Here is a 72,089-nt window from a genome sequence, read left to right as displayed (position 1 = left end):
GAGTTGAAATATATTTTTTTTACCTTTTTACTTTAATATATTATGTATGGGATATAGCTCCATGTTTAGCCACTCACCGAGTAACCTAGTTACTCATCCCCTCTTATTTTTCCCTCCCTGTGACAGTGACAGCAGCTGGGATAGAGCGTGAAGTGCTTGGCGAGTAGTTTGTATTTTCTTAAGTCGTATGAAGCTTATATATTTTGGCATGTAGTTGATGGATCCACTAGGATATTACCAACCCTAATATTAATATGTATCTTTCTTCTTTGATACTTTTTAAATATGTTGGTTAGCTTTTATGTTGTGTATGAGATGTATACTCTCTAAGTGAATGGTTGTTGTCATGGTTTTAAATTAAAGTGATGGGTTGTGTAGGAACATTTGGGTATATTGGATTGCTAGAATGTTTATTATTGTTATAGTGGTTTTGTACAGGGGAAACAGAGTTAGCCTTACGGTGATCTAGGGGTGAGTTAGTGTTGGACCTCCCTTGGGTTATCGTGGCGGTATGTCATGAGTGGGACCCGCGAGACGGGGCGTGACAAAGTTGATTTAAACTAAAGAATATTAACATTTCACAATTATCAATGGAGGTTAAACAACATGATTGTTTTGTATACAACATTCACAAAGTGCATTTTTCAAAACTCAAAAGGGATTTACATGATTTGAATTTCCTATAGAAATGAAAGGAAGAAGGAATGAAAAGTTTAAACTGGTCAGTCTGTCCAACAAAATACAACAAACTTCTGAATCTTTGGATGCTGCATTTAAATGGGTGACATATCATCTGATAGCTAAATTTCAAAAGCTCAAATGGGAAGTGGGGGCCAAGTGTCCCTTGTCTTCTTTTTTTTTTAATATTTGATATAATATTGTCCAAAGCCAAATGAGCAGCCATTGAGAGCACTAATTGGAAACAGAATTCTAGACGTTTGACTGTTTTAATAAATATTTATGAGGATAGAAATAAAGTTATAAACTTTTAACTGTTTTATCACATTTTGTTGTTCATATTGTATTAATAAAATCTATGTGCATGGCTCATGCTTGCAACATTGAAAAACAGGAGTCTTGCTTTCCGCTGGAGAAATCATTTTCCTTTTTCTGTTAAATTGTTGTACTATTTTAACAGAAATGGCTAATATTATTGAAGCATACACAATTTAGTATGTGATCATATTTATACATTGAGTATTGGTATCCAATGTTTTAATTTAATGTTTTTTGTAATTTTCCTTAACAAATGATCAAGTTGTTGACGTTTTCGTTGATAAACATATACAGCCTATCAATTAGAAGCTATCAAATACTATCTTATGGCAAGTGAAAGTGTGGCAAGTGAAGGAAGACATGAAAGTAGGGCAAAGTGGAATGAAATTCACAAGGCTCACCTAGTAAAGTTATTGGGTGAGTATAATACGCCTGCATACCGTTCACAAAATGGATGGACCAAAGAAGCATGGAACAAGATGGTACATGACATGATAACCAAGTTTTCCAATCCAAGCATCACCACAAGCCAAATCAAAGCATTAGAACAAGAGTTGAAAAAAACATACAAGCTTCTAAAAGGGTTTTTTGAACTAAGTGGCTTTGGATGGGATTATGAAAGACACATTGTATCTGCTCCTGATGATGTTTGGGCACCACTACTAGAGGTATGTACATAAATAATGAATAATTTCATAAATTACAACCATCTAATTTGGAAAAATCAAATAGAGGAATAAGGATGCAAAGAAGTGGCATACTAGACAGTTTCCATATTTTACAGCTTTGCAGGAAGTTTATGAGGGTAAGCATATATTTTCTAATATGTTACTCTTATAAAGTTTAATGCTACTAACGTATTATATATTTAAAATATAGGGAGATATGCTGAAGGCAAACGATCTTGTGGTATAGAAGATTATGAAGATATTTCTCAATCACCAGTGCATACCCCAAGTCCAAGTGTTTTTACTCCAAACGATTCAAGGCAACCATCACCTATACACGAGACTGAGGATGATGATATCATGCAAGTGGAACCTCCTAGTTCTCAACCACATAATCCTCAAACTCAAAGTTCAAGCAATGAAATTCTTCGGGGAATAAGAGATCAAGATGGACAGAGAAGAAAAAGGGAGAGAAAAGGGAAAAGGTCTCAAGAGTCATCATTCAATATGGACAAGTACATTGCATTTCGAGAGCGCGAGAACAAAGAATATTTTGAAGTTCTCAAGGGCACTCAAGTAGTGGAAAAGCATACAATAGAAGATTGCATGAAGGTGTTCAACTAAATGAGTGGCATTTTCACATAAGAGGAAATGTTCAAAGCTACTCAAATTTTCATTAAAGATAAAAGTTATCGTGAACTCTTTCTATGTCTTCAAGAAGATCATAGAGTGTCATGGTTCAAAATGATGTTTACCAAAATTGACTACGAGATGATCATGAACTTGTTTTGATTATGAACTTGTGATTTTGAACTTGTTAAATATCCTTTTCTTGTTTGTACTTGTTATTGGAATCTTTTTCATTATGTACCTATTGAATATACTTTTTCATGAAGGTGTTGAATATAATTTTTTGTATGATTGTTAAATATCCTTTTCTTTTACTAGTTGTTATGCGAATGTTATGTATTTTTTTGCCATTAATTTGTTAAGTATCCTTTTCTCGTGTAATATAATTTGTAATGCTATTCAGGATAGGCATTCAAGATCCAAACTTTTAGATTCTTTGCCATTAATTTCATTCATTCAAAAGAGCTCGGCGATACAATGTCTAAGAAACAATTTTATGATTACCACAAACCTATTGTCTACCTCAGCGATAGCTACAATAATCAGTCCACATTTGCATTACTATTTCATCTCTTTTACGAGCACTTGCATTTCGCTCAGAGTTCATGGTGTCAACATCTTCTCTGTATGACTCATCTCCATTAGGAACAATAGTTTCTTCAGCTTTAGTATCAAAATCCTCAAGAACATCTATACCGTTATGTATACGGATGAAGTTATGCAACATACAAGCAGCAACTACTATATCAGTTTGAGAGTCGATTGGATGAAAAGTTGCTACTTTAAGTATCGGGAAATCTCATCTTCAAAATACCGATGATGCGTTCAACATGATTCCTTAATTACGCATGTCGTAAATTAAATAGTTCTTTATAATTGGTCGGTCTAGATTGCGCTCGACCTTGCTCCTGCAAATGGTAATTGACACCTCTATATGGAGCAATAAAATTCGGGGTATTAGCATATCCTGCATCTACAAGATAATATTTACCCATTGGGACTTCAAAACCTTATTCAATCGAACATTAGAGAATCTTAGCATCAGAAGAAGATCCTTCCCACCCGGCTCGTACATATACAAAACGAAGATCAAAATCACATGCGACCATAACATTCTGTGATAGTGTTTGCTTCCTGTCTCTGTAAGGATCTTGTTTATCCAAAGAAATCATGATAGGAATAGGTGTTCCATCAATAGCACCAACACAATCCTAAAAATTAAACAAACATATAAACATTTACAATGACAAAAAAAATCACAATAAAATTCATAATATATAGCTTTGCCTACCTTGAAATATGGGAAAAATTTTCGGGTATTCTGAATAACTGGTGATGTTATTGTCGATGGAAGTTCTATGTATTCACGAGCAAGTCGATTAACAGCTTTAAGTACTTTACTAAAATATCGGCTAACCGTTTCTGCAGAATGCTGAAATCGCTCTTGCACATCACGGTTACTAGCATTATGAGCAAGAGTGTACATAAACATTGATAGTTGCTCGTTGACTGTTGTCCATTTTGAGTTACAGAGGAGTGATTTTTCTCTTAAACGATCAACCATTGCTTGAAATATATGAGGCTCTATACGAAATTCTCTTTTGCAACGTTCCTCGTGACCTTCAAGAATTTCTTGTACATAAGCAGCACCTGTAAGAATGGATGTGTGATGTTCTACATTTGTGGAAGTTGCTGGACATTCTCTTGACCAATAGCTAAGCATTAATAGATCATCTTCTTCATTTTTTTTCCTCCAAAGATTTAAGGAATCCATGGTGAAACAATGGTCAGAGCTATGAATTTTCCAACTTAAGAAGAAGAACAATATGTGTATAATACAAAGGAATCATGTGTATAAATAGGGGAACATGATAACGGCTATAATTATAATGGCTATATTTACAACGACTATATTCAAACGGCTATTTTTCAAATTTGAATTCTCAACGGTAATTTTTATTATGCAATAATTATTTATTTTTCAAAACAAACACTCATTCTGGAAAAAAAAAATGTAATAATTTTTGTAATATTTTTTTTATTTTGTTATCCAAACACCTATTCTGTAGGAATAAAATCTGCCATAATTTCTATAATAATCACTTGCATTTCCTACATAATAAAATTATGCCATATTTTTTTATTTTGCATCCAAACAGGCCCTAAGTAATAAATTATAGTATATTTCTATTAGATTTAGTTTTCATTTCTTAGTTGATCATGCATATTTCCCCATATTTCTAGTTCAATTTCACTCTTTTAGTTCAAGTTACTGCTTTTCATCAGTTTACATGCAGATAAGTGGAGTTTGGCCTTTATTTGAAAGACGGATGACCTGTGGTAGCTACGACATCCATGGATTATGATGTAGAAATTTATAAGACTAAAACCCTAGAAGAAGCACAACCTGCCCATGCCAGCTAACATAGTCATGGATCTTTTCCGCCATCGCAACCCTCCTCTATATAAAGCCAAGAAAAAGAATTTTAAAACATCTTTTGGCTACGAGAACAAGGAGACGATTTCTTTTAGGGGTTGGAGATTATCTAAAGCTATCAAAGAGGAGAAAGAAAACAAAGATCAAAGGAGAGATTTATCAATCTACAAGAACATCACACGTGGAAGATCAAGAGTTTCTTCTTTCTTATTCTTTGATTTATTTCATGCTTAGATCTATGATGGATATGAATATTTTAGCTTATAAATCGAACATGAGTGAGTAGATCTTTTGTTGTAGGATTGGGATTAGCCCAATGTTTAGATAACTGATGATGTACTGACTTTTATTTTCTTATTAATGTTTATTTGCTTTTGATTCACTTTTATGGAACTTAATGCTTGTGAATGAGTTGGGCCCCTCATATTTGCATGATTTTAGATACCAAAGGAAGGACCGAAAGGTGAACTAAGGTATTGGAAACCCTAAAATTGAACCTAAAATCCTAGATTATGATTTCTGAAGGATAACTAGATGTCATAGAACTTAAAGGATCTAATTAGATTCAATTACCATGAAAGTAGGAGTTGTTCTAAGTTAGATACCTCGCTATATTCTGAAAAAAATAGTGAGTATCCTAGGAAATTCCACCTTCAAGGCAATTAAACTAAATCAATAAAAAAGTCAATACAAAATCTTTTATCTAACATTGTGGTGAACCTTAATCCTAGAAGCCCTTGAAATCTGAATTAATTATCTAAGCCATTCGTAGCCTTGATTTTGTTAATTTTAGTTTTCATTAGTTGTTATTTCCACAATCCACATATCTAACGATTCATCTAATTAACCCTAATTGCATGAAAATGGTAGTTAGTAGCAAAGTCCTCATGGGAACGATATTAATTTACTCCTTGAATGATCCATGCGCTTGCGGTACACATCACCTCTCAAAATCCCTAAACTATAATCTTTAATAACTCCAGCCATCGATCCTAGTGAAGCTCCTGTGGATCTTGATTTGCTCTTGGAGATCCTCTATTAGCTCTCAGACACTAGACGCCGGCGAAGCTCCTGTGGATGCCAGCAAAACCCAACATTAGAGAAGATACATTTGTGACCTTTACCACCCATCTTTTAGAAGATACAAGAAAATCGAGTCAATCTCACCTATTATGACATAGGATGGAGTATAATAGTTTTTAATTTCTTTTTTGTGATTTTTATATAACATATGAACTCTGTGATGCTTGTTATTGTTGGTTTGGTCCTGTTTTGCATATCTTTGAGCTTATTTGTTTGTGTTGATGGGTTGGATTTGTTTGATGTTTTGTTTTTGTTGGAATGAACTATGTTATTGCATTGATTGTGTACTAGTTGAAGTCTTGCTTGCGTGGTGAGCTTTTAACACTGATATGGAAGTAAAATCATATTACCACTCTATCTTAGAATTTTGTTTAGATAGTGGTTAGCTTTTGACACTGATATGGAAGTAAAATCATATTACCACTCTTCTTAGAATTTTGTAATTTTGTTTAGATAGTGTGTTCTTGATGTTACCACTCTGTCTAAATAGGTTTTAATTTTATTTAGATAGTGTGTTCTTGATGTTACCACTCCTTGTTAGTGGTTTGCAATTTTGTTTAGAAAGATGTTCTTGATGTTACCACTTTGTCTAGTGGTTTTTAATCTCATTTAGTGTTGTTTTTAATTTTGCAATGATCATTGGTTTAGAATCCCACATATTTTATATATAGCTTTTTGAAGATCCAATCCTAAAACAAGTTTGTCTTGGAATCTTATTACTTCAACATTGCTTGGAGTGTGATTAGAATGAAGTTGAGTATATTTCAAGTGAGTATATTTATATTAAACATGGATTATGTGCCCATTGGTAATAAATTACTGATAAAATTATTTATGTTGATGACATAGAGGTGATCAAGCAGTGACAGGACTCTAAAAATGTATGGTTGTCCTCAATCTTAGTAAAACTAGGCTTCAAATAATTGTCCTTGTTCTAGGTCATAGCCTTTTCTATTAAAAATGAAGAAAAATAGATGTTAATCAACAACTTCCATGACATTCATGCAAAGAAATCAATTTCTAGTTCATTTTATTAAATTATATACCAACCTATGCATGTGTCTCACATTCAATTAGTTTAGATCTAGTATTCATTTCATTTGTTGGAAACATGATAAGCTCCATCATACCTTCTTCAACGAAGTTTTACTGGTGTGCTTCTTCCTTGTTCATCACTTAAACATTTAGTTACGCATCTCTAGTGGATGAGTTTATACCAATTTATATAAACTGTGAGATTTATGATTTAGATTAAAATGGTTGACTTTATTTACAATCTGATATAAAAATTATGTTGGTTTATATATACTTTTCGTAAATCTAAACTAAATTATCTTTATTTTCCCATAATTTTTTCTCTTTGTTTTACTCTGAGCTTATAATACCCAATTAATGAACTTGACTAATTAGTTGATGTGCTAAGTTACCTAACTCTAAAGCTAACCTTATTTGTTGCTCTCTAATGCATGACATGTCTCATTCTGGTTTTAGGAGCACTCGCCTCCTTATTAAATTAATCTTCAACTTTCACTAATTTTATTGGTTGTTTTATTTTCATTATTTATAATATGTTTAATCTTAAATAGATCCATATATTTAACATGTCTCTTTTCCCGATATCACAAGGCAAGCGCACAACACAAATCAATAGTAATCAAGTGATTGAAAAAATTAACATATATGCTAAAAAGCTAACAAAGCCATGAACAACAATAATAACATCAAATCATTTAATCAAGTGATGGTGATGTATGTGTGTTATTTCTAATTTCTATATGAAGCTGAAGGTTGTGCTCAATGTAAAACTAGTTTGACTTGAAAACTCAAAGCAAACTAGTTTGGTTGTACAGTTTTGATAAAATCATTAGCTATTGGCTGGTGGTTATGATGTTGTCATGCCAAATATCTAAGCAATCATGAACTTGTTCTTGTCTTCTTGATATGCTTGTTTATTAACCTTCAATTGTGCATACATATGATTGTTTTTAAATTAATCTTTAAATGTTTCATCATAGGGATGTGTACATTGTTAAGAATTATCATGCGGGGACATTATTAAGGGAAGGAGATGTTGAATATGTTAATGGATCGGCGGTTGAATTTCTTGTTGATCTTGACAAACTATGCTATTAGGATTTGTTAGGACATATAAAAGAGTTAGATATGGCATCAGAAATCGCTCATTTTCATTAGAGATGATGGGGCAACATTGATGCAGTATAAGGATGATGATGATATTTTTAAGATTATTAATCAATTATAGAAACTACATGCGTAGATGCTCCATGTTGAAATTTCGGGGTTAAGCATGACAGGGCATACCAGCAGCTTTTATTATCTCAATTCTCAAAAATTGATTTGCAATTGGATGTAAGAAAGCCCTGTATCGAAATTGATGGATCCGTGATGGGAGAGGCTAATGAGTGAAACAATGGCAATGATTCTGGTGAAGATGATGAAGAATGGGAGGAAGCAAGGGTCAAAGTGAGCAAATATATCCAATGGAAGAAGAAAATACAAGGTAATGATGTTGAAAGAGATGAAAGTCACAATGTAGATAAAGAAGCTCCTGCTAGTAACACAGAGTGTCCTGCTAAAAATCAAAAGACATTGATTGAGGATGAAGGTGAGAAAGTTGTTGCGTGTTTGAGCGATTACATGGACTCATTAGACCCTGAGAGTTTTATTGACACAAGTAGTGGGTCTGATGTAGATAATGCATATTGACACGTCCGAATTGCGTGTGTGTACCGCAAGTGCACGGGTGTCAAAGTAATAAAATACCCAGTGAGTTGGGTAGTTGAATCCACAGGGAACAAGGTTACTAGTACTAACTGCTTCCCTGCTATCTAGCCTAATAATAAATGGGATGATGTGATGATCTAATGTGCATAGAAATGAATACCGGAGATGAATATGCCAGGGTAAAATATAGGGAGATCTCAATCAAAAAAGATGAGGTATACCGGGCAATGCTCCCCCTAGGATCTAAAATGAAGCCCGAGACTTGCTAAATGCTTCTAAACCGAGCTTAATGAGTCAGAGGTAATCCAAGAACAACAGGCTCTTACCTCCAAGCCACTGGTACTAGTCCCCTACAAGGTCACGGTGGAGAACGCTCAATCTCAACACCTCACACCCCATATGACAGCAATAAGCTCTAGGGATACATAAGAGTAAAACTGATTCCTAAAGATAGATCTAACCCTACTTCTAGGCAAAAGATCCCTAACCCCCTACAAGGTCCCGGTGGAGAAATCTCTCAATCTCACGCCTCACACCAAATATGGTTGCATAGAGTCTAGAGAATACGGAGATAGGAAACACTCATCGGAAGGGAAAGGGGACACTCCACTATCTCATGACTCACCCTCTCAACCCTCTTTAACCTTAGAGTTCTAACTCTAATGGAGACCTCTCTTTCATCAAAGTAACAAATCATGCATATACAATCAACTACAAGGATCATTAAACATGCAAGCCATGGAACACAAGATTAAAGCTCAAATCAACTCAGATTTAATAGAAAATGTAAAGCAAATCAATACAAAAGATAAGTTCCTTGGGTTCACATGCCCAAATACCTACTAGGGTTTAGCCCTCCATAAAGCAAGTTACAAAACAAAGATTAATACAATGAATAGCAATGTAAACCATAGAGAAAAACCCCCCATTGAATTCGTGATGATGGTCTTGATGGGTCGCTCAACGTTTTGAAGAATCCTTCTCCGAAGCTAGGTTACCGAAGGCCCCCTCGATGCTATGACGGAGGAAAGATCGATCAAAGTTGGTGAAGAACGACCCCCAATCTTGCCAAAGACCTCCTCTCTAAACCCTAGCCGTTTGACCCCTGAAGAACCGCATAAAAGATGTCAAAAAATAGGGTAAGAGGGCTATTTTATAGTTACAAATCACTGCTCGTCACGCGGCTCTCCACGCTCCAGATGGAATTTCCCACGACTCACATGAGTCGCAGAATTTCGCTGTGGTCGCTGTGGAATTTTCACATCGACGTGAATGTAGTTTCTACCACTGCGTTTTTGCCACAAAGTGCTTAACTACAGTCTCTTCATAAACGTGGTTCAAACACTTTTCTTTTGAGGCCACATGGTCGGCCACACGTCCATATGGTAGGCTATAAGACTTTTCTTCATCAACTCATCATTTGAAAGGTCTTACATTCTTCACAAAGAGTAGGAGCATAGAAATGTGACTGCCTTTGCGTCCTTCCAACTAGCAAATTGGCTTGAATCCTCTTGAGTTGGCATACACCTCCATGTTCATGAGCTTCTCTTGTGTCTTTATCCTTGGATTGAACAAGAACTCCAAAAATATGTTTGTATAGCCTATCTTTGCTTCTTTTTTTTCCCTTCAAGGCATTCACAACCTAATTGCACAAAAGAACACCTAATACACTATATGAGACATAAACCATAGTAAAAGTAATGCTCAATGCATGTATAACATATAGAAAAATATGTCTACTCAAGCACTTATCATAAATTATCAAAAATCAAGTAGGAAGATCTATGATCCCACTGCCAATTTAGAAGAATTTTTCCTTGATCTTAGGTTTTCAGATTTGAAACTTTTCAAGAATGTACTTGTTGAGTTTTCCACAAGGAAAAGATTTGAGTTTAAATATATAAAGAATGATGCAACGCGAGTGAGGGCAAAGTGCTCAGCAGAAGGTTATAGTTGGATGATTTTGTGTTCATGGTGCAGTTCAAGGAAGTTGTATGTTGTCAAATAGTATCAAGCAGAACATTCATGTCTTCTTGGGGCAACACGGAATAGAAGAATGTCTGCACATGTTGTTGTGGAAAAATTTGGTTTTCGGGACTACTTTCACTTTGTCTTCCCGAGGCTTCCCCGCATATGGCTTTCGAGGGAAGTCCTTCTTCACGGGCTTCTTCTTTTCGAACTTGGAGTCCGTATCATGGTGAAGGTAAGGTAACGCTGTGATTCTTGCTCAAAAAACCGACCGAACGCTGCTCGAAAGTTATTGGCCTCGCCCGACCAAAAGATTCATGAGTCGCCGCTCAACTGCCCCTGAGACACGGCCGAGAAGTGCCCTTCCCGTAATCCGGAGTCTCCTGCTCCCGCTCGCAGACGATTAGCCGTCCGGCCGAGGCCATAGCGGCACTTGACTGTGGCGTAATCCTTCCTCATTGCTTTTCCTCTTTCTAGGAGTTAGCATAGCTACGAACGGAGCCAGCATCCCTCTCCCATCGCTCTGTGCCTTCCAGCTTTTTAGATATTAAACCCCATCTTTTTCTCGTAACGCCATAAAGAAATATGAAAAATAGGATAAGAAAAACGATTAAAGAAAGATTTTTTGTTTTCGCCGCCTCGCACGGGCATTCCTATTCTATCTATACCAACCACGCTGGAACGGATAGACCGGCTAGTCACCTTAGTTTGCAACCCACCTCTATGGTACCACCTCTATCCACTAAACGTCTTCCTAGCTCTTCCCTTACATAGGTTTAAACATTCAAAAACGAGGGGCATTGGGTCATCGTAATCCAAAGAAATTGGATAGTGAAAGAAGAAGGGAGTGCTAGACCCTGCCGAGAGAAAACCAACAGCTGGAATACCTATCATGAAGCTAAGATACTTAAAGGGCCTTGTTAGGAGATAATTAGGTATGTTTATTGCAGATAAGACATGTAAAAATACTAGGTGTTTGGTTTTGAGGAAGATTGAGCAACAATTTATTGAAGATTTCAAGGTACTCAATAATTATGCAATGGAGTTAAGGGCAACAAATCTTGGGAGTAATGTGGTTGTTGTGCTTGGTAGACAAAGTCAAGATGCATTACCAATATTCCAAAAGATGTATATTTGCCTCACACTGCCGAGAAGGATTCTTTGTTGGTCAGAGGAGGCTCATAGGACTGATGGTTGTTTTTGAAAAGGATTAATGAAAGAACAACTATTAGTGGATGTGGGAAGAGATGGGAATAACCACATGTTTCCTATAGCTTGGGCAATTGTGGAGAAAGAAACATCTGAGAGTCGGACATGGTTTCTTCAACAATTAAAAATTATATCTTGGGTATCGAGGATGGCCTTGGATGGTTCAATATTGTTAGTGACATGCAAAAAGTAAGTAGCCATTTTCATTGAGTATGTTTATTTGATGCAGTTAATTCTCTCTTACTGCTGATTGAGCGCATAATGTGCACAAGGCATATTTATGCAAGGTAAGGAAAAAGGCATCCATGTAAAGAGCTTCAACTGATCAGTGAAATCAAGGTTGTTTGCATCAATTGTTTCTTTGTTTTATTTTATTTTGATTAATACCACTATTGGGCAGGTAAAACCTTGCATGACATTATTTTGTTGTAAATCTGATTAAGGTTGATTGAGTCTGTTGGGCATTATCTTATAGGATATTTGAATGTGATACATTATTTTGATGATGTTTTCAAATGATGGCTTGTAACTTTGATTAAGTCTACAAATATTAGGTATCATTGTTGGTATGAGTAAGAAGTTATCTAATTGTAATGCACTCTGAAAAGCATCACTGAAAAAAATGTTATAGAATGCAGGCATTGTTTGTGTTGAGCACGATTGTACCTATTTAACATACACAATTTAAACTAGTGAAGCTGGAATTCAATCAAAATTTCCAATTAACTTGGGCATAAAATCCATGTTAACATCATTGTATAGAACAACATCAATAGATGCATTGTTGAACAAAAATTGATAACCATTAGTACGCCTTTATGCTTAGGGCTTGTTGCTACGTTTCGAAGCCAGACGTTGAGGATGTTCAGACTAATGAAAGGACTGTCGAGGGATTAGGAAGAGGATCGAGGATTTGAGATTAGGGATGGCCAGGGGGTATATAGGCACGATTGCAGATCGGATCCGACGAAAGTGAGATCGGATCCTTTTTCTAGCACTTTTTTATTATTTTTTCATGATTTTCAATAATATTTGAAAATAAAAAATGCCATGTAATAAGAAAGAACAAAAAAATCTAACACCCATATATGGAGTTCTAGCTTTTCTGAATTTCAAAAAATAAAAGGACTTAAAATGCCCAAAAACTAATAGAGGGATCAAAATGGTTGTAATTGTACTTGTTCAGGACTAGCATTTTACCTATATATATATATACTCTCACATTCTAGCCTATGTCGCTTTTAGATTATTCCAAAATAGTTGTCGTCTTACAATATTTATTTATTTTTTTCAATTTTATCTATTTTTAATTTCTAAAGTTATATAAAATGAAAAGAGTAATATTTATAGTAAAATATATATATACATGTGATTTCAAGAGAGATAATAGTAATTTGGTTGTTTTTTATGTTAAATTTTTATTTTTATTTTTTATTTTTTATTTTTTTTTATTTTTATACAACATCTCTGAATGATATGTATTTAAGAATGGAGAGGGTGAAATTTTTCCATCATTCATACTTTTTCTTTGCTCCATCGATTTTGTCTCAAATTCAGTGAGAAAACTTTGATTCGCTCGGCCGTGGGCATTCCCCAACACCGCATCGCCGGCGCTGAGATCCGTCCAGGCATCAACGGAAAAGCCTTCAATGGAGAAGATGGGTGCGGTTGATCCGCAACTCGAGGACCTCTTCAAGGAGAAGAAGTCTCCAAGAAACCCTCTCGTCCTTGTTGGTAAGAACTCCCTCCAAATCCCCGATTTCATCTCCCTTGTTTTTTCATTCTTTAAAATTTTAATGTTTTGGATTTAGGATTTCTTGGATGGTTTGTTTTGATCTAGAGTTCTTTGTTTGTATGTGAATTCATGAGTACTCGCATTCTTTTTGATGTTCAAGTGTGATTATGCCGGGTTGGGTGTCTTGAGGAATGTTTGTTTGAATTGAAAACTATTAGGGTTTTGCATAGAATCAAATAGATGAAGAAGTTCTCTTTATGCAGGCTATGTATTTGGGTGATCAAATGTGTGAAGTGTACGGCTTAACACTCTCTATTATATATGTGATGTTTTTTATTGATGTTTAGTGTTTGTGATTACTTGGAAACTAGTTGTGAAAATATGGTAAGAAAAAAAAAATGTTTTGATTGGTGATTATTCATTTTATTGTGTGACCTAGGACAGATATTGATTTTTAAATTCCACTTATGCTGTTTCAAACTTGTAATTGGTTTCCAAAATCATATATTTAGGCAAATGGATTTTATATTTCGGATGGGAAACATCTATTTTCATACAAAGGAAAATTGGATGTCAATTTGACATTTAATTGGTGTGTAGCTAGTCATCTTTACCTGGTTGTAATCAGTTCTTGGGTCTAAATTAGTTTCTCATGATTTTGGCATTAAAGCTGCTCTGCTTATAGCATAGATGTTGTCAATTATCTAATAAGTTTGTGAATAAGAAAAATAAATAAAATGATAAATTTAAATGTTGGGTTCTTGTTTATGGTCTAATATTCTGCAAATTTCCTGTGAGTATTAAAAACCTTCTTTAGTCCTAATGAAGTTTTTATTTTCACTAATATATGGACACTGCTTGACTTTCATTACCTTCTTGCATCAGCCACTTGTTACTGCTTCTAATGTGAATGCCTCAACACATTTCTTCTGTGGCCATTTAAAGCTTCACTTCTTACCTCAAAATGATTCTAAAGGCTTTATAGATCATTATTGATCATTTTCATTCTTAGATGTAACTTGAAATGGGTTATGGCATTTAGGCATCAGTCACCACTTGCGGGTGGCAGGAAGTTTGTTTTCATTTGTTCTTTTCGGAACTATTTAAAGTATTAAGGTTGTTTATTGGGCAATTGTTGGCAGGCTACTGCTGAACAAGTTTATTGAACATATTTTTGCAATTTTCTGAAACGTCTAATGGTGTTTTATCTACTTAAAAAAATTCCAAAATTTGAGCAACTAAACCTGAAAATTGTGTTTGCCTTTGCTTAGCACCATGTTTTTAGCATCAAATCAACAAAGCATTCAAAGTTCATTAGAGTATAAAAAAGGTGATTAATGATATTTTCTACATGAGGTCAAAGACATGGATGATGAAAAGTGAGTGCAAACTTACAGCTCTAACACTCCTGATACTAAAAATGCTAGGAAATAACAATAAGTTGGTGACGACCGACATGCCTCCTTATAATGACTGCTTGTGACAAGGAGTGCGCTCAGTTAATAGTGTGAACAAAAAGGCCAAATTGTTAGATGATTTATCAGCAATCACCTGCAAGTTAGAGTATCACATCAACATGCTTGTATTTGGTCTTCTGATGCTGAGAAACTGAATAGTTGATCGGAGGTATCTTTTTCTTGCTTTAAGTTCAACAATCTTTCTTTTGCCTGATGTAATATGTAAATGAAGAAGAACCATAGTTTATATTGCCTGACATATATCAAGTTCAAAAATTTTGTGAAGTATTTTTACATTGCTGCTACTTAAATTAATAATAAGTTGATCATGTGACTGTATTTGAGGTATAGACAATTGATCCATTCTAGTGAGCACTTCTAAATTCCTATAACAGATGGCCACTTTGGGTGTCTTAATCCACTGGAAAGAACTATAACTAAAGATAATTCCAGTAAGAAAGAAGATAAACCAGACAATCAGGGAATGGTGATTGAAAATCGATGAAAAATTATGCAAATGAAGCATATAAAACGACATAGGAGTCTAGAGTAGCAATTACATAAAAGAGAAATATTGGCAAGTGTGATCATATTTCTGACCTAAAGAGAGGAAAAAGAGATGCAAAATGGAAAAGGCAATGTGGTGTTTGTTTTGGATGATTTTTAGAAGTTACTTGAGTTGGGAAAAATGATTCCATTATCTCCTAATGAAGACAATTCATTATAGGTACTGGAGCATGGTTGCCGCTTGAGCTCTTCAACTTGGTTTTCTTGGTGAAGATGGATATGATTTGAGTAACTTGAACATGGGTGTCTAAAGAACCTCATCTCTAAATCTGAAGTTTAAAAATCCATAAAATCTTAAAAGTAAAAGCATTATCAAAAGCTATTCATTATTGGGGTGGCTATGATTTTTGTTATTGTCTTACTATCTGCCTCTTAACAATGTCTGAACAGCATAGTTCTGTTGATTGTTGGATTTTGGTGTGTTTTGAGGCTTACATTGATTCCTCACTGGGGTAACCTCTCATTGACCCAAATTTGGAAGAAAGTTGAATATTAAATTAACGTAGTCCAACTACCTATGAACTATATTTAATTAGGTTGTCATAATGTTAGTGGGAGAGCGTGCAAGGTAACATGATATACTTGCAATGCATTTTATTGTATGCGTATCATATTAAGAGTTATATATAAGGGATGATATGCAAGGATGAATGCATAAAGAAATGAATGAAGAAGAAACTAATGAGCTTCATCACCATCATCAAGTGGTATCTATTGAGTGAAATTTCAATCCTTCTCTTTGAAACATTTGCAAATTAGTTATAGTTTAAAACCTCTAATTATTGTCATAGTGGAATCAGAGCTTGAAGATTTACCATCAAGTGGATGTTGAAGCAAAAGGAAATGATAGAAAAACAATTCCTCAAAAAGATCCTTGAAGATCAAAGTAGATGATAGTGACAATTTCAAGCACATACAACATGAGCATCCAACATCCTTCAATTGCAATCAAATTGATTGTGAAATTTTGATCATTGGAGTATCAAGATGAAGATGTTATTTCTTTCCCAAGAACTTTGGGATTGGTTGAAGATGGGTTTGGAGAACCTTTAACTCCATCACTTAGAAAGATGAATAGGCAGGTGAAAGAACAAGAAAGCATGACAATTGCTTTTCTAAGCTTGTGGATTTAATAAACCAAATGTGAACCCTTGGTAAAAGAAATAACAATGGAAGAATGGTAGAAAAAATCTTGATTATTTTGCCAAAAAAAATGGTACCATTGCTGTTGCCATAGAGGAATCCAAAGATATGACTATTCATGAGTTAATGGGATCTTTTGAATCTCGTGAGCAAATATTGTTTAGGATTGAATAGGCATTCAAAATAAATAAATAAATAAACAATCTCTTGATCAAAGTAGAAGTGAATGTTCTAGAGGTGGAAAGCAAGCAAGAGGTGGAGGTAGAAATACAATCAGAGCAAGATGAAGAAATAATTATGGAAAAAAAAAAATCATGATGATGTGAAATAATTTTGATGCACTATATGTAAACAAGTAGCCATGTTAACAGATTATTGGTTAATGTTTCAACTGTAAGAAGTTTGCCCATCTTCAAAAAGATTGTTGGTACACCACCAACCAACAATAAATTTTTTTGAAGATAAAGATTGTAAGGGTGACGTAACATGTTCTATGCGTGTCAATTACCTTTGAGAAAGAAAATTATGTATGGTATCATGATAGTGGTGGCAGCAATCACATGACTGACGACTAAGATATCTTTGTGAATATTGACGCGTCTCTTCCCTATAAGGTGAAGATGGAAAATGGTTCTTTTATCCAAGCAAAGCGCAAAGACACAATAGCCATTGAGAGAACGAAAAAAAGAAGATGTACAAGATGTGGAATTTTTATTTTATTTATTTATTTATTTTTATTTTTTTTTTACTTGAAGCAAAATCTACCAAGTCTTGAATAGCTTAAGGGAACACTATTCATTTTTGAGAGAAATTGTGCGAGATTTATGACAAAGGTGAAATGAAACATGTTGCAGCCAACATTAAAATGGAGGAATTAGAAGCTTTCCACTTACTTTCCCATATGGAAGCACAGTAAATGCAAGTTGATAATGACACTTGGATATAGCATAGGATTTGGGCTCTTGAATTTTCAAAACTTGTACTTTCTACAACATAAGGAATTTTATGAGTTACCTCTAATTCAAGAAGTGCATGGTGCTTGTGAAGCATGCGCACTTGGTGAATATCATAGCTCTTGGGTGTTTGGAAGGCTAATGAACCTTTGAAACTTGTTGATGTTGATGTGTACAGACACATGAAGACACCCTCTCATATTGGAAACATGTCCTTCATCACATTCATCATATTCATAGATGATTATTTTCGGATGACTTGGGTGTTTTTCATGAAACAAAAGTCCAATGTGTTCTTAATATTCAAGAAGTCCCAAAGCTCTATTGAAAGACAAAGTTGGCATTGTATGAGGGCTCTGAGAAGTGATCGAGGTGGAGGGTATTACTTTAAAGAATTTCAAGAATTTTGTGAAGATATTGGCGTAGAGCGGCAGTTCATAGTTGTGCATACTCCACAACAAAATGGGCTTGGGAAGAACAAAAAAATCATGGAGATGATAAAGTTGATGATCAATGAGGAAAAAACTTCCAAAATGTATTTTGGGGTGAACGAGTGTACGCTGCCGTCTATTTGATTAATAAATGCTTTAGAATAGTTGTCTAAGACCAAAGACCTTTTGAAGCTTGGTGTGGAGGAAGCCATCAATAAATCATTTAAAGGTTTTGGTTCAATTTGCTATGCATATATTTCAAGAGAAGTATGGCACAAGCTTGAATAAAAAGGTAAAAAATGTAACTTCGTAGGCTATAGTTCAAAATCAAATGGCTATAGGCTAGTCCAAAAAGAAATAGAGTCATTGTTTTTGGAGGTGATATTTTCGATGAGGAAGCTTCTTGGGTTAGAAATGGAAGACCCAAGAATATATTATTCTACTGGATAAAAAAACAAAAGGTAGAGTTGAAAATGAAGAGGCAACCATTGAGGAAGCTTCTCATACTCCACCGAGAAGAAGCAGACCAATTTCAAGCTCTATTACCCCAAGTTTAAGGATTACGATAGCAAAGTTCTACTTTAGCAAGTTATAGCCAGAGATTCTTGAAGTAGTTGTCCAAGTAGAAACATAGAAGAAAGCAATGGAAGAAGAAAAACTTGGGTTTTAGTGGAGAACCAAGACATAAAAGTTAGTGGTCTAAAGTGAATCTACAAAACAAAGAATAAACTTGATGGAAATATTCAAATAAATAAAATATGACCAGTGGCAAAAGGGTGTTCAAAACAATGTCATATTGACTTCCAAGAGCCTTTTCACCAGTTGCAAGACATGATACCATCATAACACTTATTGCTTTAGCTGCTTTAAAAGATTGGTGACTGCATCAGGTTTATATGGAACAACCTTTGTCTAGGAAAACATAGTTTACAACTTGAAAGCTTTTTATGGGTTGAAGCAAGCACCCAAAACTTGGTATGGTCAAGTTGATGCATACTTCAATAAGAGGGTTTCATGAAAGCAAATGTGAACCTGCCTTGTATGCCGAAAGACAATGTAAATCTGACAATCTTATTGTTTTTTCATTCATTGATTATCTGGTCTTTACAGAAAATGATGAACAAAGTTTTGAAGACTTAAAGAAAGAAATGATGTAAAGGTATGAAATGAGTGTTTTGGGCTTACTTCACTATTGCTTAGGCTAAGCATTGAAATACATCAAACAAAAGATGGGTTTTCCCATTTGTCAAAAGAAGTATACGAAGAATATACTAAAGAAAGTTTGAATGGAGGTTACCAATTTAGTTGACACCATTGTTTTCAAATGAGAAGCTAATGAAAGATGCAAGTGAAGATGTTGACGCTGCTTTATACAAAAGAATGGTTGGATGAATGTACTATACAACGAGGGCAAACATCAATTACGTTACCAGTTTGTTGCTAGATTTATGCAAAAGCCAAACAAGATCCACCTTAATGCTGCAAAAAAGTGTGTTGAGGTATGTCAAGGAAACTTGTACTTTTTGGCTTATGTATGAAAGAAATGAGGAATCGAAGCTACTTGTGTTCTGTGATAGTGACTTGACAAGAAGTGCAGATGATTTGAGAATCACTTCTGGTTATGGGTTTTCAGTTGGTTTTGCTATATTCTTATGGGCACTTTTGGTTATCCAAGTAGTAAGAAAATGTTGCATTGCCTTTGGGAAAAGTAGAATATATCGCTGCCAGCATGGCAACATCATAGGCAATATGGTTTAGAAGAGTTTTGGAAAAAAAAAAAAAAGTGGATTTAAACAAGGTGATGCTAGCACATTATTTTGTGACAACAAATTTACATTCCTGACGGCAAAGAATTCTTCGTATCATAGTCACACTAAGCATATTTAAATAAATCATCACTCAGAAAAGCAATTGAAGATGAGGAGATTCTATTAAACTATGTGGCTATTGAATGCCTAGTAGCAGACATCTTCACCAAAGCATTGCAAAGAGATGTTGTGGGAGTTCAAGAACAAACCATTAAAGGGGAGTATTGAAAGTAATGGCTTGATATTTTTGACCAAGCAAAGTAATACATGTGTTAATACCAAATAAGCATGTTAAGACTTTTATGTAATGCATTAATATGATTAGCCTTTGGTTTATGGGGTCTTAGATGATGACTTTTGCATTAAGCGTGTTTCATATTAAGAGTTATTTATGGGGGATGATATCCAAGGATGAATGTATAAGAAAAGGTGTGAAAATGAAACTAATAAGCTGTAAGTGAAGTATTACTGTATTAGTCTTCCTTGAAACATTCACAAACTGATTCTAGTTTAGAACCTCTAATTTCCTTCACTCTCCTGGTTGCTGTAATGTGCCAAAATGGCATGTTCTTTGCATATATTCACCTGCTATATGGTGTTGGTGAGATTAAGAGGGCAGCCATCCCCCTCTTCTTTGGAGTGTAACTGGGAGATCAAATCACCATGCTTCATGAAGCTTAATTTATTTTGTTGGTTACTTCATTTAAATTACTTGAAAAAGACAATGGATGATTATATTTCCTCATCTTTGCTAGTATGTGCACTTAGAGATATGTTAATGAAAATGCATATGAGATTTATTAAGCCATCCTGCTGATTTTTCACTTTCAGGAATAGTAATGGTCTAAAATTTGAAATTCTTGGTAATTATCTTGCTTTTACTTAAAACAAACTTCATTGCCAACCACTGAACAATTTCTTCAACAGCGCATTGATTTTCCATGCTCTAGTGGAATCCACTTTCTCAACTATTTGTTTTCAAGAATTACTTCTGTCATGTATTTTATTCTTATAAATTTAGGCAGAACATATTCTCAGCACACAAGACTCTACTCTCTAATAAATATTGAGTATTGCCCTTGGTGTATTCAGCAGGATATAATTAAAGCCTTAAATGAAATCCATGTTGTAAACTTGTAATAAACCAAAGAATAGCCATCTTCGTGTTGTTGCCCAAGGTGACAGGGATGTGGTGAACTGAAGGATAATCTTAGTTGCTGAAAGTTAAAGAAGCTAGAAAAATCCCACCAATGTCAGGTTTTTAAAGTTTTCATGGATTATTTTCTGGCAGAAAGATGTCCAAGGATAGAAGCATTGTGCAATTTAGAAGTTTGGGTGTTGGCAAATCAAAGTTTAGTGTGCACCAAGTCTTCTTCGTCTATTAAATCCTGTGACATTAATCAGTCATAACATAATTTAACATTGGTATCTGATACTGTATTTTCTCAGGTGCCTTTGTCACTGCTGGTGTTCTGACAATGGGCTTAATCAGCTTTAAACGTGGAAATTCTCAACTGGGCCAAAAGTTGATGAGAGCTCGTGTGGTCGCTCAAGGGGCAACAGTTGCTTTGATGGTCGGCAGTGCCTATTTCTATGGAGAAAAACTCAAGGATTCAAAGAAGCAAAATTAGGTTAGTTGAAACCATTAGCACATTATTTAGAAACATATGCCTTAACTTGAGACTAAAGCATATAAATATATATATATATATATATTGTAAACACATGGCTTTGAGTTATTACCCATGCAAAATTTTGGGAGAAAAATTGTTTCCTAGTGCTTTGTTCAAATACTGAATTAAATTTCTTCCAGGTAATAATGCTCATGGTCTTTCAACAATTCTTGCACCTGGTTAGGATCTCATACACCAGGTGCTGAGTAGGACTTATTTACTCTTGTAATTCATAAAAGTTGGAATTCCTCTACTCACTGCAATTCATCAAATCTAAACTGTTAAATTACATGCATTCCGCATTATTTCAGGTTTTATATACACAAAAATCTTCTGTTTTTCTTGCCTTGTTTTGTTGCATGATATGCTTTCATTGCCAATCACTGTTCTCTTCCTGTATGAGATGACGTTTATATGATATGGTTGAAAATGCAACAGCAGCCTAGTTTGATCTAAGCTGTACCAATTTTGTGGGGAACTATAAACTATGAAATAATGAATGTGGGGAAATAAGGGAACTATGAACATAGAATTAGGGTTTAAGCTTGTCCAGTTACCAAGGTTTAATCTTGACATGATGTGTATATGTCTACAAACATTCTTGATTAATGTTACATGTACCTTCAAGGTTTCTTTTCTAAATCTAGGTCACTATTTGAAGATGTAGGGCTTGCTAGTTCCTGATACTGACATCTCAGAGAACTTCTTGTACATGTTTATAACCTCTTGTAAGTCTTTGGTTTTAGATGCATTTCTTGTCAGGAATTTTCTTCTCTTTTGGAAGTGGAATGACATCATCATACTTGTGCTTTCAGTTTCAATTTTGTACTCTTACCAATTCACTGTTGGTTCATTGAAACACTTGTCCAAACTCCATTACTACTATTTCCTCTCTTTTCTTTTTTTGTGTTCTTGAGCACTGTTGCAATTGCATGTACCTGCACAAGCTTTTTGTTTGAATCTTGCTCACTGTTTTGATGAACATTTCAGAAAGTTTGTTGAATATGTTAATATATATATTCTCTATCAATCAAATCACATTAACTCATTCATGCCTTCTTGAGTTCTTTGCATGTCCTTGTAATAGTTGCATTATTGTACAACTCATTTGTTTTTCTTTTGAAAGGTGGTCAGGATGATATCATCATCCTTCTTTCTTCTGTTCATTCATTGAATTATTTGCTACATTCTTTCTGTTTCTATTTTCATTCTTTTGTATATATAAATATAAATTTTTTACTAACAAAACAATTCTCATCTTTAAAACAACATGATTTTTTTTATTTTTGACACTAATTTTTTTTTATATAAAATGTTCATACTCATATTCTTATTGAGGAAGTGAATGCAAATTTTAGTTCATACAGTCTGAGAACACAAATAAATTGAGGTATTAACTTTTAATTTATACATATCTCTGACATAATTTATTTATTTTTATAAAAAACAAAAAAAAATAAAAAATCTTGATGGGTTACAGTTGTATCTAAGGGCACACAAGTTTCTAATCCACTGTCCTTGAAGGAAACAAGATAAAAAGTGACAACAAAGACTTAAAACTCAAGTGGAAAGAAAGGGTGATAGATACATAGATAGATTCCCTTGACTTGTTGGGTTTGCATGCATATTTTCCACAGCTCCCTGACACTCTGCAGCAAACACACACTCTCTCTCTTTCTCTTTCTTTCTTCATCATCAATCACCAATTTCTAACCCACAAACTTGTTTTGGATGTGATGGATGGCCGTTATAATCTCATGTTATTTTTCCTCACCCACCGACATTTTACTTACTCCCTACTTTCTTTTCATCTTCATATATACATTTATTTATTTATTTATTTATGTTTTTTAAATAAGATATTGTCCATCATCTCATTTAGAAACTTGGAAAAATATTACAAAATTTGCATTATATATTTACTAAGAAAAACCATAAACTATTCTCAAGTGTTATTTACCAATGAGGCTCTCAACAACTCGATTTGGTTGATCATATTTTGTTAAATTGATATTAGTGTTTGGTTAAAATGAGAATGCTGGGTTAAGAGAATTTTTCTCAAATATTAGATTGGATGAAAGAATAATTTGTTTGAACGGGTCAAATTTTGATTTAATTAATATTAATAAAAATTAAGTATTTTAATATTAAAATTTATTTTTTTTAAGATGATAATTATTATTTATTAATATTAGTAATTATTAATATATATTTACTTAAATAATTAAATTTTCATAAAATTGTATATAATGTATATTCCACATTGTTTGGCTAGATGAAGTTTGAAATGGAGTTTGCTCACACCAAGTGAATCCTCATTATGTGACATTGGTTTTTGGGTGAAAGATGAAAATGTTGAGTTAAAAAAAATCTTTTTTTTTTTCTTCTTATATTAGTTTTGAGGAACAAGCTTTTATATAACATGACTAAAATTTGACTTAATTAATATTAATTAAATTAAATATTTTATTATAAATACTAATAGTTATTTATTAATATTAATAATTTTTAAAATTAGTTATAAATTTATATTTATATTTATATATTTAAAGAATGAAAATTTTCTTTTATAACATTGTTAGGTAGTGCCTTTCCGCACTATTTAATTATGATGAGGTTATTGCGGTAAACATTAGTTTGAAATAAAATTGTCTTCCACCACTTTTATTATTATTTTCACGAAATGTAGATGAATGATATTAAGGTGTGTATAAATGTGAAATTAATATTTTAATATATGTGTCATTATCTTGTATGAACTGAGTTTTAAACTGATATTAAATTTTAGCAAAAACACAAATCCTACTCATATGTAAAAAAAACCTGATATCAGAGATGGTCATTGGGCTTCCTCCATTTCTAAACATTAAAAAATTATGGTACTATATATTGATCCCTTTTGAAATGAAATACTACCTTTCTAAAACACTATAACATGGTTAAAATGTCACAATCCTACGTTCTGGCATCTTCCATCATGAACTGTGCTTATAGTTCCTAAGGATTCACCATATCTTTGGCATGCATCCTTTTTTATAAAGATAACTCAATAAGTTAAAAGAACACACATGAGCTAATTAACCATTGAATTTGCAAAATGACTCAGAGATGGAGGAAAAACAAGTTATCATCCAGTTGAAAAGTTATCTTGAAAAATACACTATATAGAAGCATCATCATTCTCAATCTCTCTCTCAATTTAATGTCAGAATTTTAGCTAGTGTTTCTTTTTCTTTTTATTTTTTGTCAAAATTTTCTTATCTCAAGTTTATCCCCCTTATTTAAATAAGGCAAGTAAATTAGTTCAATAATTCTTCAATGTAAGTGTAAATTCTTTATGTGAATAGTTCATTGAAACATTGAAATTTTTTAAAAATCAAAACACAAATATGATGTCCATGTATACATATATATATATATATATATGTAGATGATTTCTTCTTTCCATGCTTTATAACAATCACAGTATGATAAATAAGAAGCACACCACACAGAAAAGCTAACACAAATATATAAATTTATGAGGATATGTAGTTGATATGATTAGAATGTCATTATTGTTCCACAGAAAATTACAAATGGGTAATTAGAGTTGTCTATCTCACAACTACATGCCTCTACTTTTTACAATAAAGAATATGATTTTATGGTGATATGAAAAGCTAACAAGATTGTTGAACTTGGAAATGTACATGGTTTCTTCTATTCTCTTTTTCATCTTGCTAGTCAATGGTGATTGGTGCAACACCATCCCTTAACCCATGAATGAAGAATGGTTATTTAATTAATTAGGAAAGTGATTATTCTTAATTGAACTCCAACAACATCATCTCCCTAATTTCAATGGCATGGGACATAGCTCCCATGTGCAGTCCCTTCTGTAAAGAAGTAAAAATCCAAAGCAAACATGTTGGCATTCATGAGTTGACACCATCTTGTGTTTTTAGAACCAATATTACATTATGTATACATAATGTTGATCATGCACTACACTAGATCATGGTTCCCAGTTCAATTCAGGTCCCAGGTGGTTAGGTAAAGACAGCATTGTGAGAGGGGGCCATTTAGTTTTTGATTGATTAGCTTCCTTCTCTTTTTGTGGGGTGGTGGGTGACACCCTGCTTTTTTAACTTAACATCATCTCTTCATCCTTATCTTCTCTTCCCTGATCTGATCTGATGATCCCCTGTCAAGCTTCCTCCATCCACCTTCATGGTGCAATGCAAACCCTAATACCTAGCTGACATGAGCCAAGAAGATTATATATATATATATATATATGGTTCAAACATCCTATCAATGACATGTTATCCTAATGAATACTTTGATTATAGAAGTGTATATAGTCTATATATATAGAACCTTCATTAGTTTAGTTCAATGCATGGAAGTCATCTCTTGAAGTATATTTAGTATTTTAGTATCTTAGGATAGTTTATATATTATTAGAGCTTGCTATATTATGAGAGTTGGTCTAGCTACTATAATATTGAGCATGTGAAAGAGTATTATAATATTTTGATTAATTTTAACACATTATTATATTTTCTTGCTCTTCATTGCTTCATTTTCATCTGTTATTCTTTCTTTATGTTGTGCAACATTAAAGGATATGTAGACAAATGCATGTTGTGGAGGATGAGGGAGCATGAGAAACCCTTTCAACCTTTAATGCAGGCAACTTGTGTTCATTGTCAATGGGCAAAGTTTATAGGACTGTTATCACTTTGGAAGGCAGTGGGGTGGTGCTGATCACATGTCCTTAGACCAACTCTAATTATATATGTATAACAATCTATTCATATTCCCTTTCAATGGGCCAAGAAAAATCTAGAAAAACTTTTCTTTGTTTATGAATTAAAGATTGTATTAGGGTTTATTCCTTAAACTATATCATTATCACTAAAACATATCCATATATGTTGGTTGTTATTAGGCATGCATGCATGCATGTTTTCCTAACAAGAGACTATCAAAGATGAAGAATAAGAGGATCAGGTCAGATGCTGACAAGTAAATGTCATGTAAGTACCAAACAAGTTGAGGATAAGTCCTGGCCAATCAAAGCTTTAGATAACTAGTTAAAAGTTAATTACCTGTGAAGTGCAGCTGCAAAGAGTGATTTATAAATATATATATATATATATATATAGCTGTTGATTCCAAGGAAGTCATGAGACACAGTCATATCAATCAAAGAAAATCTAATGAGACTCTCTCCTAGGAGCTGCACAAGTGCAGTGATGCTTTAGTCCTTTCAATGCTTCATTATGGATGCAATCTCAGACATGTCAGAGATAAGCTATCTATCTCAATGCCAAGTCATGACTTCTTCATTACTGATGAATCTTTTGGTACTTAATTTAGTGTAGCAGATCCATTCAAGAAATTCAGATGATTTTGCATCAGTGGGATGATTCACTGAAACATCAGAAATAAATTTTTTGTATATTCATCTGTTTTTAAAGGCTCAGAGTATTAAATTTAATTAGGTTGTGTCTGGTTGCAAAGAAGAAAACAAGATGAGTAAATTAATTAATGAAAACATGAATAATGATCAAATGTTTAACTTAAAAACTTGATCTTTCATTTCAAGTACTCCTTGAAGTATATTACCCTATAAAGCCTACAAAGAACAAGATCATTATTGTTCTTTATGAAAAACACATGTTGGATGTGGATGAGAAAAGAAAGAGGAAAAGGTTGTGAAGTCATGAAGCTCCTAAAGAAAGCTCCTGTGTTTTACTGCACAAAGGCAGGGAAAGGGTATCACCATCTTTTCAAGGAGGGGGAGTACATAAAGTTTTTAGGGTGCTAAGATTGTGACAAGCAAAAGCCTTCACGTGATGCCTTTGGACTATCTGTTTTCCCAAACCTCGGTAAGAAACCATTGACCAAAACTCTACTCCAATTCATCTCTCTTCTTGTGCATGCAACAACATTCAACAAAAAAGATGTTGATTTCTTCTTAAATTATTGTTTTGCTCTTGTTCCCTTGTCTGGGAATTTGATTTCAACCTATGCATGAATGAAGCTATATTTTTATTAGTATCTATCTAGTCCACTTGTTGTTTTTTTAATATTTAAAAGCAAAGGGATGGGTTGAGTGTTTGTTTCCATCCCTTGTTGCCATACTTGATCATATATGAAACTTTTGAATATATAAAGGCATGAGTACCAACGCCATGCTTCTTCCTATGCTTCTTTAGCCAAGCACAAGTCACTCTCACAAGATGAAAGATGAGATGAAAGATGAAAGATGAAAGATAAAAGATGAAAATTTTCTTCTTGTGTGAGGAGCTAAAAGAGATGCATGGTGGGGTGGCATCAAAAGCAATTAACACCAAAACTCACTTTCTCAGCTTCTCTCTCCTGGTCTATTTACAAGAGAAAGACAAGCACAAGAGTTAAATGTAAGGAGGATAAAAAAGTGAACTTGTCCCTGTCATGGCCAAACACTTGCTTTGCTTTTTGGTGAATAGTAACAAGCCTTCTCATTTATAAGAAGAGGGGAACAATGATAGTGCATCCATTTAGCTTGTGATATATGATGATGATGATGAAATGGTCAAAGAGATCAACTAGGTCCTTTGCCTTGGTCTTTGCTTTCCCATGTCAGTGTGGATGAAATTAAAGAGATATGAAAGCTGTGCTATGATATCTCTGAAATCACCTCCTTGGTCATCATGCAATCCCAGGGGGGGACAGCCTACTCTGCTCCATTTCCAATGGCTCAGAGCATCTTTCTTTCTTTCTTTCTTCCTTCTTTTCCCTCATTCATCTATTTCTTTTTTCCCCCATTTTTAAATATATATACATATATATACACTGCATGTTGTAGGTATACGTAGATATATTCATGCATGTTTCATTCTCATGCAGATACGTACATAAGTACGTGATGTATATATTTGCTTTTGCATGCATGCATGCATGTTTGTTGATTCTCATGCACATGCAAGTGCTAGCTTAAGCTTAATTTCATATATATATTGATGGGTTACTCTATGTATATATATGTTGAATCAAATCTATTGGTTCTTGGTTGATGATATGCATGTTTTGTTCTCAGAGATGGCAAGGAGTGGAATTAATGAAGGCTTTTATTTAGAAATGGACAAGACACGGTGGTGTTCCCTGCTCTAGATAAAGACATATGAACATAAATTCCTTTTGTTTAGATGTAGGTCTATTAATCCATACTAGGTAGCCATGTAGCCCCCTTTGTATGTATTTCCTATTTTGCATTTTAATATATTTATTTACTTATTTTTTTCTTTTTTTCCTTATTAGTATCTCGTCAAAATCATGGTGTTTGCTTGGATCTCTAGTACATGTAATGGTGCAGTGGAAGTGGGGTAGGAATAATAAGAGGTAAAGCGTACATTAATATATATTTGATGTTATGGGTGATTAATTATCCCAATAAAAAAGGTTATACGTGGGTTAACTGGTTAAGTTATTGAACCGAGCTACTCATGAGATTATATATATATATATATATATAATGCATTAGGATTTAGGTTTTATATATATATATATATATATCCATATTGATTAATTGTCCATATCCCATTTAGGTGTTTTCTGAGTAGTATTTTATTTATTTTATTTATTTTGAAATATTTACAATGAAAACTTTGCTCTCTCTCCTCATCCAAGTAGGTTAAAATGATTGAAATAATTAAATATTTTGTTTTTTTAAAGTATGTATGTTGGTGATTTTGCGGTAGTTTGCTTGACAATTGAGAAGAAGAAAGTATTATATATTATTTTTTTATATATGTTTGTGTGTGTATATATATATATATAAAGGGAGCTAACATATGAAAGATGCATTTGGTTTTAAAGGTAAATGACACAAATAGTCACTAAACTAGTGGGTTATTCCTATTTTAGTTATTCAATTATAAAAACAAATTATTTTGATCACTCAACTTTTGTTTTGCTTCCAATCAAATCACCAACGACAACACTGTTAATGATTTACTGGCATAGCAAGCCACGTCATAAGCAGCTTGCCATGTCAACAAAACCCTGAGCTCCACATGCATAAACTCTGCTCTCTGCTTTCCCTTTTTTTTCTCATCAGTGTTCAAAGTCTCTTTGGTTTCAAGTGAAAACTTTGAAACCCTAGTTCCTACTTCATCTCTAGTGTCAGAGTGAGCAATCACCAGCCAAGACTGTGATGGAAACGTTGGTTGTGTAGGTCTGAATGGTGGCGTAAAGCGTGATCTCGTGGGCAATTCAAAGTTAAGATCAGCATAGTGTCCTTATATTAGCATACATATGGTATTAATTGGGAAATAGCTTTCTATAATAGTACTATATTCTCACTTAATTTTTTTTTCAAGTTTTTGTTATGATTGTAGATTCAATTTCCCTTGTAAAGTTGTATTTCTACATGTATGAAATAGTTTAGAACATTCAAGTTCTATACAATGATAAATTTGTGCAGATAAGAGATTACATATTCAATGTTTTTTTTAAAATTGATTGCAAATTCAATACATCAATTGTTGTGTTTTTTTTAGTAAAATAGATATGTGCAGATAAGAGATTACATCAATGTTATAAACTACTAATTATGTATAACAAATGCCATTCACAATACACAATCATACAACACAGAGTTTTGATAGTTAAATAGGTATTTGCATTGATAACAAAATAGAATCACATTCAAATCCCAAGTTACTGTACAAAATTAGCAGCTTGACATGTTTTGTATCCAACAAGTTAACAAAAACCCCGATTCACATGCGATTCCTCTCAAAGTCAAACAAGAAAGAAGAAAACACTTTGCAAGTCTAGTTCCAAAAGCTAAGCCTATTTAATATTGCCACAACATGCGCAACGGAGCGGTCCTTTTGTTCATGTGCATCCTTGGATAAATCTTACTTGTTTTGTAGCTGAGCATTTCCATCATATTGAGATACTTTTCTTTTCTTTGGGTCATACTTTCAACTTGTGATAAGTCCCTCATTTACTTATCACAATTTCAACGATAGTCCCGGTTGGTGATTGCTCACTCCCTTGCCAGACACCAGAGAGGAAATAGGAACTAGGGTTTTGAAGCTTTCACCGGAAATCAAATGGGTTTAAACATTGATGAGAAAGGAAATTGAAAGTGGAGAGCAGGGTTTAGGCACGTGGAGCTCATAGTCTTACTGATGTGGCTTGCCACATCAGTATGCCATTAACGGCGTTTTCATTGGTGACTTAATTAGAAACAAAACAAAATTGAGTAATTAAAATAGAATTTTTTGTACTTGCATGACCAAAATAAGAATAGCACAATAATTTAGCGACTATTTGTGTGATTTACCTTCTGATGGAGCTAACATATGAAATATGCATTTGATTTTAATGATGGCTCTAATATAATAAATTAAGATATACAACAAAAACTAGGTAGGTCATAAATAACAAAATTTTCAAAAATAATTGAAAATTTTTAAGTTATTTGATAAATGAAGAACATTTCAGTACATATAAATTGGCTAAGGAAAAATAGAAATGGTATTTATTTTTTGCAATAAACTATGAGCATGTAATTAATAAACACCTTAACTTTAATACTACTACCCATCTTTGTTTAAAACTTATGCTTGTCTAAATTTGGAAAAGAAAACTCTTAATCATATATTAATTACTTTAAGAAAATTGATGTTCAACAATAAATAATATGTTCTATATTATTAGATCGAGTAATGATCAATAATCTCACATCAATTAAATTAATAAATATGGATATAAATTTTAAATTTAGGTTTCTCATCCAAGTAGGTTATTATTTTGGGTTCAATTAATAAACCCATGAAGCATATGTGGCTTACATTTAATTAACATTGTATCATAATTTGTATAATTGATTATTTCTTTGAAATATAGTTGTTCTTTGACAAAAAGCCATACTAAAGGATCTAATGGTCCCATATATATATATATATATATATATATCAATTTAATTCAATATATATATATATATATGTATACATATTGGTCTTTCGTTTGATCAATTCAAGCTATTAGGTTATTTATATCAACCGACACTCATATTTCATCAAATAGAATATTATTATTATGAACAATTATAAAATTTTATGGATGTCTACTGTAGCAACCGACACTACTATAGCAGCCGCCCATGTTCAACAATTGTTATTGTAGTAGCCACCCATGTTTTTACTATTTCACCAATCAATTCATTTTAAACAGTTGGATTAAATTAATCTTAACCGTCCATTTATCTCATGAATAGCTATAAATACTCTCTCATTTTTGTACGTGTAAAGATGAAACAAAAGGAACTAGAAATTACCAAGAAGTTTTTGTTATATATCCTTTCTCTTTTGTTTTCAATAATTATTTAATTTTAAAAATTTTATTTTAATTAGTATTTATCAAATCTAAATTTTGTCAAACTTCAAATATTTTTTTTTAAAACAAATTCCAAACTAATATATCTCAAACCCAACAAAACACCACTAAATGTTCATTAAAGTAAGTTGATTTTCTTTTAACTTTATAAAAAGAAAAATTAATGCTAATTTTTTTATTAAAGTACAAACCAATAATTGACCAGGCCTTTCAATTTTCATTTATCATTAATTAAGTACATAAAAAACTGATAAATCAGTTTTAGTTACAACCACACAACCAAGAGTTAAGAGGCTCAAGTTCTCTCCACTGTCTCTTTTTCTCATCTAACGTCCTTCAATCTTTCTTTAAATAGATAATATTATTTTAATAATTTCGTTAAGTTGACAACTATATATATATATATATATATATGTGAATATATATTTTTTAATGTTATAACAAATTGACAAACAGGGATATATATTTATTCAATGACGAGGGATTTATATAAATGGATTCCAAATGCCTAAATATTATCAAATAGACTCAAATGAAACATTAGTCTAAGGACTAATTAATTTATTTCCTTTCCGTAACGTTGGGGGGAAGGTTTTGGGGTTATGATCAACGATTTACATGTCTATAAGTCAAAGAAACAAAAGTTTAGGTTGCCTACTTTTATGTCAAGGTCAACATTTTTAGCTGCATGGAAACTTAGATATTGCCCACGAGGAGGTTTATATATATATATATATATATATATATGAGTGTGGTTCTTTAATTTGTCATATGAATTTATATAAATCTCAATATATGTATATCACATGTTTATGTTTGATAAATTTCTGTTTATATATATACATACGCAAGAATAAGTCAATTTCTTTTATACATGCTTGTCCTAAATAAATAATTAATATAATTATTTGTATTAAACTTTAGTCAATATATATGCCTAAAAGCCAAAGAAGATTGATAAAAATAATCATGATGTTAAGAATTGAATGGAATACAAAATATGAATAGATTATTGCAAAGTAATTGCCAAAAAGGAAGGGTTATCTCAATTGGCTCAAGTTTATTGCATTTTTTTAGTCACATGAACATTGTGCTCAATGTTGTAATACATGGCAATCCTTTCTTTGTCCTTATGTGAACTATAGACTTCTTATCATCAAGTAAACATTTTCCGTTTCCTAAAATCAAACTTTTGAATAGCCATTATTATTATTATTATTATTATTTGACAATATGGATGAGTCTATGTGTATTACTCTTTATTATTAGGTCTCAATTATATATTATATTGAGAAAGAGTTGAACCCTCAATTTTCATATAAAAGTTAAATTTCTTACTACTCAATTATTTTCTACGAGTAACAAAACCAAATTTATACATCATATTAATTTTATTTTTTGTTTATTTAGAAAATATTAATAACTCTTTAATTTTAATTTTTCAAAAGAAAATATAGATTATTTAACAATATGTAATTGTAATTGCAGCAAAAACCATAATTTCCTTTTAAGAGAGGAAATGATCTTATGTTTTTTTTAAATATATATAAATGTTATATTTAAAATTGTTACTGATGTATTTTTTATTTTTTAGAAAAGCGACATCGTCACGAAACCCGCAGACAAACACGTGGGGAGCAGTCTTCACCACCGAATCGCTCTCACTCAGCTGCGAGATGGGAATCGAACTCGGGGAGAACGCCGACATTCGGCGCGAAACACCCCTACTGCGAGGACTCGATACGCATAGATCGAATAGTGCGTTGGCTCATCGATGTAATTCTATTGAAGCGAGGAAATAAGAAGAAAAAAAAACATTTTTAAAGCCTAAAAAATAAAAAAAAACTGATGAAATTGAGCTGATTTATAGCAATCAAAGAAGCCGCACATTGTGTTCAGGCATAATAATGAAAGAAGAAATCATTTTGATCTAAATAACCTCTTGCATTTAAATCATGGCTATGAATTTATCAAAGTAGGTCGGTGGAGATTAAAGAAAAAAAAGAAGAGAGAGACATGGTCATTCAATAAGTACTTTGATTCATCTACAAAGTGGAATGACTAAAAACGAGTGCAAAATTTCAAAGTGTCAGAACATGAGAGAGAGAGAGAGAGAGAGAGAGAGAGATGAGATGAGATGAGATGGTGGGAATCCATTAGAATGAGGTACCTAATTTTGTGGTGTAGAACTGTTTGCCAGCAGCGCTGTGCTCTTGCTCTTTGCTCTTTGCTCAATAATAAGGGATGATGGCAGGTTGGAAAAAAAGTCTAATGATGAATAGTTTTGAAAAAGGTGGGGGCCTCTTGGATCCAAAACACACACACTCTCTCTCTCTCCCTCTCTTTCTTTTGTTTTCATCACTTTGGTAATAATAATAATAATAATAATAATAATAATAATAATGTTGATAAAAAAATAATAAATAAAAATTACCTTCACCTCTTTAGTTCATTCTTATTCTTTTATTACTATATTGTACAAGTGTGATGATCTCTATTCATTTATATAGAGTGAAAAAGAGAGAGAGAGAGAGAGGTATATATATTTGGGTAAGAGGTTTTTATCAAGGGAGCTAGGAATAAGGTTTGGTTGTGTAGTAGTGGTGATGGAAGAGCAGCTGAACCCTTTGGCAGTAACTCATCTACTTCAGCACACTTTGAGGAGCTTGTGCATACATGAAAACTCTCAGTGGGTTTATGCTGTCTTTTGGAGGATTCTTCCCAAGGAACTACCCACCACCCAAGTGAGAATTTTTATTCCATCTCATCTTCCTAAATTTAAATTCTCTGATGTGTTTGTTTTCTAAAATTACTGAAGTTTTGATTTGACTAGATGGGATCTACAAGGAGGAGCTTATGATAGGGCTAGAGGAAACAGGAGGAACTGGTGAGAGCTGTTGTTGTTGTTCTTGTTGTTGTTTGTGGTTTGTGGGAAATTAAGGATTGTTTTTATTTTTTTGGGTTTTTGATGATTGGAGATCATTTGTAGGATATTGGTTTGGGAAGATGGTTTCTGCAACTTTGCAGCTTCTAATTGTGGGGAGCAAACAAATGAAGGGATGCAAATGAAGGGATTGCAACCTGAGCTTTTCTTCAAGATGTCTCATGAGATCTACAGCTATGGTGAAGGGTACTTAGAAAAAAAAACATTAATTATTGCAAAATCATGATCAGTTTCTTTTTTTCTTTTTTTAATTTTTTTTTTCTGTTTATAAAAAGAAAGACAAACATAGATTTATTGATGATGATTTATGGGCAGTTTGATAGGGAAAGTAGCAGCAGATCATAGTCATAAATGGGTGTTCAAAGAACCACAAGATCATGAAATAAATTTCCTTTCTGCATGGAATAACCCTGCTGATTCAGTGAGTACTATTACTTTGCTTTCTTTTTTTTATATTTAATTATCAACTTGTATTTATTGAACTCTTTAAGATAAGAAATTAAGTCTTGTCATTTGTTATTTTCAGCAACCAAGGACATGGGAAGCTCAATTCCAATCTGGAATCAAGGTTTAGATTAATCATTTGTACTTCCCTAATTATAATAAATAATATTACATACTCTCTTTTTACAAATTAAACTCTTAATTATTTCATCATGCAGACCATTGCTCTTGTTGCAGTAAGAGAAGGTGTTGTCCAATTAGGAGCCATCAACAAGGTCTCTCTTTCTCTCTCTCTCTTTTTCTAGAAACAATATTACAGACACAGACATGTGAATGAATGCATGCATGCATGGGAAGCAAACACACGTGCATGAGAGAAGCTAGCCATGCATGGGAGTAGTGAAGTAATTAAGTTTGTGATTGATGATGATGATGATTGATGATTGATGAATGATGAATGATGAATGATGATGATGTAGGTGGTGGAGGACTTAAGCTTTGTAGTACTACTAAGGAAGAAAGTTTAGCTACTTAGAAAGCATCCCAGGAGTGTTACTACCACATCCATCATCAACTGCATTCCCAATCAAAATGGATGGACAAGAACATAACTGGGCATTTCATGGAGCACAAGCAATAGCACCTCCAATGGAAATGTATGAACATTATAGTGTTTCTTCTCAAATGAGGATAACTCCATCCATGAGTAGTTTAGAGGCGCTTTTGTCGAAGCTTCCATCGGTGGGAGCTGGACCGGGGGCGGGGATGGGGACATCACCTTCGTCGTCGGGAGGATACTACGAAGGGGCGATGATCATGCCCGGGACGAGGCCGGCGCAATTGGAGCTGATGGGGATGGAGAGGATGGTGAAGGAGGAGATGGAGGAGTATGGACATGAAGGGCCATTGGAAATGGGTGGGGAGAGTAGTAGCTCAATATCCCCTTATTACCTTAATAATATTACTAAACCAAGTGAAGGGTTTTGAGCTTAATTATGAAGAAGTTGTTTGTTGTTGTAGTAGTACTAGTAACTAGATTTTTACTAGTATGAGAACTTTCTTTGCTCTTTGTTTGACTTCTTTTTCTTTTTCTAAAAAAATCAAGTCTCATGCATCACCATCTTATGTAAACTTACTTCTGCCTTTGTAGTAATTACAAGCCATTATAGACTTTATATATATAGATATATATATATGGGTTTCTCATAGTAAATATATGTTGCAAGTATTGAGTGCATTAGAATCACCATGATAGTTTATGTTTGTTTTGTATTGGTTAAGTTGGGTAGGGTGCATATGTTTATGAACATATAAATGCACTTTTGATTCATTAGATATGACCAAATTTTCATTTTATTTTTTTGCAAACAAAAATTTTTTATTTCGGTGAGAAGTCTAAACTATATCTATTTTTTTTTTATTTTGAATAAAAATTAAAACCATATATATATATATATATATATATTTGTTTTTACATAGAGCGAAGATTATTTCTGCAATCTTCAAACCAAATGCGGTTGTTTTATATCAGCATTCATCGTTAACAAATTTTGATTTCACACATCAAAATGAAACTTCTTTCGAATGAAAAATACTGAAAAATTTAATGTGTTTATAAGCGATAATTGTAACAAAGAATTTAACTATGTGAAAAAAAAAGTTAGTAAAGTTGAATTCCTCCTCACATGCTAAATAATAAAAATAATGCTCTCTATCCATTTTGTGAAAAAGAAAAACTTGCCTGAATATGAGTAACCAACAAATAAGAAAAAAACAGCAATCTGTTCAACCCCTGAATAACACGAATCTTCAACGACACGGCTGATCGACAAAACAAAAAAACACACGCAAGTAAAACCTAAGATCCAGAAGAAATGTTATGGTTAATAATTTTCAAATGCAATATATATATATATATATATATATATTGACAGAAGCCAGACAGTTATTTAGGGGTCATGTCAAGAAGCCCATCTCTCTATCTGACTCATCACATGTGACTTGTTTTTTTATATGTCATGATGCACAGAAATTTGTTTGTGCTGCAATCTACCCCCCTCTAGATCTCTGAAAGCAACTTCTAGTTTTCCCTTCTTTCAAGTACTACAGTGCCTTCTTAATCTCCAGTTTGTACTGATGATTTCATAAATAACCAAAAAAAGGTTGAAAATTAGTCTAAACTGAAGATCAAAACAGAGCATGTAATTGTTTATACATATATATATATATATATATGTATGATTTGTACATAAGGAATCATAAAAGAAAGAAAGAGAAACAAAGAAACTGGAAAAACAAAATACTTAAAAACACATGAATGTGTTTAACATAAAAGGGAAGGTCTAAGGTTGTCACTTAAATTCATAGGAATAAATAAATAAAGACAACAATGGTTATGTGGGGCTTAAGCATCAAGGTGTCAACAAAATGGAAGGAAAAAACAGAAAAAGGCTGCAAAGATGAAATAATACCTTATTGGAGAAAAGAATTAAAAGAATTAGCAGCACTCAGTGACATCCACCCTAAATGCTGAAGTGTGCAGAAACCATTTTGATAATGTGGAAAGCTCCAAAAGTCAGGTCAAATAACTGGATCATTGTCTTTTGAATGAGAGGTCATGAGGACAATGGCAAGCACATGAACCTCTGGACATGTCAATGATCATCAGGAACATTTTTTGTCTTCAATTTCCCTGTAGAAATCAATTCAAAAGGCAAACCAATCTAGTATTGCACATTGGCATAATTGACACAAAATGGTAACTATTGTCACAGACAAGGAAATTCAAGCCTGGATCAGTCAACAGGAAATCTTTGTAGACTTGCAAATGGCAAAGTTGCAGACACTAATAGACCTCTGCAAACCTGCAAAAAATTTTACTTGGAAACGGAATGCAAGAGGTGTGTTTCAAGTCAGAGCATATATGTCCTATGTATTGCAACATTCAGTCTGGTCAACACTGGCAAACTAACAGTCAAACTTCATAGTGATAGATACTAGCAAACACACCCATATTCAAGATTCACCATAAATATATTGAAGAAAAAGAATAGAGACAAGTAACTGTAATACAACAATAAGACAGATACACGTGGTTTACGCAACTCTCAGCTTACATCCATCAGTATGCCAAAACCGACATTCACTACCAATGATAAGAAGATTATAAGGGTTTATGAAGATATTAATAACTTCCTTATGAACTTTTGGGAACATAATCTTATTGATGGCATCTAATTTCTTAGTAACACCAACAAGATTGATTAATACTCCTTGGATATGTAAAATCACCAAAGAGAACAAGAGAAACCCGTCTTCTCTTAAACCCAACTTCTTACAAGAAAACCCTTCTCACCTCATTCACTCCACTTACCTTTATCTATTTTCAAGAAAAATATATAGCACATTATGTAAAACATATCCTAATGAACCTAAGCAAGACAACTAAATTATTAAGGAAGTTTGGATATCACCAAACCTTACTAATTGACCACATCCAAGAAGAGTAACCAGCCATAAGAGAAAATATTCTGCAACCAAACATCAATAAGAGAAAAAAAAAAAAGCATGATTGATTGCTATGAGGACATCATGTAACTTAAGCCAAAGTTGTTTAAAAAAAACCAAAGAACAAAAAAGATGAACAAAGTAAACATAAGAATTCAAACAGATTGTTATAAGCAAGACTTCGAATACAAAATTTGTCATGTAAACCATTGAATGCCTAAAGCCACATGAACAGTAGTAATAAAAGGTTATTAACATGTAGTCCCTGCCAACCAAGTATCTGGTCCCAAAGTGGGACTCATTGTCAGCTAGGCCAGCTTCAACATCAGCCTTCAGACTTTGCAAGGACAACCAATTAGGATGCCCACCAAGAGAATATTACAAAATAAACATAATAGGAAATAATTGAAGAATAAAGTTCAGTGATACAGCTGTACAACAAGGTGCTCTGCAGTATAAATCTCATGAAAATGCACCATTTCAAAAAGCAGAAAGCATTCTTTTGAGAATCCTCAGTCTCTAGAAGCTGATTATCAAACCATATGCCCCATCTCTGAGGTACAAGCTCAACAGAACGGAGAAACAAGGTTGGAACTAGTAAACACCAATCAATTCATAATTCTAAAATCCTAGCCACCATATAGCTTTGGTAAGTCATGTAATAGCTGTTACCTAAAATGATTGCACAAAAGATAACTTTTCAATTCTACAATGGAACTGCACAAAACACGGGTAACAAAGCAACCTATCAATTATTCAAGATAGATACTATAGGTTAATTATATCCATGAAGAAGGACAATTGGTGTTGCCCTGACAAATGTTGATCAAAATTAAACCGCATGAATTACACTTGCAATGACATGCTGAGGCAATCATCAATCAACCACGCACAGAACACATGATTAGACAGTTGATAATGCAACCAAATGCGGATAAACAGGGTTTAAATAATATATTTTAGGATTATATCATGCTTTCAGAATCTAAATTGTATCTATATGCTATAATTGATGATGATTGATTAACATTTTTTGTTGTTTGATAAATTAACGCTTTGAATATCTTTGCATAGTTTCTGGCAACCCTAAAAATCAGCTTATGGAGGAGACAACAGTCTCCAAATAAATTATCTTGTTTGTCAGTTTTCTCCCCATATTTCTTTGTTTCTCAAGCTTATTAAATAACTATATAATATTTATAATTTCTAATACCCAAAAATTCTGATATTTCCAGTTATAAAAAATCTGCAAGCCTTATATGTATCCATAGTACCTAGGATGGATCAAGCTTTCAAATCACGTTAATATAAAATCCACACTCAGATAATGATTATGTCAAATCCAATAAAAACCTCTGGAACTGTATTGACAGACTAACCTATATTTACAGTTGATTTTCGTAGGAGCATTGCACATTCTAGCAAATTGTCTCTATGTGAGATTACATATCACTATGCTTACAAGTACTTCTCATCATTTCAGATAAAATGCTTCACAGTCCTCTCTTTAAGACATCAATTATAATGGAAGCATGCTATATCAACGTATTTTCTATTTAAGCTTAATATTTTGCACTATACTTTATATCATGAACACTAGCTTCATCAGCCAATTGATCAAATATTCATAAAAGAGCATTTAACTTAATTTTTTCAAATAAATATTTGGAATTCATCCAAGTTTTTAAAACAAACTTTGCGCAAGTAGGTAATTATTTATATACACGTATGGGAATTAAAATCCTATAATCCAATATAAGAGTTATCAATCCCTTTAGCCATTCTTAATATGCATAGATGAAGTTGGTTCTTCAAAGGACTACTAATATTAGGGATCTTTGGACCATCACATTTATTCCGTGGGCCAAAAACACAATAACAGATATATAGTCTAATTCTTACATGGTTATTGCTATTATCATCATATAGCATTTCTGTTTAAGTTGTGCAATTCAATAATTTATGGTTATTTCTGTGTTGTCAATTATTATTTGTTAGCCCTTGTTTAGTTTAATAGGGTAATAATGCCATTTAGGGTTATGTTGATAATCTTTATTCTTTTATTCTATTTACAAGAGTGCAACACCTTCTAGTTTGTGTAGAAGACTACTTTTGAGTCTTCACATCTATCAAAGAATTACCCTCATCTTTGATTTGTTACTCAAGTTACTTTGCATCTAACAAGGTATGAAAGCCCAATTGATTGATTGTTTGCAATGTGGCCAGTTAAAATAGAGTAACAATTATCAAGTGATTAAATAATTGCCACACCTTAATTTAGTATATATGAATAGGAAGATGAATATATGATAATTGAATATCATCCTATCACCTTAAGATTTGGGGTTGAATTGGGCCCAAATAATAAACCCAATGTTTTGAAAGACAGTGTCTTGCTAAGTCATGTTCCAAATGGCAGCTTCATGAGTCTTCTGTAAAGGCAACTAAGACCCAGGCTTCATCATTGAGTATAAAAGGCATCAAAGAGAGAGTTTTGATAGGACAGAAGGCAAGAGGAAAAGGAGGTGGTGGCTGAAGAAGAGGAATACCTATATAAGGCTCTGAAAAGAGAATAAATAAACACTGGAGAAAAGGCTGAAATGCGTGGATCAAAGCAGCAGTCCTTTGTGTGAAGAATAGGGAGTCCTTCCTTCTTGTATCTTGTTGTTGCATGAACAATGCTTAGATTTATGTCTCCCTTTTGTTGTAACTCAGACATGAAGGTGTAAAACATTACCTTAGGATTGGGATTAGCCCAAAGTTGCAGTGGATGCTTATTCTTGTGTTTTGTCAGACTCTTATCTAATTAATAGTACATCATTTTTATTTGGTTTTATCATTTGCACTTGCACAGCTTGTGAATATGAAAGCTTTCTATTTGCATAATCATAGAAACCCCAGGTGCGCTGAAAGGTGAACCTGGGTCTTGGACATCTTAAGAACAAACTTGAGATTTTTGATTAAGATTTCTTAAGGGCAGATTAAATTGTCACTAAACCAAAAGAGTTTATGTAACATTTAACCACCACAAAAGTAGGGGGATTAGTCCAATCTAAACACCTTGCTACTTCTTCAAAGAGAATGGTAAGCATCTCAGGACAATTGCCCTTCAAAATGATTTACCTGAACCTAATAGAACCTTAGCATATTCTCCACTCCTCTTTACAGTGAACTCTCAATCCTAGGATTATTTATATCTGAATTTTAGCCCTCGCAGCCTTGATTCTTCCCACTCTTAGCCCTTGTTAATTGTAGTTTCATCATTTTAGTTTTGCCAACTCCAGTTTCTTCGCGGGTATTAGCAATATTATACTTCTTGTTCCTATCAACTATTCACCACAACCAACATTTATTGCGAGTATTGACAATGTTGTACTTCCAGATCCTACTAGTTGTCACACAAGATGATAAACACTTTACAACACCTTGTTGCATATTGAAGAAGACTTAGGGTCATTGTGAATGACATTTCTTTTGCTTTTATTGTTATTATCTTGTATCACTTACACTATTCACATTGTTAAGTACATTCAACTTGGAAAATTAGGTGGTTTTAAAAAGGCACACTTATTAATAAATAAGGAAATAAATTTAGAGGAGAAAAATTAGGAGGTTTACATGTAGTTGCTATTTTTTAAAACTACTGATTAAATTAAGGAATTAACTAATCAATTAGAGATAATTGAAGAAGTGGCAAAATTAGCACTTGCCATAAAAGTCAAAAAAAAAAAAAAGATGAAGATAGAACAAGGTTGGTGTTTTGGTGGAAGCATGTGACAAAGGAAACACAAAAGGACTTCAACAAGCCAAATTCAACAAGAAATCAAAGCAAGTAAGTGAACTTTTTTATTTGATTTGATTTCTTGTGAATTTGGCTTGTTGAAGTCCTTTTGTGTTTTTCCTTTGTTGCTTCCACCAAAACACCAACTTTGTTCCATCTTCGACATTTTTTTTTTGTTGTGACTTTTATGGCAAATACTAATTTTGCCACCTCTTCAATTATCTCTAATTGATTAGTTAATTTCTTAATTTAATCATTAGTTTTAAAAAATAGCAACTATGCATGTAAATCTCCTAATTTTTCTACTCTGAATTTATTTCTTTATTTATTAATAAGTGTGCCTTTTTAAAACCACCTAATTTTCCTCTCCTAAATTTATTTCATTCCTTATTAGTAAGTGTGCCTTTTTAAAATTCTAATAAACACTAATTGAAAGCATTAAATATAAGGCCTTAAAAAAAAAAAAAAAAAAGATAGGCGCGCCTTTTTAATGTCTGGCGCCCGGTAAAAAGCGTCTGCCTAGGCTTACCTCGTTGGAGGTGCCCCGCCCAGAGAGTGTTGAGGCGCTAGGGCCTCGCCACGCATGAGAGCCTTTTTCTCTTTTAATAGCACTGATATAGAACTCAAGTGCATCATTTGAATTAATATACAATTCTAAGGATTTTATTTTATCATTATATAGAGCTCAAGTGCAAATTTTGAATTTATAAACAATTCCAAGTGTTTTACTGTATCACTTGCTATGAATCTGGCCTCAAAATTCTATATTCATGAATCCTTGAAGCTTATAACTTTTTTTTTTTTTGGGAAAAAACTTATGAAGGCCTCAAGGACATTTATGGAAGACTATTGGTATTCCAAATGGCGGCGCATAATTCCTTGTCCTCAATTCGCCAAATCCAGCTTTTGACTGGGTTCAAAAACAAACTTGGGGTGAGGGGACATCACGAAGTACAAAGATTTACGAAGTCAGTGTTTCAAACATTGACTTCATATCTCATAACCTTCAAACCTCATAAAGCCAGTCTTTCAAATGGCAGCTTCATATCTCTAATTTTTCCAAACCTCATAAAGAGAATACTTGAAATGACGGGTTTTAATTTTTCACATCCTTCTCCCTGAAGCTCATGTTTGACACAGCCGACTTCAAATGCTAGGTTTAAGCCACCCTTTTCCTTTTAAAAGAGAAACCTCATGGAGCCCACATTTCAAACAAACATTTTTATGGGAAATTATGAAGCCAGCATTCGATACACTGACTTCATAATTCCCAACTCATATCTCTAAAGCTCGCATTTGCAGCGTTGGCTTCAAAGATCTCTTTTTCAAAAAGCCAGAAATTCATGAACCCAGCATTTGGAATGACAGCTTCTCTGACTTATCAATGTAATCATAGCGAAATATAGCCATATTAGCATAGGTTTGAGCATTTATTTTGATTAAATTTTATAAATTTTTGGGTTTCTTTGCATGGTCAAGTATGAAATTTCATTAGCTTATCTTGCAAACAGGTTAGGTGTTCATTTTTATAGTTTTGGCCATAGCTTTTGTGCTATGATTGTCTGTGTGAAAATTGCATAACTTCGGGTGTTGATTTAGTGTTTCTTTGTCTTCTTTGGAAGATATAACAAAGGATGAATCATGGAGAGCATGGTAAAGCATCAAAACAGAGAATATGAGGCAGCAGCTCTAAGGAATAGGTGTTGCAGCACTTGTTGAACAAACTGTGCCCACATCAGAGCTTACTCAAAAGCTCTAATTCAAAGCCATGAGCACTGCAGGCCCTAGGAATCTAGCTCTTCTCATCGTGTTTTTGAGAATAAAAATAGGGCGCTGCAGTGCCCATGAAAAGGGGCCACAGCACCCTATCATAGTTATTCATTCTAACTCATATCAGCAAAACATATATCAAGTATATGACATCCTGACAATTTTTATCTCAGGGATTTCGTTAGAGCAATAACATTATGTTTTTAAAGTACAAGGATATTGACTATTAATATCTTTTGAGTTAAGTTTAGAAAACCCTAATGATATTCTTATTTAAAGAGAGTTCACACCTCAACTATATTTTGGTGGGAAAGACTATTCTTTTAATTCAAATATCATATCCTTCTTTCAATAGTTTGTTTATATGTTTTGGATTGCATTAACAAAGAATCAAGAGCCAGGTGTGAAGAAAGAAAAGGGATCTTGGGTGACACTAAAGCAGAAGCTCTACTATGACAGCATGACTGTTTGGACTGTAGCAGCTTCTTTGGAAGGATTTGTTTATGCCATGGAGTTTCATGATGAAATTAAAGCAATTATTGTTTGTTTAGATGGCTCCAAATACACATATTGGTCTTATATGATAATAGATTTTCTTTAAAAAAAAATGTTGAAGTATATAAATGGATTTTTAATTATGCATGTTCTTAACATGAAGCATTACCATTCTGTAAAAAGTTTGCCTAATCACAAAAACCACCTTTGGGAGTGGCATATCCTAAGCAGAAATCATCACATGGATCAACAATGGTATTACTCAAAATATTGGTTTTCAATTATTAAAATTTTCTGCTACTAAAGCTGCATGGAATTTTCTAACAAATTTATATATGCATAATAATCCAAGGACAAGTACAAGCTGTTCGCAAAGATATTCTTCTATTTACAATTTTTATGTGAAATTAAGTATGTCATGGGATCAATTAGTGCTTAGGGAGCCTATTGAATTGCAAGCAATTCTAGCTTCTTTTCTCATATATAGAGAAAAACAATTTTTGACTCAATTGTTAATGGCATTAGAAGTAGATTTTGAGTCAATTAGGGATCTCTCTTACATTGCACGCCCTGTACTATTATTGATGCAACTATAAGTAAATTTATTGCAGAAAAATCTCATTCGACTCTTTCTCCCATCTCTATCAATAGTAAACTCGAAATACTCCCATCTCTGTCATTAGTAAACTCAAAATACTTCCATTGCTACAACTAATACAAGCTCAATTCAAACTCACAACAAAACCAATGCAATGTTATTAAAAGCGAGAAATGCGCTCAAACAAGATGAGGCAAGGCCTTGACCCCTTAACACCCTCAAGGCGGAACCCTTTTAATGAGGCGAGCCCAGGTAAGCACTTTTTGCCATACCCCAAGCATAAAAAGGCGTGGCTTTTTTTTTTTTTGGGCTATCAGCCCTATATTTAGAAGACATTTGGTTTGCGGAATGGGAATTGGTGGCAATAGGAATTAGAATAAAAAACTATGTTTGGTTGGAAGTGCAATTCATTGGGAATGGAAAAAGTAAAAGAAGAGAATGTAGTAAAATGACTTTTTTGCCCTTAGTGTAAATAAATAGTATTTAAATATTGTTTATGATAATTTTTTAGTGTAAGAAGGTTTGCATATCTTATTTACTTAAATTATCATCAAGTATTAATTAAATAATTCATATAAATTATTATTAATTTTAATTGTTATAATTAAGTATTCTAAATAAATATTTAGTGTTGGTTCTTTTTAAAATAAACAAAAAATGGCTCAAACTTATTCATTTTTAAATAATTTAAATATTATTATTCATTTTAATTCTTATAAGTAAATATGTACAACAAATAGATTACATAAGTATTGTTACTAATTTTACTTATTATAACTAATACATTTTCTTTATTCCTATAACAACAGAAAAAAAAAATTTAGAAGCTAGCCCTCTCCATTACCCTAAAAACAATTTAGAAAAAAATCGTGGGAGCAATTCTGAGAGTGGGTAAATTAGTCAATAGCCTTCAATTTCTCTCCACTACCCTCAAATTTAGGGGTAATGGAAGCTAACCCACAATTCCTCCTACTTGGGATTCTATTCCCATTCCTGTGCTTATACAAACGGGTATTGGTCTTGAAGTATGTTTCTATTTCCATTCCCGGGGATTAATAACCCAATCCAAACGCCCCCTAATGCTTTCAATTAGTGTTAATTGGGATTTTAAAAAAGTACACTTACTAATAAGGAAGAAAATAAATTTAAGAGAAAAACTAGGTGATTTTAAAAAAAGCACACCTACTTATAAGGAAGGAAATAAATTTAGGTGAGAAACTAGATAATTTAGAAAGGCACACCTACTAACGAGGGAACTAAATTTAGGGGAGAAAAACTAGGTGATTTCAAAAATGCGCACTTACTAATAAGGAATAAAATAAATTTAAGGGAGAAAAACTATGTGATTTAAGTTAACAACTGTTATTTTTTAAAAAATAATGAGTAAATTAAGAGATTAATTAATTAATTAGAGAAAATTGAAGAGGCAACAAAAGTTGCACTCTAAATCTAGTGGAGTTGAAGCTTGTTTAGATGATGAGGACGATGATATTATAGAATTATATAACTTATGAAGATAGAATTTGCACTCTAAAAACTTGAGTAGTTCTAGACATTTAGGAAGTGTTTCGCTTGACTTTATATTATGCTTTGTTTGACTTTACGTTTTGCTTTGCTTGACTTTAAATATTCAAAAAATTATGCATATATATAAGTTATTTCTTAACTAGCGCTTTACTTCGCTCAGGCATGCGCCTTTCGTGGCGTCTCTCACCTCAGGCAATAAATAGTCTTAGCACCTTAAGGGCACTTCTCGCCTCAGGCAATAAAAAGTCTTAGCGCCTTAAAGGCGCCTAGTGCTTTTAATTACATTGACCAATGTCTAAAATCACTTTAGATAAGTGTAGTTATTGCCATGAGAAAAGGCATTGGAAGACGTTTTGTTCACAACTTACAGCGTATGGTTGTATTCGAGATCATTGTCACGCCCAAAAGTAGGATATGTTCCACATCAGTCTTCTCAGTCTAAATTTAGCTAGCCCACAATAACAAACGTACCCAGGGATTTTCTACTAAGGCCTTGTTCAATATATCCATAATCAACACATATCTTCTTTACTTGTTAAGGTGCCTGAACAAGAAGTCCAAACATTTTTGTTGAATCAACTTCACCAATTTTGTTTGTCTAAAAGTTTACAATCTTCCTGCTCAGCACAAACTCTCAGTTCAGGAAACCTTTAGACCACTTGGTTGATTGATTCTAGCACAACCAATCATATGACTCCTTTAGATCTACTTGGTCTAATTACTCTTTCTTCTATTGATAGTCCCAAATACTTTAAACATATATTATTATTGTTCTAACAAGCCCAAGTACCAAATTTAAGAAACTCAAGTTGCTATCGCCATACAAAATTATGTGGATACTTTCCATACCTAAAAGGATACCTGACCTAATACTGTAGGTAATTAAGAAATTTGATTCTTAATACCGCCACTAGTTTTTAGTACCCTTAAGTAAACAACTAATTCTGCAATTGATGGTGATTGATAACAGTAGAAATTGGAAAAAAATCAAAATAGTTTGGATCTTTTGTTCAACAGATGGAAAAAGGGAAAATGGGAAACTACAAATAGTATGAATAATTCATCAATGAAAAAGATCATAAAAAGAAACAGTAATAATCATTAGACTAGTAAACAATATTTATGAAAATGCATAATCTATAGATCAAACTTTTAACAGGCATGGATAATTTTATGATTCAAAATGACCGATCTAGAAAGCAAGTGAAATTTCAGGATGAATTTACATTTTTCCCTTTCATTCCCTAACAACGATAGGAAATATTGAAACAACATAGGCACATCAATGATTTCTGAACAACAATCAGAATTCAGGCAAGGCATATTTAAAATGAAAGAAAATGAGATAAGCTTCTTTAGATATGCCATCAATATTAAATCAGTTGATGCATCGCCAAACATATACACAAAAAAAGTATTGTACACATCTTTTCAGCCCAAAAATATTGCCCAGGATTCTATGACTTTTAAATTGGCTAAGGCCTTCAACAGTGAACACACTACCTCTGGAACACAGGGTCATGCATCACTAAAATATAAACAAAAAAACGCTAACCTCATAAGCTTCTTTTACCCAAAAAGGTAGTCATCATGTCCTTGCAGTGGCTAAGGCATTCATCATCCTGCCTCCTACAAGCCTTGATTTGCAGGATGCAGCATTGCGTAGTTAGTCTCTCCAATAACCCTTCATTGGAATGTCTGTAATAGGCATAGTAGTATCTCAACTAGCAACATCCATGAATTTAGCATGAGTTCAAGATGGTGTAATATTCTTCATATAGCTAATCGTTTATGTGATCACCCTCTGCCAAACTAAAACCCTTCAAGCTACCATAGATAGCTCATCAAGAATATTCCTAGATTCCTTACAAGGATTTAAATGCTCAACTTCTTTAACCCATATATTTTCAATCGCCAATAATGGTAACTGCAGGTGCAGAAGGGTGGACCTCAACTGCTTGAGACCATCTGAATCCATGGCATTGCCCACAATAGTCTGCCAAACAAAAGAAAACAGAAAGCGTTCTCAGTAAAAATTATCATATCTCTAGAGTGACCTGATCTAATCTAACTAAGGACATGAATAATAGAGAAAGGAATAAGTTTTTTAATAACTAAAGGCACTAATCCTGTAACAGAGATCATTACACCAATCAAGCATACAATGAAAAACAGAAATATATCACTCAGGTAGGCAGCCAATTTCAATCCCAATTACAAGAATTGGTGAATTTCTTCTGAACTTATTGCTGGTTATCATTACAACACAATTAGAACAGTAACAAAATAGCAACATAACTGGTAATCTTACAAAGGTAATAAAAAACCTCCAGAACCAACCATTCAAACACTGATGCTCTCATTACACCTGCCAATCCTGCACCTCTCTCTCAACAAATTCCTCATGCATGTGCAGCATAAGCACACCTAAATATGGTCTATAAGGCATGATTTATGCAAAATTAGAATAATTCATAGCCCCACAATGGTTGATTTAGTCAATATGGATATAAATATGTAAATCCGAGTGTCTCATCCAATAAAGATTGGTTGAATTGGATCCAAATAATATGTTTGAATTGAATCCAAAGATGTCAATCCAACCAAACATGATGTGGGAACCCGCCCAACCCCGACCCAAAAAACCATGATACCCATCCCGCCACAATATACATATATAATTAGTCCTAATATTTTTATTTTATTTTATTATGAATAAATTGCTTATTATAAAGAAATAATTTATTTGTTTACACATAATGCTTTAAATTATATTTTGATTAAAATTTAATTAAACTTTGAAATATTTAATAACCCTAAAAATACTAAAACTCTAACCGTTTAAGACTATAAAATCTATTCCTTAGTTTTTATTATGTCATTTACGATCTTATTTAATATTCTTAGGTGAAATTGTGATTATACTAAAAATCACAAATTGAGATTATGAACATCTTGTGATCCTATCTTAAATCTTATTAGAGTAGCTAATAGTCCCTCATTGGTTATGAAGCATGGACGCAGACATGGCTACAGAACAAGACATGACAACAATTTTTGAAAATTGAGAAAACGGGAACGGTGAGACACGATAATAAAAAAAATATCTTATATATTTTTTCATGTAAAATATTCACTATAAATGTAAACAGGTGAATACTTTACATTTATAATGAAATCTAAAATATGTTTTTTTTAATTAAATACCAGATATATGTTTTTTTCATTGTAAATGTATAGTATTCACCTATTCTAGATATGAGTTTAACTATTATAAGCTTGAGTTTCTCACCCTATCAGCTTAAGTTTTAGGTTTGAATCAAGCCCACGTAATATGTTAGGTTGTATCTAACAAATCTCACGATCTTGGCAACTTGCCAACATCTCCCCATTATCGAAAGAACACAGCAATAATCTCATCTTTAACCAAGTAACTAAACTTATTTCATTATCTTTCTAATTGTAGAAGATTTGCAATGTTGATGATAAGTAGGTTTGTTTTCCTTGTAATTCTTGGTCGATATAGAAATTATTCTCCTTCTCCACCTATAATTTTTTTTTCTCATATACGAACATGCATACATACATATATATAGTGAGAGAGGGGTTTTATTTGATGCTAAAAATTTGAAAAGGCAGCAAGAATGAGATGGTGATCACAATCCCTTCCCTTTCAAGGGCAGGCACCAGTTTTCCTTATAGTTCATGTTGAAGAACAGAAAAGGTTGGTGAGGTTGGTCAAGGATTCAAGGATGGATTTGGAAATGGCATGTCCCACCCCGAACCCACCCCACTGCCATCCCTTAAATCTAACTTGGCATCAACTTTGTTAATTTGTTTGTTTGCAACATAGCTAGCTAAAATTATTTGGCATATATCAAAGAATGTATTAAAATAATTAATAGTGCCACATTATTTTTGAATTGAATTGGATCGGTGTAGCATGTTTAGTTTTGAATCTAACAAGCATGTGATGCCAGAAATAAGCCGGGCGTAACATGAGTTGATTGCCATGCAATTTTAAATAATACTTTTTCGCACTACTATGGATTAGGAAATATAACAATACTTACAAAATTTGAACCAGCACAGGCATTGTATAAGATAAACTTGAGGAGCTGTTCTTCTGAGTAACTGAGGGCTCTATTGGAATCAACAGATAATGTAAATTCTGTTGAAGATATATCATACACTTCTTGGCTTCGAGCTATAACTCTGTGGTGTTTAGCAAACATTTTCTTCAAATGATAATCAACAGTACCTCGAAAATTTTTACTTCCTACCACAAGTGACTTCCCATGGGTACAGAAGAAAGTCCTAAATGCATCACCTAAACTGAGCAAAACATCAGCACTACCAGCATTGAGCCAGCAACACTTCAAGGATGACCCATCATCTGAGGATAAGACAGACTTACAATTAAAATACACAAGATACATTTGTCTCATCTTTTCTTTTCATTTCTTTTCTTTTTGTGAAGGCTAGACCTTAAAATCTGTTCATTGCATTAGGAAGGAAATATGAGAACAGTGATAAATAATAATCTGCATAATCAATTCTAATCTTGTGCTTTTGACAAACCATCTAAGGATAACCATGTTGCTTCAAATGAGATACAAAGTAATGTTAGATAAATGATTCATTTAAACAGAGAACAGACAATATGAATCAGTGGAGAGAGCTGTAGTAATATAATGTTGTCCAAAATATTGAAAACTTGCAAGTTATAGGAGTAAAGATAGAATATATTACTGGCAGCAATCAAGCTATGGATGTTCATAGTTTGGTTTGGGTTGCCTTACAATGAAATTTCAACAAGAATTACACTTAGGGGATGCTTGGTTACCTATAAGTAGCTGTAAGTAAACGTAATGTAACTGATTTTACATATAAAATGTTGTTTGGTTGGTTTGCTACGAAATGAGTTTTACATGTAATCTACAGTTTACAGTACTTTTGCAACATTTCAACTTACAGCAAAATTTGTTGTAAGTTGAAATGAAGTAATTCAAGTGGTATCTATTCACCATCATATTCATCTCATATTTCATTATAAAAATATTTAATAGAGTAAATTATCTTTAAATTTAATTATAAAAAAAATTATGTAATAAAATTAAAAAATATTAAATATTTTTGTAAAGTAATATTTATACAATTAAATATTTTTACGACAAAAATATTTTTTTATTAAAAATATTATATTGTTTTTAAAAATTAATTATAAGTTTTTTTAAGTAATACCATTAAATAAATATTATATTTTTATAATTTAATATTTATATAATTAAATAATTTTATCAAAAAAAATTTATAATTGAAAATATTATAAAATTAATTAATAGAGTAAGTGTTTTTAAAAATTAATTATAATTTTTTTCAAGTAATAAAATTAAAGAAATATTAAATATTTTTATATTTTAATAAATAATTTATTAAATTAATTAATCATTTTTACTTAAATTAATTTTTACGAAGAGTATTAAATAATTAATAGTAATAATAGATAATTGGGGTAATCTCACCGTCCAACTTACATGGTAACTATAGCTTTAAACTTACATCAAACCAAACAAGTAAAAAATAAATGCATCATTTTCAGTTACAACAAACCAAACATCGATGATGTAAGTTAAAATACAGCATTCTCACTTGCAATGTAATTTCACTTACATGTGATTTCACTTACAGATAACCAAACAACCTCTTAATGAGTTAATTTAGCAAAGCCAAACAACATGAAAATATCAAAAAATAAATAAAAATAAAAATAAACACACACAAGCAAAACCAGAATTTTATTTTTCCTTTTTTGAAGATCAATATTTCAGTTTGAATAAAAATAATGATATTTGTAAGCCAGACCTATAATAGTGGAGTTGGTAGTTGGGCCGTTATTTTAGATGTGATCAAGTGTTAAAATCCCTTGTCATCATTTAAATTGATACCAAAATTTTAATTAGCCCTACAGGCCAGCACATGAGTTAGAACAGCTGAGTTTGACTTTTATTTGCTTTAGAATGTTAAAAATACTAAAAATGTTCTTATCTCTTAAATAGTTTGGTATCATTTTTTAAAACCCCATAAAACCTAAATCAAACTTCAATCGATATAGAGAAATCCAACCTAAACTGAACATAAAATAGAGGTTTCGTTTGGCTCTTTGATTAGGTTGCGTGAACACACTAAGTGAAGCTAATGCAAATTATTGGATAAAACAAACTTAAGAAGGTTCAACAAGATCCAAACCACAGTCAATTATAATAACATGGACCCATTACCATCTGGAAAAAAAATGAGAAAACAGAATCGAAATATTCTGACACTAACATGATAGTGAAACCATACCAATAACAACTCCAGCCAATGGCACATTGACCATTGGCATCTTCAAATCATTCACTGATTGTGACTTCACTGAACACTGAATACTTTCTTCCAGCACCAGAATATGTATACCAACAACCTATAAAACCATCCATAAACCACAGTAGGCAAACGAACTTTAGTTTGTGATATCAAAAACATCACAGAAAGAAAAGAAAAAAAAAATAGGCATTTTAATTTAACTATCACATAACCATACCATGAATTGTAAACAAAACAATGTGTGAGGGAAGGCAATGGAAGAAGTACATAATTACCCTGCAGTTAAAAGATAGCAATTTACTTTCCCGGCATTTCACCATGTTTAACGCCAGACCAAAAGAAGCAGTGTCAAAGGACTCTTTATCTGGAATATTTAGGCTGCATTCTGAGACAAGTTTTCCTCTTTTTTGCTCATAATCAACTTCCCAGATGGAATGAATTTCAACAAAAGATACTGGAGTTAACAACAATTCTTGCCATCCGCTTGATGTGCTGGAAGTTTATTAATGTATTATTAGAGACTTCACACATAACCCCATCTCAAACTATAAATGTTAGACAACAAAGATAAGTGTAACATAGAGAAACATGTCATTCAAACAAGAAATATTGATTGAAAAAAGGTTTAAGTGCTTGGCAATGGCGTTAGTGGGGGTAGGGATGTTGATTTAAGATTTTAGGAAGTTTGAGATTTTTCGAAGGGAAAACCTTAGACCAAACTTTTCTAAATTAATAATTATCAAAATAAATATTTAAAGATTAACACTTTCTAATTAATTACATTTATTTATCAATTTTTTTTTCAAACTTACTACTAAACATATTATTTAAATAATTAATCTTATAAAAAGCTTTGGTGAGGTGACTTTGGTTTTGGTTGGAATATTAAGGTATCGAAGTGTAACCATTGCCAAGCATCTTTTAGAGAATGTATATGGCCAGTCATGGCATCAACAAATCACTGGCAAGTACTGTTTTCAATCCGTCGCCTAGAAGACATGCTCAATCAGTTGGCTGGTTATCAGGTATTCTCCAAGTTTGATTTATGAAGTGGTAATGACCATATTTGCTTGAGCAGAAATGAAGGGAAAACAACTTTTAAAACATCAGATTTATTCTGAAAAGTGGCAATGTCTTCTTAGTAGTGGAAATAAAATAATGAAAATGTCCTAAACAAGTTGAATAATAATCTTACTTATAATTACGGATTAAGAAATTGGAATATGTCAAAGGAACAATAAGAGTCAATAACAGAACATTTCAATTCTAACTGTAATTGCTCTACCACAAATGGAAATATCCCAATTGTATATGTCCAATTTTGATCTTTATGCACCTTGCTCTACATAGCATACGAAATATCCTCATGCAATGGTTCATAACCTAGCAGGCAAAGCTGGAGACAGTGAATTTGTAAATGGGCAAACTTCATATATTAAGCATGTCTTTTCAATTGTTCACAAGAAAATTGATAACCCAAGCTATGTGTACATACAATAATTCCATAGAGATGCTCACTTTTAGTTTAACTATGCCAAAATCGAGATTTGAAATTAATTCCATAGAAAGTGAATAGTTTATATTTAAATCAACATTTATGCTGACATAATAGATACAGTGGCTAAGACATAGCAACCAGCATAGCTCAATGTCAAAAAACAAAACCAAAAACAAAAAAGGAGCATGAGTAAACTAAATTTCATTTCTAAACAACTGCAAGAGACCCATACCACGTCATAAGGACCCGGTGAAATGTTGCCTTTACTCCAGGTGCCATCCCAACAGGATATGCATATTTGCTTAATGTGCCACGAACATGTACCTTCAAAAAAAAAAAACCCGTACACATGAGAGAAAATGTTGCTACAGCAAGAAATCAGAACACCAAGTTATGTAAAGTTAGTTACCATGTGATGACCCTCATATAAATGAATACAGTAATTGCATTCGTTCAATCGGAAAGACTTGAGAACATTCTCTGACCCCGCATGAGATGTTGATTTGGAGGAATAAGCATGAATATTTTCTATGTTTCCACTTACAGATACTAAATTTCCCAGAGGTAACCTGACTCGTTCTGGTTTAAAAGATACGGAATGGCTTATGGGTGTGTCCATCATGATCTTTTCGCATGCAGAAACACTTAAAATTTTACCATATTTCGGAAGGAATCTGACCAAATTTATAAAGCTATCTTTAACTTTACTCCTCCCTTTGTTTTCTGGTTTAGTTGCTTCAGAAGAAAAGGTCAAATGGACATCCGAATTTTCAAGTGTTAAACTGCCAGCCTGCTGGAACCATAGCTTGTGTGTTTCTGATAAAGTTTTGTCTCCTTCAAGAGAAGAAATTCCAGGTCCATGATCTAGCTGTGGCTCAGCAAGATTTGGAGTATCACCAAAAGAGAAAGAAAGACTCCAGAGGGTTGACTGAGACATGACACGCAATTTGCCAAACTTGAAATCATGACAGCCTTGCAAACCACATTCAAGTTGTTCTCTGGAGCATTTAGTAATGTAGTATCCACCAAGACGAAGGAACTGACAGCAGAAGTACAGCAGATTCAAAAATCATTGAGGAAATCTATAACATAAAGATTTGACAACTGATGCCAAACAAAGCAATAAAATAAGCTAACGCACCTGATACCTGTGAAAGCAATCTGACTTAAATTCCAACAAAATCCTCTGAAAACCTTTTGCATCAGTCATATGCTCTGAAGTAATACCCACACAATTACATATATAGCCAGATACTAAGGGAACTTGATAATTAGCATTTGCAAAAGTACATAAACCAGAACAAGGAATCTGACAAGAATACAAGAACACAACAAGACAATTCAATATCAGAATTATTCTTTAAAGCAACTGATAATATCTGATATGAAGCATTGACCAATTCCAGTCATGTACAGTGTACCTTTTCTAGTGTTTTACGGCAATTGAGGCACCTACATTCTGACTTTAGCCTCTTCGAGAGGTCTCCTGACTGTTGATCATATTCATGCATCTCGGGAAGTACCAAATAATAAGGCAATACAATGGCTTCAGCATATGTCTTACAGCCACTTGAAATATCAGAACCTTTAAGAAACTGCAATTACAGAAACAAGGAAAGTTGATCATGTGCATTACAAAACACATTATTTGATTAAATTTTACAATATTTCAGTAGACATACATTGTTAGTGGCTGGAAACTTATGTGCCACAAGTAGCAGATGAAATAATTCACCCTTTCGACAAGGATCATCACCCCTAATCAGGCAAGGACTAAAAGGAACATTAACACCAGCTGCATTAACCAAAGAGAAGTGGACATAAATTACAAGGTCAGTTGGCACTTCCCCATTAGAAAATCTTTGAAAGATATTCTTGCATGATAATGGTTCATCCAAATTGAATCTCAGTGGATAAATCTGAGTTGGCAAGCCTTCTAAGACGACCTTATAGTCTTTAACCTAATATAAGCAAAAACAAATACATTATATTTAGCAGACTCAGCATCAAAAAGCAATTCCTTAACAATAGCTTTGAAGCTTACACATTATAAAATCTAACAAACAGCACAAGTAATAACTAAAGCTTTCCACTGTTGCCAAAACAGATGAATGATGAGCAATCCAAGGAAAACAACAGGTGAGACAAGGATGATAAACCTCTAGTGGGGCATGGTTATCATTAGAAAAAGAAATCTGTAGACAAGTCTACACTTTACACGTCTACACTTTACAGAGGCCATGGTCCTTTCTATCATCAACGAATTTGATATTTAGGGGGTGTTTGTTTCAGAAACCAAAACCATCAAAGCCAAAAGTGAATAATTGTCGTAGACTTCATGGTGTTTGTTTTGAGAAGGTAATAGGTGAATTCAGATATAATACTTTTGAAAAGCCCCACTTCTTTGTTTTGACTTGTGCAAAATTTTTCACAAAATGAGACTTTGATCAAATTTAATTAAAATGCCAAAGTCCCACTTTGGAACATATGCAAAAAAATTCAAACACTCTTGGTAATCATCACCTTTAACAGAGAGTAATTTACATGAATGCCCCAAGAAAAATTGCAAATATGAATAAAAGCTTGTAATGATTTATTTGTGTGTACACCCTTCAAAAATCTCAAAAAGAATGCCTTTTGCATGCTACAACAATAAGCCATTAGTCCCAACTATTTGGGGTTGGCTATATGAATCTTTCCCTTCCACATTACTCTATCAAGGGCCAAAAGACTAGATAAACCAAACTCTACCAATGCCAATCCTAATCCTGGTTGAGAAAAGAGGAGGGTTACCATGTTAGGAAGCTAACAGCCAGCTATTAAATTTTTGCTAGAACACAATGAACATAAATCTGTGAATGTTATACATTCAATTCTGTTATTTATGTAGGTATACACGCAAATATAATACGTTGTGGGGCATGCACATAGATAAATTATTTATTAAGATACATGTAACTATAACTTATTGTGGGGATATACATGCAAATTTTCAAAATATTTTTCATATAGATTTTTAATGAAATTACAGACAAGTATAATGGTGATTACATTGCACTTGCATACACCCCATTCCTTACACAAACAACAAAAATTGGTCAAAGTGACACTTCTAATTCCCCGCCTTCTTAATTTACTAAACAGTCAAAAGTCACACCTTCAAGAAAAAGTGAGAGTTCAACCGAAATGTGACTTTACCATTTTCACCATTTTGCTTAACTCTGTAAATCAAACACCCATTTAGTTAATATGTATGATTGAGTCATTGATGCAATCTACAATCTAAGGAGATTTGGAAAAATGTATAAGACACATATACACAGTACAAAAATCCACATTGAACACTATTAAAATAGTATTATTTAATCCTATGGTAATTTATGTGTCTATCTTTTATTAGGCATCTCTCCTAATTTAGTTTTAATGGGTACAAATATCTTTTAGGGCTATGCTAATAACCCTAATTCTCCTATTCTCTTCATAAGACTATGGAGACCTTGAGTTTGTAATTGAGAAAACTGCTATTGAATTTGGAGATCCATGAATAAATTCTTTGGTTCCCATCTTCTCTGGTTTGCTTTGTTTCCTTTGCATCTAACAAATACTATAATTTGGTATTATTCAAGTTTAGAAATTCTTTAGGGTTGTGTTTGGTTCGTGGTAATGTGAAAACATTACCGGGAATCTGGTGGTAATATGTTTAGATTACCATATTTGGTTACTGTAACAGTGATAATCTTGATGGTAATATGAGATTACCAATAGTGAAATATTATCAAATAAAGTGGTAATCTGATTACCACCAAAATAGATGTCCATCGAGATTACCAGGTTGGTGGTAAGGTGTAATGTTTCTTTTTTCCAATTATACCCCCACTCATTTAATCTAATTCCTTATTATACTCATTATCAAAACCCTAGTTTTCATTTTCCCTCATTATTTTTTATCTTATAATTTAATTATTTATTTATCAAAATACTTTAATTTAAATTTTTCAAAATTTTATATGTAGGGGTATTTTGGTAAATACAAAGGTATTTTGAAAAATTGTGCAAAAAATAATTTTTGATATTATATTTTAATTATTTATTTATGTAAATACTTTAAATTAAATTTTTCAAAATTTTATATGTAGGGGTATTTTGGTAAATACAAAGGTATTTTGAAAAATTGTGCAAAAAATAATTTTTGATATTATAATTTAATTATTTATTTATGTAAATACTTTAAATTAAATTTTTCAAAATTTTATGTGTAGGGTATTTTGGTAAATACAATAGTATTTTAAAAATTGTGCAAAAAATTAATTTTTGATTTTATAATTTAATTATTTATTTATCTAAATACTTTAAATTAAATTTTTCAAAGTTTTCTATGTAGGGGCATTTTGGTAAATTTGACATATTACTTAGATGATTACCATGACTAACCAATCATGGTAATGAAAGATTACCAATAATATAAATTCTCAACCAAACATGGAAATCTCACATTACCACAACATTCTCGGGCATATAATATTCCTGACCTTATTACCACGGTAATCTCATTACCGTGGTAATATATCATTATTGAGAACCAAACGGCCCCTAGGAGTTGAAAGTTATCTGCTCCTTCAATTTTAGTGTTAAGATTATTTTGGTAATTGATATTTTGAACTGCAAGAATGTGCAAAGGTTTATTCTTCTTCTTTTTTTTTTTTTTAAGTTGATCGATAAGCACAAAAGTTTGATCAGATCTTTCCAGATTTAGCTGTTTCCTTGGTACCCTACTGTATCAATGTTTTAAGTGTGCTAGGTCAAATCCTTTCCATGGAAATTAAGGATGGGAGAGTTTTTCCCAACAATAAAGATATAGAAAGTCGCCTTCTATTTCAAAGTGCAATGGCTAAGAACCACTAGGTTTGATTGCATAGGCAAACTGGTTATGATTTCCTACTTTTTAGCACAGCATCTTAGTCACAAGTTCTCAAGATTACTCCCACTACAGAATGCTTGATATTACTTAACCCAAAATACCAGACAAGCAGTCTCTAAAATTAGCAAGAGACCAAGAGATTAACAGCAGCGCCTCGAATGGATAATCGATATATGTAAACCAAACATCTACTAATTTTCTTTAACAAGGGAGTTCAGAGAACTATCCAAACCATAATTTGATAATTTAATATTGTTCCACATTCTAGTTGCATACTGAAAGAAAGTCCCATAAATAACTGAAGAAGCAATGAGTACAGAAAGATTTCACCAATCATTCAAATGGTAAGTGAATCATAACACAGGTGGAGAAAAAATATACACATTAAAAAAATAATAAATTAAAATGTAAAAGCAAAAGAGTGACCTCATAAATCTTCTCCAAATCAATGTCTGATGGTAAATCAGGTATCACAACATCCAACTTTCCAGTTGCGTCAATGAGTTGCAGCCTTCCCGAGGATGAAGAAAACTGCAAATGCGAACATAAATTTTTAATTCAACAAAAACTAAATTGATAAAATTAAAATAGCCAAAAAGACTACAATATTTGATTAATACATCATAAAAAGAAAAACATTTCTCTTAATTAATATATCTTAACAACCGCTGCAAAAGAATATGGATGTGTAACAGTAAAACATCATAAAATTTAAGTTTTCAGCCATGACTGAACAATTCAAGTTATCAAGAGAACATTAGAAAAGAAACTAAATTTTACAACTACATAATCCAAGGCAGAAGACTTAATGACAAGCCAAGACCGATGTTTTCACATCACAACATTTTTTATTTAAAGTTACTAAAGCAGATGATCAAGAGAAAAAAAAAGAATCAACCAGTGTCCTACTTCATCAAGCCAATTCTCATTCTTAATAAAAGGTTTGATTTATTCATAAAAATTTCACTTCAATTATGAACACAGCCCATAGTATCACCAAAAGAAATATATACTAATAATGGCTTTGGGCCAGTCTTGGCACAGAGTGAATCACCATCTTGACCAGAGTATCCAGTCAAACAGGCTATCTGAGAAGCCAGTAGAACAACATAATGCAAACAAATAATTGCCGTCAAGAAACATACATGTGAGAAATTACTTACAGCCCCCTTCCAAGTAAAAGTGGCAAAACCAAAAGAAAAATATAAGGGACATCCAATCAAAAGAATCATCTTCTTCCCTCTCCGGGAGACCAAACACACAAGAGGCAGTTATACACCAAATGGCATGCCAAAATTTCACAGAAATCCCAAGGATATCAAAATCAGAAATATTGGAAGATCTCAAATATATATATATATATATATATATAAAAAGGGTTATTGAAGTGGGTAAAAGGCAATCTCTACATGTGAGAAAAAATTATCTAATCGCCTTCAATTCCAAGTTAGATTTATAAAGATGAGACGGGCTAACAGTTTGATTGTAACCCTATACAATTAATTATTTTGCAAGCTCAATCCATAAATCTTGAAGTTGAGCTCAGAGTATTTTTAGTATTATCGTCATCGAAGGGCTATAGATGGTCTAATAGTTGCAATGGAATAGTTGACAAGCAGAGTGCATTAGTTAGGTTAAAAACAGGAACTTCAATGACTTCTTTAAGGCTTGGAAATAAATCATAGTAAAAGAAAGAAGTTGAATTGATGGACTAGATATTTGTGCTACTCATTATGTCACAGCTGCAGGATGTTTTGGTCTAATCAACTGAAATATTGTGCTAAATTCTTGGATACCAGGTCAGTGGATATAAAGTTTATTTGTTAAATAAACTGTAGCCAGGCCTATTTAAATACAGAAACATTAATATATATCCCTCAGTTTCTGATAAAACTGTCCCATCTATGCTAAACCTAATTTTTATTTTAAATATCATTTGTACCATCTACAGATCTACTCCCGTCCTTTGTTTCTACATGTCCCCGAACTTTCATTTACTATAGGTTAAACCTTTTAGATTGCACACTGGAGGGAAGAAAAAGGAGATGCCCGACAGAATCACATATGAAAAACCATTAAGGAATAAATAACTGAAAATTATATTAAGTACTAACCTTGAGTGTGCCCATTAAAATACAACCCAATTCTTCACTTGATATGATTCTTCTAACTAAACCGCAATAAGAACTTCTTCCGCAAGAAAATGTGTTATAATAGCCTTTGCTTTCAACATTTTGACTATCTTTTAATTTTGATAGAATAGACATCCACAGAGCTTCACATTTGCTGATAAAGTTAGACATAGGCACCACCTAATTGTGCAATGGTCCAGAAGAAGCAGAAATTTAATAATTTATTCAAATAGGACAAGCAGTTTATAAGGGAAAATTTCAAAGAGAACACAAAAGCATACCAGTTTGGCGGACAGTAAATTGTATTTTTTTTTAAAACTAGAACTTTCACAGAACTCCATGAACACTCCATGCTACGAGTAAAAACTCAAAATTAGTTCACTGAGTAAAAAGCTCTGAGCACTGAATACCTATACAAGAGAAGACAGCACATGGCAATAGATTACAGCTTCCAGAATAATTAGAACCACCAAGCCTATAGCCGGAACTTTGAAATGAAAAAATAACAAACAACAAATACACACAATGAATTTTATATTTTTGGCAAGTAATTGAATCAAAGTGATATTGACAACATGAGATTTCACCTTGGGCCGAAATGAATGTACAGGCAAGTATGACCTCGCATAGAATTGAGCTAGACCTTCCTTCTGGGGACACCTTGCAAATGCAGGCCATAAGCTCAACATAAAACTGATTACGCATACTTCATAGAATAAATGAATAGCCATGGAATAGTGTAAAGAAGACATTCAAAAGGAATTTAAGAAAATATATGAAGGATAAGAAAGCACATTTTTTGAGCCTAAAATCTCCTTCTCAGATAAAATATTGGAAAATTTCCTCCTGAAGCAAGATACGAGAAGCAACACCCTGCCAATAAGCAAATATAGAACAGAATAATAACCCACAGTTTAGGAAATCTATTTAAAAATACAAAATACTTCATTAATTAATGTTCTCCTGGCCTACCAAAATCTAGAAGACAATGTCAGAGATTCAATGAACGTCCCCAACAAGCTCCGACTAAGAGTTCTAAAACAACACCTTCCATGAACAATATTATACCATTGTAAGTGAATAAGCAGCCGAAACAGCAAAACCCAAACTATGTAAATAAGCTAATTTTTTACCTAGTGTCAGACAATGAAAAACATGCAACATCAATATTAGTTGCAATGCCTGTCTCAAGCAGAAGAATTTTTGTCCAGGAAAATTCAGGACAGACCAAATGACAATTCATAACATGGACCTACAAGAAAAATACATTGACAAAGCATTAGATGGATTGTAAGATAGTCAAGAGTGTTGATATACCTACATGCTGAAGTCTCAAAGAACATTATACAAAAAGGGCATGCCCATATTCAGTGGGAGCAAACATTATATTTATATGGAGAGCATCCAAACTACATTCAACAGAATTACCTTGCAAATTTGCATTTTTTACTACTTCCAAAATACACAAGTAACAGGAAAGGAAACCATAAGCGACAGAAAAAGGCTAAACAAGGAGCACAAAGAGGTCAGATCTACAGGGGTTTCATTTCCTTTTCCAATCAAAATCCAATCCATCATAAGAAGAACATTTTGACATCCAGAAATTAAGATGAAGAACAATGAGTTACAAATGACATTATCAAAGGAAACAGCAAGACAAAAGGTTTTAAAAAAGAGATAACTCACTAAAGCACCAACTCTAAGAGAATGATGCAGCCCAAGCAATGGGTCAGTGATCATCAGCCAGACTTTCTCATCCAACTCTACAGCCATCCCTTGCATGTAAATTCCAGTAACAACTCCGCAATAGACTCTTGCATGATTCATCACTGGCCTAACAACCCTGCTCGCCATCATGCTAAGTGGAACCTCACACAAGGACACATTGGTTTTGTCAGTGGTCACAAACATCAAGTAAGAACGCACTCCACCAACGCCAACCATCTTCTTCTTCAAACCCGACACCAAAATCACCTTCCCTATCAATTTAGCCATAACAGGCCGCCACAAAGAAGCCGGCTTTACAAAATAGAGAAATGCCTTCTGAACATGAGAACTGTACTGAAGATCATCTACAGATAAACAAGGGCAAGAAGCTTCACATTTGCAAATAGAAATCTCAGCAAGAAACCCGACTGATCCCCGTGGATCCCGATTCCGGTTCTTTGAATCCAGAGGAACCATGAACACCGGGCTGACAGATTTCAGCACACCATGGAGCTGCACAGGACCACTGGAACGACCCTGCTGAGAAGTGCAGGCTGCCAAAGGAGAAAGGCGCCACCGGATGATTTCTAATAGGCCGCCAGTAACATCCTTGAAAGGAACAAAGTTCCAAGCGAGGACATGGATCTCGCAGCCGAGCATATTGAGGTCGAAATCAAGAATGGAGCAGCAGACGGTGGAGGAGGCATCGGAGAAGGAGAGGCAATGGTTCCTGGAGGTGGAACAGTGGCGGTGGACGTCGGAGGGGAAGAGGACGGTGCCAATGAGGAGGACGGGGTGGGTGATGGGGGAGAAGGTTTGAAAAGAGGAAGGGGAGGGAGAAGGAAGTGATGGGCGGGGTTTCTTCGAAGGGGGAGGGAGGGAGGGAGGTGGCTCCGGCGAGAGGGAGGCAGCGCCGGTGAGAGGGAAGGAAAGGTGGAGGAGTTCGGACAAGGAGAGGATGCGCGGGGGTTGCATGAGTGAGGGTTTCGGAGGAAAGGGGAAGAAGGGTTGGGGGTCTTGTAGGATTTGAATTGGAGCGGAATTATATTATTATTTATTTATTTTTTAAATAAATATATATATATATTTTTTTTTATTAAAGAATTCAAAATTGTTGTTAACTTCACACTCGGATCATTAAGCAGTAATTTATTTATGTCCCAAATGAAATGGTGAAAGTTCAACTCTTTTTCAATACAATGATTAATTGTTTAGATATCAAATGTCACGCCCCGAACCCGGCTCGCCAGACCCGGTGCATTGACAAATGGTCACACACTCATAAAGTCGAGACCCATTAGGCGTGCAAGGCCTAGAAATCTAATCACACAACAGGAAACACAAAGTTCGGAATTTCAACATCCAATAGAAACTAATGTTATATACATAAATCAAATACTCACACAACTAGACAATTAACTCAAATTTAAAAACAGAATATAATATCTCGCTAGCCCACTAAGATGCTTGTTGCACTATTCACTCCGGATCTGAAAAAAAAATTCAACAACAAGATTATGAGCTTAGGAGCCCAGTAAATAACCATTAAAAATATTGGGATCACAAAATGTTCAGTAATCTTTAAAAACATACAAAATGTAACATAATGAAATAAATATCAAAATGAACCCAAAATCAGAAATAATTCAAAATATATTTAATTTACCAAAATAACGAGCATATAAGTCCTCCCAAACAACAATGTCAAAACAAAATATCAGAACTCATTTATTTAAACTCGGTGACTCGAGTCAGATTTCAGAGCTCATATGTTTACCCTTGGTGACACGAGCCAGAATATCAAAAGCCGTTATTCTTCACCAACGGAATGGTGTGAAACTATAGTTTCTATGTCAGAAGTACGTGTCGACACGGGCAGTGTTTAACCAACAGTGACAAGGTTTTTGCATTGTTAATTGGGGACTACAAATTTCTATACAAAAAGATATTGGTATGTCCAAAATTATTGTTAACGCAGAAATACTGAAATTCGGTGATCCTGTTTTCTAATGAAAATAATTCCAATTATTTCAAAATAAGATAATGCTAATGTCTTACAACATGTGGGCTCCTTTCTTTCCACCCGGCCTTTAATTAGGGTATGACCGGTTGAAAAGCATGGATCACAAATCAAATTTTAATTCTTTTTATATTTTAGATGATTGGGGGTTCATGACTCCTATTAGGGGCAAGCCCCTAATGTTAATTACCCCAGACAATGTCATGGGAACCTCCGATTAAAAAACAAGTGTGAATGAGAAGTAACTGAGTAAACATAATAATTTTTTTTATTAGTTTTCAAAGATACATGTGACCACATGATCATAGACAGGAATACAAAAGTAAGAGAGCTATTCTCTAAGAAAGCTTAACAAGAGATTCTTTTTAGAAAGAGCTATTTCTATCATGCTCTTCAAATTTTTTTTGCTTGACTGATGCTCATAGCTCCTTCACTAGAAGTATGTTGGACGATCCTTTTGGCTTTGTGGATGTGGCTCTCCTCGATTTCTTTTTTTTATGTGGGTTCGTATCTTGACACATAATTTAATCCAAGCTGCGGCCACTCTACATTTACGAGTTGCCTACTTGGTCACTTTTGTTTCTTTTATCGCTAAAGACTTTGGCTTTTTGAGCTTGTAAAATCTCCAGCTCTTTGACTTGTGAAACTCCTCAAGTCTTTGACTTCTTGGTGTCTTGAAACTTAAGAGTTGCATTTGTCTTTTTCATGGTGCATTTAGGTCTTGACTCTTTAATGCTTTTGAGCCTTGACCATTGGATTCTTTAAGTTGCGACCCTCAGCATGGTTAGGACATTAACTTGCTAATTTCGATTTGTTTTTTTTAAAAAATGGATCTCAAACTCATTTTTTTTTTAAAGAGACCTCATAATGGATTTCAAGAAAATCTTTGTCAACTTAACTTTTTCAATGAACGTTACCTTTTTTTTTGTGAAAATTTTCATTCATTCATTTTTTTAATTCATCATCAATTTTTTTTTGTGAAACTTTCATTTTTTTTTTACCCTTCCTTTTATTTCAAGAAAAGATTCTTTTTAACCTCTCTTCAATCCAACGAGGGTCAACTCTTCTTTTTTTAATGAGTGTTGACAAGAGATATTTTTGTGAACTCTTCATTTCTTCTTTTCTTTTTACTTTTTTTCTTCCACTTCAAGGAAAAAAATTTTTACTCTTCTTTTCATTTCATATTTTCCTTTTACTCCAATGAGTGTCAAAAGAGCTCAAAGTGAGCTTGAAGAGAGGATTTGATTTTTTTTTTTTAATGGAAAATTTCTCGTTACCCCAAGAAAGTCAAGACTTCAAGGTGAAATGAGAGAAATCATGAAAAAAATTCTCGTTACTCCCAAGAAAAGTCAAGGCTCAAGGTGGAATGAGAGAAATCATGAAAAATTCCCTCATTACTCCCAAGAAAAGTCAAGGCTTCAGGTGGAATGAGAGAAATCATGAAAAAATTCCTCATTCCTCAAGAAAAGCTCAGGCTTCAGGTGGAATGAGAGAAATCATGAGAGAAATCATGAAAAATTCCTCGTTGCCCCAAGAAAGCCAAGGCTTCAAGGTGGAATGAGAGAAATCATGAAAAATTCCTCGTTACCCCAAGAAAAGCCAAGGCTTCAAGGTGGAATGAGAGGAATTTTATGAAAATTTCAAGAGGAAGTCTTGCAAGAAAAATTTACCAAAATACCCTTACCAAATTCATCCATCATTCATTTTCATATCTTCTCTTTTTCTCTTCCTTCATTTTTTTTCTCTTTCTTTTTTTTCTCATTCTTCATTCATTTTTCATCTTTCTTCATTTTTTTCCTTCTCTTTTAATCCTTCATTTTTTTCATCTTTTTCTTTTTCTCATCCCTCTTTTTATCTTTTTTACCCAAAACGCCCTCACAAATAAACTCATCACTCATGAAAAATACAAAAATGCCCTCGACTTTCTTTAGAATACCTTTCTTCTTCTTCTTCTTCTTTTTTTTTTTGCATTTTACCCCCTCATGACATTTTTGCACATTATCCCTCTGAATTCCTACAAATTTAAGGATTTATGCAACTAGACCGCCTAACCTCTTTTTTTTTACATTGCACCATATTTTGCAAATAAACCCATAATTTTAACTTTTTTTATGCCAAATTTCACAAATCGACCCCAATTTTTCCATTTTCACGTTTACCTGAGGATTTTTGCTACTAAACCCTCAAAATTTAGTGTTTTATACTTCCCCACTGTTTATATATAAATAATGTGACATATGTCCTAATCAAACTCAAATCCTAAGTTAAGTAAAATTTAAACCATGGATATGTTTAGAATTAAATTTAAACATCCTAATTTTAATCTTAAATGATTATTTGGTTGTCTTGGACTAGAATGCAAATTCCGAGACAACTGCAAATTACAAAATCGCTCTTGAGAACATATCTCAAGGCAATCTAAAATCTTAAGATAATCACGATGAATGGATCTCGAGGCAATTTGAGAAGTGCAAATCTTGAGGCACCTAAGCACATATCCCGAGGCAAATTATTATTATTTTTATATATAAATAAAATAAAATAAAAAAAACAATAAAATAAAAAATAATAATAAAATAAATCAAAAATAATAATAATAAATATATATATAAATTAAAAAAAAAAATTTTGGTCACTTCGTCGTGATTTGAGAGAAGGTTGGTTGAAAAGATAAGTTTTTAATTAAAAAAATATTAATTAATTACAATTTTAAAATTTTGAATTTTTGATTTAGTTTTATCTTCATGCTGACTTGGGTAGGATTTGACGGAGGAGAGGATAAGATCTAAGGTTTTCTTTTAAAAGTGGGAGGGATCGGCTAAGTGACGGAGTTTTTATGGAGAGAGATTTTTTAAAAAAAAGAAGAAAAATTTTCATAGGAAAAAAAAAAGAAGACGAAGGAGGAAAGAAAGGTGCAAATCTCTCTCTCACAATTCGCATGTATATATATATATATATATAAAATCGTTGCTGCCTATCAAAGAGATCGCGGACATGGTTGAATAGCTGAAATAATGCTGCCAACCATGTCTGATACCCGTTGCTTCTACTGCCTGCCGTCTGATGATCGCCGCCGCCGCCGCTCGTTCACCGTCGCGGTATGCTTGATTGGCTGAGATAATGCCGCCAAGCATGCCGCCGCCGCCAATCGTGTCTAAAGCTTCCTGTCGCCATTGTTGCTATCGCTGCCACTACCTCTGAGCGATACAGAGAAGAAGGTGAAGATTATGGTGGTAGCGAAGCACGCCATCAATTATGCCGTGAAGGTCCGGAGTGAAAATCCGACATCGAGATTGCGTGGAAGAGGCTCTCACGGACTCAGAAGCCGGTGTTGCGTCCGAGGTCGTCGCCGCTCCACTGGACCTCGCCCTAATGTAATGATATTCTTCGCATGACCTGTCACCATGGGTGCTGATCGCAGATTCATGTCTTCTCTGGTTCGCTCGGCCCGGTTCTTCCACATCCACCACCTCAAAGCAAATGGACACCCCTTAAGTTCCTTATGTGACAAGATTCCTATAGCTAGTAATGAAGACTTCTGCGGGATGTGCAACCCGGATTGATGGATGCTCTTGTTCAGGCTTTTAAAGATGGTGATAATAGTAAGCTGAGTACTTTATCTGGTCTCAAAACTGTTGATAATGAGGAATAGCAAGAGGAAGAAAGAAGAGGAATCTATATATGAATCCCAAGCTCTACCAACCATGGCCGAATCACTTCAATCCTATTATTAACGCTGGCATTAACGTCGGGAGTACTAACAGAGTGTTACGAACCGTGGATATACTATCGAGAGGAGCAAGAGGAACTCGGTGCTTTATATGAAAAGCTAGAAGCGCGAGTTCGTCAATCTCGTTACTAAGGAGTTCGAGAAGGTGTTCTCCAAGTCCCAGCCTCCTCGAGGTCACCTTCTACGTGATCTCAGACATCTTTACGATGTCCACCTGAACCATGTTATTTCGCGAGCCTGCAAGTCGCCTATAACAAAGGATACTATTCTTGGTGCCAAAAAAGAAGCCACTGTACTACAAGCAGTCCATTTGCACTTCAAATATGGTGTCATTATCCAAAGACTACATTGCACCCCCACCAGGAGTGCCTCACAAGAAGAAGCAAAGAGAACTCGACCTAGGCTCGTTTATATCCATGTTTTTGGTAGCTTGATGTGCCTTACCGCCCTGGAGTCCAGCAAGAAGAAGGAGATGAGGTCAAGGAAGCGAAAGAGTAACCCAAATTGTCAAAGAAGAGCAACCACCAAAATCCCAAGAAGAGGAAGAGCAGGACTAGAAGGTATCTGAAGATGAGAAGACGCAAATTAATCTAATTCAACCTCAAAGTTGTAAAGAAGGAACCTATGTTACTATTCATGATGAATAAAGGGTAAAAAAAATATAATAATGATATACATGGCCCATGCATGCATGAGTCACGTGATTCTGCATAAATTTTTAAGAGAACGGGTCCACCATGAGGAAGAGATAAGCATGGGATAAAAAAAAAGGATAAGTGTGAGTAATAAGAGAGAGAGAGAGTGTGTGTAAAAAAAATCTATGGAAATATTATAAAAAAATTGTGAGAAGAATGCACGCCTGAAATTTGGGTACATGTTCGCATAGGCAAAGGAAGAAATGCAAAAGTGCATTCTAGAATGTTATAGCTCTGCCAATTAAAAACAAACTAAGTGCAGAAGACAGGGTCAAGCTTTAAGAGGGATCAAAATATATAAATCAAGACACTCAACATGACGGTCAACACCCAAGAACAACTATTGACAAGCATGCATATTCATGTGTTAAAAAAATAATAATAATAAAATAATGAAAAGGATGCATATATTCACGTGGGCCCAACCATGGAGAGATATACATGGAATGATTATATGTATGCATGCAAACAAAAAAAAATTAAATAAAAAAAATAAAAAAAAATGAAAATGAGAAATGATACTGCGTATTTGTTGAAGTAGCATGGAAACAAATAGAAAAAATGGGAAATGATGCATTATAGTGTGATATATAAAAAAAGAAAAAGAAAATGAAATGAGAAACATGTCATGCATGCATATGGGCATTCAAGCATGCAGACATGCATAATAATATATATATATATAAATCATGCATGTTCATGACTTAAAGAGGTGGCCACCATTAAAAATAAATATATATAAAAAGCATGCATAGTATACGTGCATGAAATTTTTAAAAATAATAATAATAATAATAATAAGAGAAAATAAAAGAATGAGAAAGCATACCCACGTGCATGAGATAAAAAAAATAAGAAATAAAAAAATATATAAAAAAAGAAGAAGAAGAGAAAGAGTATGCAATAAAAAAATATATAATATATATGGGTTCCACCACACAAGTGATACACTTAGAGCTCTCTTCAGAAATAATGAAATACATGCATGCACATAAATAAATAAAAAATCCATAGCTCACTATAAGAGAGACAATATGAGTATGGATATATATCAAGTGTGGTATTTGAACAATATTTCTTTCGATCCAAAGCAACACTATGGGCTAGTCAATGATTAAAATTCATGTCCCAAAAGACAATGACGAATTTCAAAGTGATAACAAGATGCATATTGCATACAACAGCTAGCCAAATATGTAACGCAGTAATAAGACACAGGCGGCGATGACTTACTTCAAAATGGCAGCCAAAAAAAAATTTCAAAATGGCAATAAGGCAGGCAACGTAGTGACAAGGTACAGGCAGCGACAATGATGAAAAATATATATATACACATATAAGTGATGTAATAAATATGTTTATATAATAAAATAACAAAATTTATAATTCGCAAATTCTCTTGTCTCTTTACTTGTACTTTTGCCCTTAATCGGAGGTTCCCGAGATACTAATCTGGGATAATTAATAATAGAGGTTTGCCTCTATTAGAAATGGAAGAACCCAGAAAACAAATATGATATTTGTGCTTCGATATGTCGTCTGGTGTCTTTTTCATGATGCCAGATGCGTATTTTCAATCCCACACCCACTTTCATAACAAATAAACCCAAACCTTCTATACAACTTTTTTTTTTGCTCTACGTTGATTGCATACAACCCTAAGTGTTCCTATGAGCTCTTCTTTTTCCTTTTTTTCCTTTTTTTAACAACACAATATTTTTTCAAAGAGATTCTATCAAGCATCTTCTTTTTCATTTTTCGCCTATTTTTGCCTCCCCACATCTAAAATATGGATGAATTAAATAACTTGGATAGAACGATCAATTACTAGCATTTTCTATCAATCCTCACTCATCAAACATGGACGCAACATAAAACCTTATGATCGGGTGAACAATAAAATAAGGAAGGATAGTGGAACATGGGCATGCAGACAGAAAGATGTGCTTGTGTAGTCATACATGTATATTTCCCTCCATGATGGGTTTAATGGGGTACTAAAATAAGCATGTAGGTCTCTTTATAATGAAATCACCATACATAGAAACCATGCATATATTTTAATGCG

The 72,089-nt window shown here is 33.3% G+C and overlaps 3 protein-coding genes and 1 pseudogene across 5 annotated transcripts; 3 read left to right on the top strand and 1 right to left on the bottom strand.

Moving 5' to 3' along the window:
* The first annotated feature begins 1,322 nt into the window (after positions 1-1,322).
* Positions 1,323-2,702, top strand: LOC120250555 (uncharacterized protein At2g29880-like). The gene is made up of 3 exons (XM_039259384.1): positions 1,323-1,664; positions 1,729-1,801; positions 2,698-2,702. Exons 1-3 carry the CDS (start codon positions 1,323-1,325, stop codon positions 2,700-2,702), a joined length of 420 nt encoding a protein of 139 aa, XP_039115318.1.
* A 10,538-nt stretch (positions 2,703-13,240) lies between these two features.
* LOC120283008 (RING-H2 finger protein ATL48-like) lies at positions 13,241-21,792 on the top strand. Its single transcript, XM_039289833.1, has 2 exons — positions 13,241-13,470; positions 21,280-21,792. Exons 1-2 carry the CDS (start codon positions 13,386-13,388, stop codon positions 21,459-21,461), a joined length of 267 nt encoding a protein of 88 aa, XP_039145767.1. The 5' UTR covers positions 13,241-13,385; the 3' UTR covers positions 21,462-21,792.
* Positions 21,793-34,388: 12,596 nt separating this feature from the next.
* LOC120283633 lies at positions 34,389-36,359 on the top strand (annotated as a pseudogene).
* Positions 36,360-48,276: 11,917 nt separating this feature from the next.
* Positions 48,277-64,578, bottom strand: LOC120253249 (CST complex subunit CTC1). 3 transcript variants are annotated; one of them, XM_039261580.1, is made up of 17 exons: positions 63,556-64,578; positions 63,003-63,121; positions 62,842-62,916; positions 62,664-62,742; positions 62,457-62,519; positions 62,151-62,222; positions 61,852-62,049; positions 60,164-60,268; positions 56,502-56,780; positions 56,241-56,414; positions 55,961-56,128; positions 55,229-55,858; positions 55,052-55,143; positions 53,597-53,813; positions 53,301-53,418; positions 51,026-51,348; positions 48,277-48,948 (listed from the first exon to the last, which is right to left on the bottom strand). In XM_039261580.1, the coding sequence occupies exons 1-17, from the start codon at positions 64,549-64,551 to the stop codon at positions 48,775-48,777; spliced, it is 3,882 nt and encodes a 1,293-aa protein (XP_039117514.1). In that variant the 5' UTR covers positions 64,552-64,578; the 3' UTR covers positions 48,277-48,774. The 3 variants fall into 3 exon arrangements, with proteins under 3 accessions (XP_039117514.1, XP_039117521.1, XP_039117527.1); XM_039261587.1 differs by lacking the exon at positions 56,502-56,780; XM_039261593.1 differs by lacking the exon at positions 48,277-48,948 and having other exon boundaries at positions 51,216-51,348; positions 53,539-53,813.
* Between the last annotated feature and the right edge of the window lie 7,511 nt (positions 64,579-72,089).

Source organism: Dioscorea cayenensis, chromosome 3, assembly GCF_009730915.1.
Source record: "Dioscorea cayenensis subsp. rotundata cultivar TDr96_F1 chromosome 3, TDr96_F1_v2_PseudoChromosome.rev07_lg8_w22 25.fasta, whole genome shotgun sequence".
NCBI classification, from domain to species: Eukaryota; Viridiplantae; Streptophyta; class Magnoliopsida; order Dioscoreales; family Dioscoreaceae; genus Dioscorea; species Dioscorea cayenensis.
The sequence above is the reverse complement of the archived record's forward strand: the minus strand, read 5'-3'. Positions and strand labels throughout refer to the sequence as shown.

Bases quoted from the DNA above. Each gene is read 5' to 3' on its own strand.
- LOC120250555 (XM_039259384.1), top strand. From the start codon at position 1,323: ATGGCAAGTGAAAGTGTGGCAAGTGAAGGAAGACATGAAAGTAGGGCA. The intron at 1,665-1,728 runs GTATGTACATAA...AAAATCAAATAG, and splicing joins TTTGGGCACCACTACTAGAG to AGGAATAAGGATGCAAAGAA.
- LOC120283008 (XM_039289833.1), top strand. From the start codon at position 13,386: ATGGAGAAGATGGGTGCGGTTGATCCGCAACTCGAGGACCTCTTCAAG. The intron at 13,471-21,279 runs GTAAGAACTCCC...GTATTTTCTCAG, and splicing joins AAACCCTCTCGTCCTTGTTG to GTGCCTTTGTCACTGCTGGT.
- LOC120253249 (XM_039261580.1), bottom strand. From the start codon at position 64,551: ATGCAACCCCCGCGCATCCTCTCCTTGTCCGAACTCCTCCACCTTTCC. The intron at 56,781-60,163 runs GTCACTCTTTTG...TGCTTATATTAG, and splicing joins ATTTGGAGAAGATTTATGAG to GTTAAAGACTATAAGGTCGT. The intron at 55,859-55,960 runs GTGCGTTAGCTT...TTCTGCTGTCAG, and splicing joins ATTGCTTTCACAGGTATCAG to TTCCTTCGTCTTGGTGGATA.